The following is a 72,089-nucleotide window of genomic DNA, read 5'->3' as shown; positions in this document are numbered from 1 at the left end:
ATGAAATAGTCCTCTAAAGCAATCCTCTGCTCCCTCCTCAGAAAAGTTACTTTCAACTCTTTTAACTGATTATTTGGGATTTGCGGCTCTCTGTCCCAAATAACATAATTGTATTGTTTTTTTTTCTTGTCTGTTTATTCATTTGGTGCCATTATATTGCCATCACATTATGGAGAGTAAGAGCACGGCTCTCTTTCACCTTCATGCTCCACCACAGTCACCCATCCTTCCCCGTGTTTCATTTTTTAGAAGTTATATTCTAATTTGATTAGATCAGCATTCCGTGCTTAGATGGTTGTTATTAACACCCTGGATTGCTGGGCCACATAGTGTGCTAAGAATAATTTTCCTTTCCTGTAACAGTTTGTTTTCCATGGAATCAATAGTTGTGGGGTTTTGTTTTTTTTTTTTTTTCGGTTGCTTAGTTTTCTATGAACTTATCACTAATTTAATCCCAACCCTCTGACAGTTGTTTAAACCTCCTCTCAGCCTTTCACAGCAGGTATCCCATCATCCTTCCCCTTCCTGGAGGACTTGCCTGGAGCTTCCCAATGTGCCTTAGCTGGGCTCCCCTCCCCCCCTCACACGGGGATGCCTCTGCTCATCTCTGAAGCTGAATCACTCCTTGTCCTTTCTCCTGGTTTAGTCCCTGGTTTAGAAGAAGTGTTTCCTTTAATAGCTTCTTGAGAAAGGGTGCTTGGGAGATACATTTTTGAGACCTTATGTGGTATCATAGAAAGATATTTGGTCTTTGTTCACAGTTTCTGACAGAGCTCCTAAATTCCTTGTAATTTCCTAAGTGATAGGGGTGACAGGAGCATCTTTTGTTCTAATGAGGCACCTTTTGACAGACCCCAAGATAGCTTTAGGATGGGGGCTGATGGCCAGAAAGACCAAGCCTTGATGAGAAGCCTGGAACTTTCAGCTCCACTCCCAACCTCTGGGGCTGCAGATTGAGTTCATAATTAATCATATCTATGAATTGAGATCTCCATAAAAACCCCTAAACAATGGAGTTTGGAAGCTTCCTTGACTGTGGACACATCCATGTGCCAGGAGGATGGATGGTGCATCCTAACTCCACAGGAAAGAAGCTCCTGTGCAGGGACCCTTCTGGACCTTGCCCTATGTACCTCTCCATCAAGCTGCTCACTTATATCCTTTAAAATATTCTTTATAATAAACCAGTAAATGAAAGTAAAGTGTATTGCTGAATTCTGTGAGCCATTCTATTAGATTATTGAACCTAAAGAGGGGATATGGGAACCCCCTATTTATAGCCAGTTGTCTGAGGTATGAGGAGTACAGACTTCTGATGGCATCTAAAAAATCCATATCTTAAAAAAATAAAAAATAAAGATAAAGTGGGGGCAGTCTTTTAGGATTGAGCCTTTTATCTGTGGGGTTCATACTAACTCATATATATATATATATATATATATATATATATCTATATATATAAAAGCCTAATATGCAAAATGTCCCATCGGGAGTTCATCCGACCAGGAGTTCAATCGCTCACTATTATGTGCGCTGACCTCTCATTCTGGTAGCTTAGGCCCTTCGGTTTGGGGAAATAATTTTGCATTATTTCTTCCTCATTCAATTTATCTATTCTCTCCTTTTGGAACCTCTCCCCCTCCCACTCACTCCCACACACACACACACACACACCCATCCTTTTTTCTTTTGCAGATGTAGGATCTCTTGGGCAAGCCCTCTCGATTTCTTATTTTTTTCTTTTTTAGTTTCAAATTCTTTGTCCTCTTGTTCTACTCTTTGGAAATTTTCCTCAAATTTTACCTTCCAGTCTTTCTTCTGAATTTTTCATTCCTGCTACTATGCTTTACATTTTCAAGAGCTCTTCTTTTTGTGTGATCTGAATGTTTCCTTTTTATAGCCTCCTTCAAGCTGGTCAGATCCTTGATTCTCAACCTTGGCTGTATATCAGGGCCACCTAGGGAGCTTTAAAAAATTCTAATGCCTCATTCACAGAGATTAATTGGTTTGGAATTAACCTTGGCATTTTTTAAAGTTTTCCAGATTATTCTAATATGCGGCAATTTTTGAGAACTAGTGATCTAGGTTATGCTGTGGAAATAACCTCCAATAATAGTAATTTTCAACAAAATAAAAGATTATTTCTCATTCATGCTTATTATATTCACCACAAATTGGTTCAGCTTTGTCACACACCTTCTCACTCAAGGATGGAGGCTGACAGAGTGAGCCTCCATCACCTGAAATATCACCAGTTGGTATGTCATGGGTAGGAAATTCTGTCCAATTGTTGAAAAGAGAAGGGTTTGGGCAAGCAACTGCTTAGAGAAATGTCAAGCTTCCACTCACATTTCATTGGTCAAAGAAGTCACATGTTTAACCTCTACCATGTGCCCAGAGGAAGAACTGAAGTATTTGTCAATGACTTGATGACTCCAGTGTTACTCCTCTTTGTACACACTTAACAGTCATTTTGTTTCCTCCTATGAAATGATATACATGACTTTTGCTCCTTTTTATTATGTTGTCTTTTTCTTATTAATTCAGAGAGGTTCTTTATGTATTCAAATGACTAATCCTTTGCTGGTTATGTTTGTTTCAAATACCTTTTTTCTCTCATTTTATATTTTATTTTTCACTCTTTTAATTACATTAGAATAAACAAGTTTTATATATTCATGTATTTAAGTTATTAATACTTCCTTTTATGTTTTTACACATTTCATGATTTATTTATGAAAAGTTTTCTTACTCAATGGTCATAAGAACATTCTATCCTATCTAATAAAAGAGAAACATGCAAATTGATCGTACCTCCACTACACCCACAAGCCACGCCCACCAGCCAATCAGGAGCGAGTATGAAAATTAACACAACAAATATGGCGGCAGCCACAGAGCTGGAGAGAGCAGGAGGCTTGGATTGCCCCTGGCGATGGAGGAAGCCGAGTTTTCCGCCTGCCCTGGCCTGCCCTGGCCTCCGCTCAAGGCTAGAAAGTTTCAATTATAGACGATAAATAAATCCCAGATACCAGGGCCTCTGCTTGGGTCGCCGGTGGGCATGGCCAGCCTGCAAACCACCACAGGCCCCTCACCCAGGCCGCCCCACACCCCAAGGGAACCCTCACCCTGATCTGGGACACCCTTTAGGGAAAACCAGCCGGCCCCCACCCATGCACCAGACCTCTATCCTATCTAATAAAAGAGGAATATGCAAATTGACCATCACTCCAACACACAAGATGGCTGCCCTCATGTGGACACAAGATGGCCACCACAAGATGGCCAGCAGGAGAGGGCAGTTGGGAGGGACCAGGCCTGTAAGGGAGGGCAGTTGTGGGCAATCAGGCCAGCAGGGGAGAGCAGTTGGGGGGACCAGGCCTGCAAGGGAGGGCAGGAGCGAGTATGAAAATTAACCCAACAAATATGGTAGCGGCCACAGAGCTGGAGAGAGCAGGAGGCTTGAGAGTTGGGGGCGATCACGCCTGCAGGAGAGGGCAGTTAGGGGTGACCAGGCTGGCAGAGGAGGGAAGTTGGGGGCGAATGGGCCTGCAGGGAAGGACAGTTGGGGGGACCCAGACCTGCAGGGGAGAGCAGTTGGGGGGGACCAGGCCTGCAGGGGAGAGCAGTTGTGGGGACCAGGCCTGCAGGGGAGGGAAGTTGGGGGCAACCGGGTCTGCAGGGAAGGGCAGTTAGGGGGCACCCAGGCCTGCAGGGGAGAGCAGTTGTGGGAGACCAGGCCTGCAAGGGAGGGCAGTTGGGGGGGGAGGGGCCATGCCTGCAGGGGAGGGCAGTTAGGGGTGACCAGGCCTTCAGGGGAGGGCAGTTAGGGGTGACCAGGTCAGCAGGGGAGGGCAGTTAGGGGCAATCAGGCTGGCAGGGGAGTGGTTAGGAAGTGATCAGGCTGGCAAGCAGAAGCGGTTAGGGGCAATCAGAAAGGCAGGCAGGCAAGCAGTTGGGAGCCAGCAGTCCTGGATTGTGAGAGGAATGTCCGACTGCCCATTTAGGCCCGATTGGGATTGGGCCTAAACGGGCAGTCGGACATCCTTCGAGGAGTCCCAAATTGGAGAAGGTGCAGGCTGGGCTGAGGGACACCTTCTCGCCCCCCCCCCCCCCCCCACCCCCGCCGTGCACTAATTTCGTGCACCAGGCCTCTAGTATTTTTAATAAAATATTTGTTTTACCTTTTGACATTTAAGGAATTGAAAATGTGAGGAAATAACTTGATTTCTCTCTTTCTTTTCTTCTTTTCTTGGTATGGTTAAACAATTGTCCCAGCTTCATTTTTGATTGCTGCCTCACTTTCTTCACTTATCTGTAATGCTTTCTCTGTTATGAATCAAGTTTTTCTCCTATGGTGCATTTATTTCTAAACTCTCTTTCATTCCTTTGGAATGGGCTCTTTGTCTATTCCCTCTCCCATCCCCCCACCTTCCATCAGTTCTTCTCTCCCCCATGTCTTAACTGCTAGGGTTTACAGTAAGTTCTTGATATCTGGAGGGCAAGTCCTCTCCCATCTTCTTCTACTTCTTCGGGACTATCTCCTCTTTCTTGCTCTTTGTCCTTCCATATATGTTTTATAAACCACTGGAATTTTTCTGCAGAATATCCACAAAATGTTTTCTTCGAACTTTTGTTTGAAACTACAGATAAGCTGGGGCAAATTGATCTTCACACTATTGGGTCTTCTTATCCTTGAACATAATTTGTATTTCATTTGGAGTCTTTTTAGCCTATCTTTCGATGAACTCATATTTTTACATCAAGGTCAATATGAGTTTTTAACATTAATATCACAGCTTGGGCTTGCACATTCTATAGATAATGTGAATTTAGATATCACTTCACATACAGTACAACTCCTATTCATCTCTGACTTTGAGCTCTTTTTGCTTCCACAACAATGATTTCCCTTTCTTAACTTCATGCTTAGTTACATATTAAAAACATTTTTATTGTATTTTATCCAGCAGTTCCACTTGTGTGTTTATCATCTTGAGCTGAAGTCCTTCCTAACTCTCTGTAGAATGTCAACCCTGGTTTCAGAAATGAACCAGAGCTTTGGAGGGTGTGATAAAGAAGTGTTGTGTTTTTCTATCATTGGCCATGTCTGTCGGAGCTATTTCAATCCTTCTTCACCTTTTGGGCTTCCTTATTTATTTGGATTGTCAACAGGGATACATGTACTTCTTTAACACTGTGATGATTTTTAATAGTAGCAGAAATAAACCTACTAAAGACTACAAAGTTTGCATATGTTTTAGTAGCCAGTTCCTTCATAGATGGAAAAATTCAGAAACATCTATGGGGATAGCCAATAGCAGAACTTTTCTGGATTGCAACCTCAGGTCTTCATCCCCTACTCTCTTGCCTTCATCAAAATAAACAAAAATGCTCATTAACTCCAGAGGCTATCAGACAAATGTTCATCATGCTGACCTTGCTTGACTCATTTGAGAAAAACTGCATACTGTTAGAAATAATTTGCAGAGTTGTGATCCCAGCCAGCAATACAATGTCAGTTTTCAGCGAGCTCCTGCTGAGTAAGAAAACAAGATTTAACAACATTGGTTAGAAAGTCAGATGTTTTACACAGAGGCCACATGGTTGTGTTGCTGGCTGCCTTCTGCAGAAAAATCCCAGGAAAGCATATTTCCTTTCTTGAGAGGGTAGACTCAAATACAGCCACTCTTTCTCCCCAGTGCACAGTGCAGTCAAGTGAAATAACTTATAGGTGAGTTATGAAAGTTCTCTAACAGGGAAGGGTAAGCAGAGGATATTTCACTGAGAATAGCAGTGAAGTTAAGAACTGTGCTATCTTGAAGGGAGTAGGAAACCATTAAATTAAAACAAAGAGTTAGAAGACAGGAGCTCTGCTTCTCAATAGACCTGAGCTAGTTTCTGCTCTATGGGTTTAGATCTTCCTTTGGTGTCAGATTGAATGGGACTCTGAGGGTGTTCATGACTCTTAAAAAATATATATAGCAAAAGAGTCCTAAATTCCAGTGATAAGATGATATCCTGCTCAAAAATAAAGTTGGTAATAGAATAAGAAGGTGAGTTAAAAAGGAAATGGCCCCCATTGGAGGGAGATTACTTGGTATTTGGAGGAGTAGGGACTGAAGCAGCTCTCTCCAGCTCCCTCATCCCTTCCAGGGAAGGGAGACCATCTCTGAGCTGGAGAACAGAAGGAAGGTTTGGGCTCTGGGAGTCTCAGGGGCTCTCAAGTGGTAGACTCCCTACTTCTTTGCAGTCACCCAGATAGAGGACTCAGTCTCAGAGGAGAGTAGCTAGGTCGTGAGCTGAAGGACTGGGGAGATGGCAGACCTGGGTGCTAGGAACTGTAGCTTCCAGCCACCACAAACACTGTGAACCTCAGTAAGGGATGGAAGCAGGAGAGCAGCCCTTCTGGGTGCTTGGACAATGAGCACATTAGTGAGTGACCAGAGAGCCTAAAAGTTCTGTTCTGTGTAAGCTTCATCAGACCTACTCAGGACTTGAGGGGAATATTCCAGACCCAATAATAAATAAGATGTAGAGAGAAGAAACTCAAGGTAAGATGTAATTTGATTTAGAAAGGAATTGGTCAATCTTTGTACCCAAATGAGGTATTTGCTAACATACCTGTCACAAAGCCACTTCTTTCCTTAGAACTTATATGCCAGGCATGGAGCTAGGTATTTTTATGCTTGATTCTTACAAAACTCATTTCAGTGCATACGTTAGTATCACTTCAGACATAGCTTTGAGGGGGAGCAATGTCTGACATCCCACATCCTAGAGAGCAAAAATATTTTATGCTGTTGAAAACAAGACAGTGTATGGATTTCATTTATGTAAGTAAGGTAACATATGTAATGGAAGTCACATTTCTACTTGTTCTTTGAGTGTGTGGAAATAGAAAATTTTTTATTAAGGTAAAATATAAAGACTAAAGAAAACAACAAATACTCTCCTAGGAGAGGTTGAACAAGAGTCAGCAGGATCCTGGGTTTTAGAATGGCTCCAAAGAAGGGAGTGCTTAGAATTCTGGACAGAGAACTGGTCATGCAGGGGCTGCCCTCCACCAAAGTAAAACTAGCCATAGGATTAGCTCCACTTTATAGATGAGGGAAATGATTGGGCAGCTGCTCAAGGTCACACTGCTCATATGAATTAAACTCAAATTCATCTGATTTCAAAGTCAGATGAAATTTTATAGTAGTTGAAATCAATCCTTTCCCCTCTCTTGCCTCCCCATGATGTTTTGATGACTTTCTTTAAGATTTGACCACTTTCAGCCTGGCCGGCATGACTCAGTGGTTGAGCATTGACCTATGAACAAAGAGGTCACAGTTCAGTTCCTGGATTGTGGGCCTGGTCCCCAGTGTGGGGCATGCAAGAGGCAGCTAATCAATGATTCTCTTTCATCATTGATGTTTCTATCTCTCTCTCCCTCTCCCTTCCTCTCTGAAGTCAATAAAAATATTTTTAAAAAATTTTTTGACCACTTTCCTTAAGATTATTCATTCTTTAGTCATATTCACCATCAGGAAGAAGAACTGTATCTTGGCCCCTGCAATGACATTCCAGATCGGAAGCAAGAGAAACAACCACAGAAGCTGCACTGATAGCCCTAGGGTTTTTGTTCTTCGGTTCCCTTTGAGCCTAGTGCTTTGGAAGAAAGGCGGTGTTGGAGGCACACAGAGGCACAGTGTCTTCAGCTTACTGCTCTCAAAATGAGTTTCAGAGCCCCTTCCATCCTCCTCATTCCCCCCACCCCAATCAGCCAGATGTCCTCCCACCCACCCAACATGTGCTGGCCATGTGCAGTCAAGCTGCCTGTCCCTAGCACCTCTGCGGGGTGGCAACAGCTTGGTCCTATCAGCAATCAGCTGCAGAAGCCCCACTGTTCATCAGCACCCCTGGACCTTGAGCTAGAAATAGCTCTGGAGTTTCCATGCACCATGAAGAGTACCAGTAGAATAGAGGTTTGATGTAGATATTTTTTAAAAAGCTATTTGGTACTAAATTCTTTTTCTATCAGGCTGTGTACACGAGTTCTTTCTGGTGTCAATAGAGCCTATCCACATTCCAGGAAAGAAAGCTTTATATTGCCAGCCAGTATAGAGACCAAGACAGACAGACTACTAGCTCCGTTGCCTGCCACCCCATCCCCCGCATCTTAAGGAAAGCAAGGTATCTCTTTTCCTCTTGCTGACAGTTTTGGTCTTATATATCCTCACATTTCTCCTGCTATTACTGGAAGAAAGCCCTTGTCACTCCTAGAATTGAATGTGCCGGAGAGAAGTATAGGGGTGTGAGTGGGTGATGGGGCAATGGTTCACAGAGTGGGGCCATTACAGTGGGCAGCACTCCACCTCACTGCTTTCTGATTGAATGCTAAGTGCAGGTTCCTTCCACACCTTCCCTCATTACTTTGCCAATCTTCCTAAGAACCTGAGGACTCACTGGGCCACCTCTGATGCTTAGGGCACCTTTGACACAGCCTCTTGCCAGGGTTCATTGCCAGAGAGGAGAGCCTGGCTATATTGCATCCCCTCCATACTCCCTTGACTGGGTGTCCATGTGCAGTACACAACCTGAACAGCTATACCAGGAGTTTCTTGTCCTCTCTGCCCACCTCCGCCTGCCAGAGTAGAGATGATCATTTCTCACATTCAATTCTGTTTTCCATGGTCAATTTCCTCAAGGTCAATGGATCAGCCTCATTTTATGCACTTTTCCTCCAGAGCAATTTTAATCTGAGAGGCACCAGAAAAGGAAGATCCCTAGACATTGAAGATCTACATTACAGGGAGAATTTTTAATTACCAGGTTCTGTTAGCTCAGGCACCTGTCACAGAGCCTACAATTTTCAAACACTGTGGGATATTAGTCACCTAGCGTTCAAAATGTACTATTTCCTGATTCTCCTATAAAGATCTCCTTTTATGGGGCAGGATATGATAAGGGTTAAGCTAATTCTAAGTCTTGAATAGACTGAAAACCCTTTATTCATCATTTGTTCACCAAATATGTATTAAGTGCATTGTGTACCAGGAACCCAGACAGGTGCTAGGATACAAGAGTGAACAAAATACATATTTCCGCCATTATACAATTGACATAGTGTGTGTGTGGCGGGGGGAGATTAAACAAAGAATCTCACAAATGCATATAATTACAAGTTGTCAAATTTCTATGAATGAACAGTACTCACTGCCCTGTCTTATTTGTCTTGGCATCTCCAATGCCTGTTATTTTTTAGGTGCTAAATAAATATTTGCAGGATCAATGAATGGATGGATGACTACATGCATGAAAGAATTATTACATAGCATAAGAATTATCTAAAGGCATATCATCAATAAGAGGCTGTGAGGATTCAGAGCCATTTGTCCCAGGTAATTTTCTTACCTTGGTGACTAAACTTTCACTGAAATCTCAGATTTTATCAAATCTCTGTAGAGGCCAGCTATAAATTGGAGTGGTACATGGAGTTCCAGGCATGCAGCATCTCCTCACCAGACCTTGTTTGCTGCTCTCTGGAATTCGTAGACTCTAGGTTAAATTAAATAGTCCTTCAGTAAGGAGGGGCAAAACCTACTTCTACCACATTTATTCTTCATAGCCCTTTTTAGGTTTTCCATGGGCTTATAGCTTCAGAGATCTTATTTCCTACTTGTCTTGGTTGAGGAGTCTTTGATTACAAGATACTAAAACACACCAAATGGACTAAAAAGGAAATTATAAGGGAAGAGTGGATCTCATGGAGCCACTTTAGAAAGTAAAGGTATGCTCTCCCCCTACCTCCTTAATTTATCCTCTCTGTAGGCTAACTTCTTTCTGATCAAGGCTTTTATTAGGATTACATGACTCTATAGGTCAAGTTGGGAAGAACTGACATATTGACAATATAAATTCTTCCTATCTATGAACATGGAATATCCCTCCATTCATTTAGTTCTTTGATGTCATTCATCAGAATTTTGAATATCTATCTTGTATATATTTAATTTTTAGATTCATACCTAAATATTTCTTTTGGGGATCTGCTAAAATAAATGATATTTTGTTTTTAATTTCAAATTCTACTTGTTCATTGTTGGTATGTAGAAAAACGATTGACTTTTGTATATCAACCTTGTATTGTGCAACCTTGCTATAAATACTTATTAGTTCTAGGAGTTGTTTTGTCTTTTATTGTTGTTGTTGTTTTTGGTTCATTCTTTTAAATTTTCTATAGAAATGGTCATGTCATATATAAACAAAGACAGTTTTGTATCTTCCTGCCTAATCTATATAATTTTCCTTTCTCTTCTTACCTTATTGCATTTCTAAGGACCACCAGTATAATGGTAAAAAGGGGTGGTGAATAGGGACATCCTTGCCTTGTACCTGATCTTATTGAGAAAGCTTTAAGTTTCTCACCATTAAGTATGGTGTTAGCTGAAGTTTTTTGTAGATACCTCAACCTTTTCAAGTTGAGGAAGTTATGGCTTTTTTTTTTTTAACACGTCACTTTTTTCTATTTTTAATTATAGTTATTTCTGTTAGCATCTTTTCTCCCTTGGCTTATGCTGTTCTCATTGGGCTAGGTGCAGAGGTTGGTTCCCATTCATTCTTGGCACTCAAGAATCACCTACGTTCTGAGGGAGCACATCCTTAGGCCTGGAGCTCTGAAGCTCTTTGCTGAATCAGAGTCCTTTGGGACACCACTTCCCTCTTCACTTTGGTCAGTTACCTCCACCCAGATCATTTTATTGGAAGTGAGGGTCCAAAAGGGAAGGTCTGCTATTGTTGTCTAGTGGCTGAAGGAGATAATACTGACCTACCAAAGCTAAGATGGAAGGAGACACTTCAACTGCTGAGGATGTGAAGAACACATGAATGGAAGAGAGGAGTTCCTTCCAGACCTCTAACTCCCGTGGACAGCATATGGATTAGAAGATGCACAAGTTGAATCTAAAATAAAGGATTGTTTTGAACATTCTTCTGGATGCCAAGTCTGTGCCTGGCCAGCTAAAATAAACTACGGTACACATCTCCTCCTCTAATAGTCAGTAGATTTGTTTCCATTTTCCTAGGAAAGGAGGGAGAGACCCCAGGGAAAGGGGTAGGAAGAGGAAAGAGAAAAAGTATATTTCACTACATACATACCCAGGGCATACAGCTTGCTCAGTTATGCGAAGTGTGGCCTACCAGAGCTGGTTACCCTGATTACCACACCAGGATGATGGCTGCTGTGTGCTGAACCTTGGCCAGGGAGTGGGTGCCACACAAGTTATAGAATGTCTAATGCTGTCTCACACCTCCTTCTCCCTCTGCTGTAGCCACCCAGGCCTTTAGTCTCCCAATATGCCATCTTCCTCCTACAGTCTAGCCTTTTTTACATGCCATCCCTTTCTCTCCCATTTTCCTCTCCTCTTCACCAGGTAACTCCTACTGTTCTCTTAGATTTCAGCTTAAATATCACTCCTCGGGCAAGGCTCTCTCTCATAGTCATTCTTGGCACTGTGCCCTCTCCTTCCCAGCACATACGACTGTAGTCATTTTACATTAGTTTGATCACTGTCTCGTACACCAGAATATAAAGTTCCCCACACGCAATGACTGTTTTGGTTCACAGGGCAGCCCCTGCCCAGCACAGTGCCTCACACCTTGGAGGCCAATATTTTCACAAGGTCTACGTAATACATCTGGAGGGTGGGAGGTTAAGCAGGTAGCCAGTATTGGAGGGTGGGGGAGAGGCTGAGATAGGGAGTGTGCACAGAGCCAAAAGTCAAGCCAGGATATGGGAGCATGTGGAGCAAGGCCAGAATATAAAGAAGAGGGTCCAACATTTGGTGAAACTCAGAGGAGCCCCAAGGCAGCTCTGGGTAGACAAAGAATAAATGTAGGGGGTCAAACAATGACAGCAATAAAAGGGGGGAATAGGAGGCTGAGCAGCCAAGTGGGAGCGGTCAGCAACCAGAGGCCACTGCCCAAGGCAGGTTTCTACATGCCTGGGTGGACAGACCACATTTAATGGGTGAAGGTTAAAGAGCAAGTGGAATGTGATTGCGAGACTGGCTAGAGCAGTGGCTGCACACTTGAATCACTGGAGTTATTTCTAAAATACGAAGGCCCCAGGTTCTATTTCTAGAAACTCTGACTTTTTGTTTGTATTCTAAAGGCAAGAAGGAGATATTGAAGACAAAGGATGCATGTGGGCGTGCCTGTGTGTGTGTGATGACAGATTGGGAAGACCAGTTTGGAAATCATTAGGCATGTGACTCAAGAATAGGTATTTTGTAAAAGTATCCCATGAATTTAAAATATGCAGTAGGGTTGGGAACCACTGTTCTAAAACAATAGTCTTCAGTCTTGGCTACATATTGCATTTATTTGGAGTGTTTTAAAAATTACTGATACCTAGACTTTACTCCCGGAAATTCTGATTTAGTTGGTGGTGTGTTGCCTGTGTATGGGGATTTTTCAGAACTCCTATAGATGTTTTCTAATGTGCAACCAGGATTGATAACCACTTCTTTAGAAACTTGCCACTCAAAGTGCAGTCTGAGGACCAGCAGTATCTACATCATCTGGGAACTCGTTAGAAATGCAGAATTTCAGGTTCCACCCCAGACCTATAAATCAGAATCTTCATTTTAATAAGATTCCTTGAGTGATTCATGTATATAATAAAGTTTTGAGAAGTAATCATTGTCAAAGTGTGTTGCCTGGATCAGCCACAGTCAGTATTACTTGAGAACTTTTGAGATGCAAATTAATGGACCGCTGAATCAGTAACTTTGGAGTTTGGGATCAGGATTCTGACTTAACAAGCTGTCCAGGTGATTCTAGTGCAGTGGTTCTCAACCTTTCTAATGCCCCGACCCTTTAATACAGTTCCTCATGTTGTGGTGACCCCCAACCATAAAATTATTTTCGCTGCTACTTCATAACTGTAATTTGGCTACTGTTATGAATCGTAATGTAAATATCTGTGTTTTCCGATGGTCTTAGGCGACCCTGCTAGCGGTCTTAGGCTGCTGTAGAGCCTAAGACCATCGGAAAACACAGATATTTACATTACGATTCATAACAGCAGCAAAATTACAGTTATGAAGTAGCAACAAAAATAATTTTGTGGTTGGGGGTCACCACAACATGAGGAACTGTATTAAAGGATCGCGGCATTAGAAAGGTTGAGAACCACTGTTCTAGTGCATGCTAAAGTCTCAGAGCCATAATTCTAGTGGAATGAAGCAATCATTTCAGAAGGAGGATCCACTAGGAAATCTGGACAGCTGAATATTGTAGAGGTTTGGGATTAACTCCCTTCCCTAACCTCTGTGTGCAACTTTGGCTTCCGATCAAAAGGACTGGGAATGAATAACAGCTTCTCTTCTGTGAGACCCACCTTCCTCCCATCTTGGGACACATCCGGTCGGAACAGTGGCTTGACATTTTTCTCACGGCCTCTCTGATCTCCCACTCAGGATCTCTGCCAGAAGCTATAATGACTCCTGCCCAAAACCTGACTTCCCAACGAGTTTCATATGAAACAAGGAGAAGATGGGGCAGAGGGAGCCGGGATGGGGAGCAGCACAGCTGTGGAACTCAACGACACAGCCCAATAAGAGCTAAAAAGCAAATACTATCTGCTCACAGAAAGGGGGTCTGCTCTTTGCGGCTCAAATGCACAGAGGAAGGCACAGACTTCAGGAAGGAGAATTCTCCCTACAGGCGCATTTCTCTGGCTGCTGCCCTCTGTGTAACAATGTGCAGCCACAGGTGTGACTTGGCCCTGTCTATCCAATTCTTTTCTCTCTATCCTTTGATGTAGCCAGGCTTTGGGCAAGCTGTAGTAAGAGTACAGATTATGATGGTGAATGGAGGGGGTGGGCTTTCCCTCTGTCCTCTGGTTTAGTGGGTTTTCAAGCAGTGTTCACAAGGATCTGTGAAAATTCTTCAGGGACAGGCGCGAGGGCTGAGGCTCTACTTCGTGTTTTATGTGGGACAGGAAGAAGGTTAGTGCCCTCATCACTCCCCTCCCCCTCCTAGGAAAGGGGAGTTTTTGGTGAGGCAGAGTAAAGACATAATACTTTGTTAGCATAATAATGAGGTCATATTAACAGGGGTCATATGTTTCTGGATTGGGATAATTGAGATATTATTTTGAGGTTTGTTCTTGCTATATTTTTCCTTCTCCCATTCCAAGGAGGTAATTTTAAGCAGGTAATTTTTTTTTTCTGCCAGAAAAATTGTCCAAAACTTGGAAATAGGCCCCCCAATGGTTAGTACTAGATGTTATTTTAGTGCACTGTTGGACTTGATTTTCTATTTACTAAGGCTATTTTATAACTCTATAGGGTGAATTTAACATAGACATTTGCTGGGTAGAGATGCAAAGATTTTCTGTCCAACAGAACAGATAACCCCCAGAGTTATGGTTTATGGCCCTATTGGACATTAACCAGTTTTTCATCTAACCCAGCAATCTACTAAGTTGCCTAATATACAAGATTCTCAAATGCCCTTTGGACCAGTTTTAATGTCTTACCAGTTCCCTCATAAATTGAGGTTGAATACAGTCTTTGGCATGTGTTCATTTTATATTTACACGAGAGCCATGCTTTTTAACCTTTTGAAAATTTGACACTTCTTCAAAAATGGTTTATGTTGCAGAAAACCTCTCTTTCTGGCTTTTGAAAGACTGCGCTTCTTGGCAGGTTTACTCAAAGTGAGAAGGGAAAGAAGGCACGGGGGTTCCCCAAGGCTGGGGAGGTGACGGGCTCACAGCTCCTAAAGGGGGTGTTGACCCCTGGCCTGCTCTCACACAGAGTCCTGGGAACGTGGCAGATTTCCAGAGGGAGGTGCTGAACAGGACACCTGGGAGGCTGGATCCTACGCCAGGCATCCCCAGCCTCCACCAAGAGCCAGATACAGCGCAGCAGCTCTGATTAGAGTCACTTGATTCAGGGGGCCTGGACAAGGGACCAATGTGAGCTAAAGATCTAAGGGTCTTCAGAATCTCACACCGTCCTGGAGGAATTAAGATCGCCAATAATAACTGCGCTCAAATTTCCCACCAGCCTTGCGGGCCAGAGACTTAGAGTCAAATGTAAAGAAAGCAAATTCATGTGACATTCCTCAGGCCCCTGGATTGTGGAACAGGATTCCTGCCTGCCTGCTACATTAGCAGGAGAAAGGGTTATTTGTCTTAAGACTTGGAATTGTCTGAAATACCAAAGCACCTGCCCACTAAAGCAAGAACAGAGCAGCTAGTCGGGAGGGGTTCCTAGTACCCAGGATCAGCCTGTTCAAATCCATCACCAATGCTTGAGAAATGGCTCTTACCTCCCCAGGGGGCAGCAGCTGGTCTGCTGAAGGCTAGGGTCCATGGAACGAACATGCAGTCAAAGTAATCACGCTAGAGGATGTTTGGGAGGCACCAACCTCAGCACCTAACCTTCCTCAGCCACAGCTCTGTTGCTTCAAGTCCTCAGATTTTTCAGATTTCAGTGCACAAACAGTGAACCTAGGTGTTTGTATTTGTGTTTCTCAGGTGTGTTCAGTGAAACTACCTGGGTCAGAATCACCTGGGGAGCTTGGAAACGTGTATCCCTGCCCCCTGCCCCAGAACTATTGAATCGGAGCCTCTGGAAATGAGCACAGGGGAAGGATATCAGCATTTTTAACAAGTATCTTAGATGATTCTGATAGCCTTTGAATTCTGAGACCCTCTTGGGTAGGGTTGGGGGATGGGCAACAATTTGACAATAAGCATGAGGGGTAGGTGCCGATATCCTGGGGTGGCAAACCACAAGGGAATGGCCTCCCACCTGGTATGAAGGGTTTGTGTGGACGAGCTTATATGTACTTTTCAGGGAAGAGAGGTCTTAACCCCCATGGAGTCTCTGAAGCCTTGCTCTATAGAGTGTGGTCAGAGGGACGTGGCATTGGCATCGCCCTGGAACTCATCAGAAATGCTGACTCCCAGGCCTCACCCAGATCTATGGACTTAGAATTTGCATCTTGACACAATCCCTCCCACCCACCCCTTGTAATTCTCTTGCAAGTTAAAGTTTGAAAAGCACTGGCCTAAGGCTGGTGGCAACACTGAATGATTGTTTGTGCTGTAGCAGATGTCCCCCTCCAGGGGCTCTGGTAGATCTAGGAGCCCAGGTCTGCTCTTCTATGTGGTCTGTGGCTCAGTCAGCCTGGGCCTCACACGGGGCAACCAGGACCATCCCCTTGTCCCTTTGCTTGGGGCTCTCAACCTCCAAGGGGAGGCCAGCATGGGGGCTGCAGCGGCCCCCTCAGCTGCAGCATCGCCCTGGTTCTTCTTCCTGGGCACCTGGCAGCTGTGCCTATCTGTCCCTGCAGAGGGGACAGGCGGCTGCAGGGGCAGTCACCCTGAAGTGGCAGAACTGAGAGGTAGAATAGGACAGATGAGGTCAATTGCAGCCCTACCCCTTCAGTTGCAAACTATGTAGGTAAGAGAAACAAGGGGGACGCCGGGCTTCATCTCTTAGGTCTCTCCCTGCAGTCTCCCACTGAGTTTGCTCCTTCTGAAGTCAGTCTTGGCTGCCCTCCCGCTGCTCAGCCCTCACCCACACCGTCCTTCCTTTTCAACAGCGCCTGCCAGGAGACTTGTTACTCTGGTCCCAATATGTGGCTGGCCGGAGGCCAGGGTCTGGCTGCCGACAGACTGGCTAACTCCTTAGCCAGAGTGATGGCGTCCCTCTCCATAAGCACAGCTGACATCTCCTCTCTGCCCCACCGGCTGTACGTCTTGATCTGGGCATGGCTGGGGTCTGCTCTGGAAGTGTCTTTCAAAGCCTTCTTGGTTCCATTCTCTGTGTTACCACTTGTCTACCTGCTCTCTCCCTTCCTTTTCTTTATTTGTCTCTAATTCTTCTGGTTTTACTTCTCCCATCCCACCCCTCAAGCCATTGTTCCCATCTATACATAGATATACTAGTACTTCAGTATCACATAGCTCTAAGATATCCTCCTTTAACCTCATCTACCTCTCTAGGTACTGCCCTAGTTTTCTCTCCCCCAACAGCATAACTTCTTGGAACAATTGTCATCACCTATGATTTCCTGTTCCTCCTTTTCATTTGCGCCTTTACTCTCTGCAACTTCCCCTTCTATCCAGACTGCTTCACGCAAATGGCTCTTACAAAGCATCCCATGCACACCATGTTGTAAATTCTAGTCATTTCAGTCTTTTTGTAATCGAGTGCTCAGCGGAATTGACACAATAACACATCATCAGTCCTGAAACACACTCATCTCCTGTCTCCTGAGGCATCGCAGACTCTCTGCTTTCTTCCTAGCTCCTTCTTGGCTGCCTTTGACTCTTCCATAGAACCCATAAATGTGGCAAGTTATTTGCACTCAGCTCTGGGCCCTCTTTTCTTTTTCTGAAATCTGGAGCCCGAATGATTTCATTATAAAGTCTTTTTTTTTTTTCTAGAGCATCTCAATGTGGACTGAGATTCATTTGTGAAGAACAAGCAAACATAAATATTTAACTTCAGACCATGATAAGTGCTTTAAAGGAAAAATGTAAATGGAGAGACAGTCTAGTGGAGAGCCTAATTTATAATGATTTATACTGATGGCAGGGGAAGGGGTCTCTCTGAGGAAGTGACATTTCAGCTGAGACCTAAATGATGAATGGAAGTTGGGCAGGTGCAGAGTCAAGGGAAGCAAAGGCAAACAAAACAAAAGTAGCAAAGGCTATCTGATGACATCTATATTCTTACCTCCAACCCATACCTATTCTCTGTGCTCTAGACTGCCTATACTTTCTGGACATTTCCATTTGGTTGTCTCTAAGGTATCTCAAACAAGTATTATGTCCACAACAGAAGTTTAGATTTCCTCACATGTACATGTTTTCTCCCCAGACTTCCCTGCTTTAGTAAATGGCTTCATTTTCCATTTGCTCAAATAGAAACCTGAGTGTTCTTACTGATCCCTCACTCCCCCTTGCTTCCCAAACCCACTCCTAAGGCAAGACCTGTTAATTCTACCACTAAAATATATCAAGAATCCATGCACTTGCTCCACTGGTTTGAGCCACTGTCCTCTCTCACCTGGAAAAGACTACAATAATCTTTCCACCATTCTCCTAACCTGAAGGCAGGCCACCATCTCATCCATTCTCTATGCAACAACCAATGTGATCTTTAAAACATGGGACCTGCTTAACATCTTTCACTTAAAATAAAAATTATCTGACATGCTCCACACAGTCCTGCATGAGCAGGCTCCTGCTCATCTTCCAAAGCTCACCTCGGGCTACCTTCCCTCACTCACTGCGCTCCACCCTCATGACTATCTTTCAGTTCCCCAAAGCCATCCCACTCTTGTGTTTGCTCATCACAACTCAGGTGACTAAGATACATATTTTTTCTCTCTAAGCCATTCTACAGTGCTTTCGCTCCCTGGTGGTATGGAGTAATGACAAAGCTAGAGGCCCCCTCAGCGTGGTAGCCATTGTAGCTGAGGAATCCCTGGGAGACCAGCCAGTCAGTTGCCATGTCCTAATGATGCTCCTGAAGGCCAGATGCTCTATTGCCCAGGGATACAGTCTACGTCTTCTAGCTGTGTCTTTGGAACTACAGATATATAGGTGTAACTTACAACCTCAGATCCCTTCTACACAGAATGAAGTATTGTTTGTATAGCAGTGAATGTATAGTCAAGAGATTATGGGATCAATCAAGTAGGAGCAGGAGGCCAGTACTTTAACCATCTTTGGAAGCAAAAAATGGGAATTGAAGACATAGTAAGAGAAAAGGCAATAGCTACCAGGATCAATGTACAATCAAACAACTCTCTTCAAGGTACACTCTGCTTTGAGTGTTTTGACTTACATCCTAAGGGGCAACACCACTTCTGTTTCTGTTACACTATATGTAACCAAAAATCAAGAATCAGGCAATTCTGGTTTTAGATTTCACTCAGAATCTCCCATACCTTGCTTACCTGATAGTGAAATTTACAGACAACACTAGCCTAACACCCTGATGTCTAGAACACAAGCATGATAGGAATGAAAAGATTATAAGTTAAGGAAACGGAAGCTCTGATCAGATGATGACTAACTTTATTACTTCTCTTCCAAGGAACTGAATTGAACTATTTTTTTAAGTTGTTTTTTTTTCTCATTGTTATTAATTTTGCACTCCTGAATGTTCCGGGGATTTGAAAGAATTGAATAGACAGATTTTAAATATCCAAAGGTTGATGGATCAATGTGGTTCCACCTTTGACCACCTAGAAGAGCGGGCAACTTTGCGTTCTGTCCCAGTAAAAGCGAAGCAAACCATTCTACCTATTCCACTTTGCCTCTCCTGAATTCTGAAGACTAAATACAAGTTCTTTGAAATAGTGTAGGTCTGATATTGAAATATAATATTTATTTCCTGGGTTTAGGTAGGAAATGAATTTATGAATTGTCTAGTCTTAAAGGTAAATGACTTATACAATTTAAAGAACATTCTAATAATCAGTAATGCATTCCAAATTACAAGAACAGTAATACTAAATAACAAAAGACATAAAATAGCTACAAATCTATTGGCTAAGATAATTATAAAAATAGTCTAGAATATAAAATATTAGTATGACCAAAACTATATAATTTCTATAAATAATAATTTTAATATGTTTAAGTGATGAGGCAAAAAGCTGATCTTTAGTATGGAATAGTAATTCTAATTTGTTTTCCTAAGTTTGTAGCAAATTAAGTCCTCTTGAATGTCTTTATATTCACAAATGAGAAATGTATGATAATGTATCACATCACATATATTCTGGCTCTGCTCATGAGTATGACTAATTCTTTAAAATCATTCTTTTTGGATGGTCTAGTGTTAGGAAGAGTGGTTTCTGTTAATGAGGACAGTAAGAGTGCTCTGGGGTGATATTTGTAATAACATGCACCCGTTTAGTGGTGACACCTACATAATCTGTTGCCAATCAAAGAAACTTAGAACTGAGTAATAGTCCACTATTTAAGCATATTTGAAAATATTTTATTTTGGACATAAATGGCTTCCCCTACCTTCTGGCACCAATATATGAAAATTTGGGCAAAGATTATTTTCATGCCAGCAAGTTGACTTCTCAAGAAAAACAACACACAAAACAGTTAAATTCCGAATTGTTAGAACAGTACTGGCTCCAATTAAAATGTAATACCCATAGTTTTCAGTTTTCATCCACTTAGGGAAACAATAGCTAATGAAAAACAATCTCAAAGGAAAAAAAGAAAAACAATAAGAAAGCCCCATTCAGAATGGAGCCAAGTCATCTGGAATCGGGTTGGGTTCATGCTGGGTGGGTAGCTCTCCCAAATGCTGCCTTTTCATCTCCTTTTGCACTCCATAACTCCACTGGGGGCTGGAAACTGAGGGAAAGTGGGAATTGTGCCCAGGGACTAAGCACTGAAAGAATCTGTAACATCTAGTATAGAGAAAGAAAAACCCTCAGTATTCATGCTGAGAACATTTTGAGATGAGCCACAACTACTGATCTTCTACCAAAACAGCTCAAGTCTTATTTCCCAAGACCTCTTCTTAAAAAAAAAAAAAAAAAAAAATTATAAAATGATGAGGTACAAGGTACACCCACCAGATGCCAAATTCATTTAGCCAGTAAATCTGATATTAGTAAAAAGCCCTGCTGTTCTCTTCTGTGTCTGCCCTGCCTCAAGAGGTGACTCACTCAAATTCACACTGAGCCCAATCACAGAGGAGGCAATCAGTGGCTAAGAGTGACTAAGCACTTTAGGAAATAAGCACTCTGGTTTCTCAAATGATGGGTCTGATGACATTTTCACATCTTGGGACCCACCTCCCTGTTGCATAGCATCACCCAAAATCCCCCTCAGAGCTGGTGTGGGGCTGACACAAGAGGCTCCCCAGCTTGGAAAGGACTTTAAGAGGCTAATTGTCTATGGAGATGAATGGTTACAGTCACTGGGCTCTCGAGATGGAATGCAGCTTATGAAGCAGAGCATTATTATTCCCAAACCCACATTCTGCAGAGGAAGTGGAACTTCTCCAACTGGTTGGTGAGCTTCTCAGTTGTTTACCTCTGGGCTTCATTTCCAAGAGTAGCTTATTTCCTTGGCCTCGCTGGCCAAAGGGAAAAAAATCAAAGGTCCAAGTTACAAAGAGGTACTTGATTTTGGGTACCACCTGGTTCCCAAGATGACAGCACTCACCAGAGCTCAGGGAGGCTGCTTTGGTGATTCCTGCCTGGGGTCTGAACTTTCTGGCCCAGGGTAGAGGCACACCTCCCCACAGGCTTCTGAAAGCAAAGACCTGCTAGTTTCAAGTCTACTGTTCCATTTGGTGGTCACTCAGGGCAGGTTCCCATCACATAAAGGAATTTGAGGGAAGTTTTATCTTTTTTTCTTCTCCTTTACATGAGAGTTCTAACCCCAAGGTCCAGGACTTGGAGAAAGGTCTTCCTTCTTTAGAACCTCTTTGTTTTAGATAGATAGATAGATAGATAGATAGATAGATAGATAGATAGATAGATAAATAGATAGATAGATATAGATCTCAGAGAGGAAGGGAGAAGAGAGAGAGATAGAAACATTAGTGATGAAAGAGATTCATTGATCGGCTGCTTCCTGCAGGCCCCCACTGGGGATCAAGCTGAGACTTGGGGAATGAGCCCCGGCCTGGAATCAAACTGTGACCTCCTGGTTCATAAGTCGATGCTCAACCACAAAGCCATGCCCATCAGGCTTTGAACCCTCTTTAGAGCAAAGCTCTGGTGATCGTTTGGATGTCCCAGGTCCCTGAACTAGGCAGGCAGGTTAGTTCTGGCTGCTATCCTCACTGTACACAGGTATTTAGGTGCCCCTTTCGTGACAATACTTGTAGTTAAATACAAGGCATCTCATTCAAACAGGAAATTCACATTTTTCACATTCTTTAGCCAGAACTAACACGCTATAGAAGCAGCAGTGCAGATTAGGAATTTTTGGAATGTGAACGTTCTTTGTACTTTTCCCTCTGTTGAGAACAATGCTACTTTCTCCATCCTCTTCAGCCCTGGGTATGTCAATGGCCCACCTTCCAGAGCCTGTTACCTGGTAACTCACTGATCACCTGGTAACAGCTCTGAGAGGATGAGAGGACTAGAGCATGGCAAGGTGCTTGGCATTTGAACAGACACACTTTCAAGTCTCCAGGTCAATCCATCATTTAAAAAGTAGGGCTTGAGGAAGACTAATCAAGAGGAAAAGAGAAGAACCAGAAAGACCTGGTATCCATAAAGCCAAGAAAATGATAGGGTCTGCTGCAAAGTGGACAGGTAAGACAGGTAAGTGACAGGGTCATGAAAAAAATGGGCTTTCCAGGAGCTTGGCTGTGAGGGAGAGATTTTTATTTTAAGAAGGGAGAGACTTGGTCATGGTTCTAGGGGAAAGTTCAGAAGTGGGGAGAAGGAAAATCAGAGAGCAAAGGCCTGAGAGTGGTTGGATCCAGAGTCCCAGAGGAAGCTCTGGGAAGGAGAAAATGCAGCTTTTCCTTTGAAAACTGAGGAGAGGGTTGGAAAAATGAGTTCGATTGTAGAACAGTTTGAAGTTCTAAGGGTGGAAGTAGAGAGAGTTCATGAAATAAAAGCTGTTATGGACTAAATGTTTGTGTCCCTCAAAAATTCATATATTGAAGCCCTAACCCCCAATGTGTTTCTATGTGGAGGTGGGGACTTGGGGAGGTAATTAGATTTAGATGAAGTCATGAGGGTGGAGCCCCCATGAAGGGATTAGCATCATTACAGAACAGGAAGAGACCAGAGCCATCTGAAAACCAGGAAAAGGGCTCTCACCAGATATGGAATCCAAGACACCTTGATCTTAGACTTCTCGACCTCCAGAAGTGTGAGAAATAAATGTCTGTTGTTTAAGCCACCCAGTCTATGATATTTTGTTATAGCGGCCCAAACAGAATAAAACAGAAGCCTTGGCCATCTGCAGAGAGAAGTGTGATCATGGTTGGGGAGGGGTCAGGTCAGTATAGTGGTGAAGGTGGCAGCTGGGAGAAACCGGGGAGGAAAGAGCCTGTGAAAGGATGGTTGTGCTGAGAGCCCAGCTGAGGTCAGAAGACACAGGTTGCTGAACCCAAACCACAAGAATGTGAATTCCTCTGGCCACATCCAGGAGCCCTCACATAGGTACAAAGAAGAAAAATACAATTAACCCTTGAACAACATGGAGATTAGGAGTGCTGACTCCCTTTGCAATTGGAAATCTAAATATAACTTTTGAATACCCCAAAACTTAGTTTTCCCTTGGTGTCTACAGGGGGTTGTTTCCAGAACACCTGCAGATAGCAAAATCTGTGGATGCTCAAGTCCTCTACATAAAATGGCATAGATCAATGCATACAGTCAACCCTCTGCATTAAGAGACTCCCAACCACTAATTGAAAACAGTACAGGTATTTATTGAAAAAAAAATCTGCATGTAAGTGGACCCACGCAGTTAAAACCCATGATTGCCAAGGGTCAACTATAATTGGGTTGATCCATAGAAAAGGGTTTGTGGGACTGACAGTGAAAAAAAGGGAATGAGAAGATTGAGGTTGATGGTAAGACAGTGACAGAAGAGTTGTGTCCTGGGATCCAGCCATGATGTCAGTGATGGGCTAAAAGAAGAGTGAAAATGAATGGCAGATGGACTGGGAATAAATGGGTGATGTAGCTGGAAGAATAAGGGATATGTGTGATGATAGATAGATAGATAGATAGATAGATAGATAGATAGATAGATAATGGAGGCAGAACAAGTCTGGGTTGCTAAAGTGGAATAGAGTTGAAGATTTTTGATAAGACATTATCAAATAATGCTTTTAGAAGATTAATTTTCTTTTTTCTGGAGGAAAATAGAGGTCAGCATATCACTTAGAAGGCTAATGTAATGGTTCAGATCAGAATGCATATTGCAGCTTCCCTCCTGTGCCCACAGCAATCACCATTTATGGACAACCATGCTCTCCCCCTAAACTCAAAATTATTTTCAACATAGGACTCCAGGAGCCACTACTAATTATTTGGAGTTGGCCCGTGAGGTGGAATCATCTTCTAGTTCTGGTCCAGATGAAAAGTAACAAGACTTCGTTAGGTTTTCAGCAGCAGAGATCAAGTGACAGAAGGAGAAAGGACATCTCACAACCCAGCCTGAGATCATTGGTTCTCAGAACCCTGAGAGAGCCGAGGGACAACCCCAGAACTCAGAATTGCCCTGAGGATCCCCATAAGCCCAGCTTCTCCTGAAGCCCCCGCGCTCCCCTGGACTGTTCCTCATTGTCCCAGATGGAAATCCCAAGTGGGTTCGCTTTGGTTGGCTTCCAGAGGTGGAGAATGAGGCAAGCCACAGGTCTCATGACTAAATGATCTTCCACATAAGAACAGATGAGTGTTTCTGGCCCCAGCTTGGTAGAAGCTCATGGGAGGATGCAGTTAATTCTTTTTAGTCACTCTGGGTCTAGGTGTCCTAAAAGCTAGACCCAGCCTGAGGCTGCTAGAACCAGAACCAGCTTTGGGCCCACCTCTGAGAAACACCTTTCATGTTAATCCTTTTTCTTTTGAGTTGAGAGCCTTTAGCTAGAAGGAAGCCTTACTTCCTTCCTCTCTGCTGGAACTCCTTGCTTTTAGGCCTTTGTTTTCTTCAGCCATTGCAAAACTCACCTCTGATTACCCAATATGGGCAATGTGCAATGCAGTGACCTGATGACAGCGCCCGAGACTATGGAATCCCATTAAGCCCAGTGGTGGTAATACATCAGATATTCATATAAGTAGTTAGCAATACTAATCCCTGACTTGTCACCACAACTTCCTTTAGACTGTTACTAATATTAAACAGGATCAGTCATCTATATGCCATTCTGGTCGCCACTTGTTAGGACTTTTTGTTGTTGTTACATAAGGAAATGTCTACAGTGTAAAGGCCTTAGGGGCTGTTTTTTTTTCTGTTTGTCTCTTTGTTCATGTTTGTTTGTTTCTCTATAGTCACTTATGAGAGCCAAGGCTGGAGACAGAGGAAAACCTCTGCGTGTTCAGTGATCCAAAAGGGACTGGCATTTAACTAAAATATATAGATGTGTAAAGGCTTATTGAAAAAGTTAACAAAGGAAACAGTGCGATTGTGTGTGTGTGTGTGTGTGTGTGTGTGTGTGTGTGTGTGTGTGACGAGAGAGAGAGAGAGAGAGAGAGAGAGAGAGAGAGAGAGAGAGAGAGAGAAAGAGAGAACAACAGACCTCTCTGCCTCTCTGGGCAGAATGAGAGAGGATGAAGGAGTAAAACAGTCTTGAGTGGGAAGGTGGAGGTGTGACCTGAAATACCTGTGACCAGGCACATATCTGGCAGGTTTGCATCCTGAGAGTAACACATGCCACATGTTACCAGTCGCCCTGGTATTTCCTCCAGGCTGAGCTGTATTAGCATTCAGCCTTCCGCACTTCCAGGTGCAGTCTCTTTTGGCTAGGACTCAAAATATAACAATGTCCCTGTCATTTCAGAGAGCAGCAGAAATCTGGTAATTGATTTTAAAACAAGTCAATATTCAAGATACATACAAAAGTTTCTAAAACTGTAGGTCACATTCTAACAGGGAGTTAATGGCTACCTGAGAGCTTCCTGTCCTACACTTTCTCAGTTTAGCAGAAGGATCCTTCCTTAGCTAATAGGCATCGATTGAGCACCTGTTGATGAATAAGAAGGCTACACAGATTAAGACAAGCTGACCTTAATAAGTTTACAGACTGGTTAGGGAGGCAACATTAACACTTGTTGGGCAGTAGGTGCCTGCTATTTATAGACTTACTATATAGAGACTTAGTATGTTTGTGTCCCCCAAAATTCAAGTGTTGAAACCCAATACCTAATATAATGGCATTCAGAGGCAGGCTTATGGGTGAGGCCCTCATGAATAGGATTAGTGCCCTTATAAAAGAGGCCCCAGAGAGTTCCCTCACCCCTTCTGCATATGAGGACATAGTGAGAGACAGCCAGCTAGGAAGTGGGCTCTCAATTTGACACCAAATTGGCCAGCACCCTGATCTTGGATTTCACAGCCTCTAGAACTAAGAGAATAAATTTCTGTGGTTAATAAGGCAACTAGTCTATGGTATTTTGTTACAGCAGCTGAATGAACTAAGACAGCACCTCTGTAAATCTATCCACAGTTACCAAAGAGCATGCCAGATGTACTACAAGGAAACCTGTGAAGTCTAGAGTAAAATTAAAAATTTTTTTTCTAAGGAGATGAGTTATGAACTGATTCTAAAAGCAAAATAATCCATTGTTTGGGGTTTTAAAGTAAGCTTTGGAATTTTTAATTGCAAAACTTATAACTTTATTTTAGAAAATACAGGTTAGGAAAAAACAAGTTTAAACTCACCAACTTTCCCACTACCAAGACCTAACTGCTGGAGCATCACCCTGGACCCCAGACCCCTTCCATCCTCTTCTCCCTTTCTATCACTCTGGTCTGATTTACTTCATACCTAGAACGCATCCTATTAGATTTCATTTCACAAAAAGTTTCTAACGGTAAAGCAAGTTTAAAAATGAATGCTAACTCCCAGGCCAGGTAAATTTCCCTGAATCACTTACTTCCTGATCAGCCCTCTTATCTTAGCCATTCAGGCCCTTTTGCTTCTGGAAACAAGCTATCCCATCACCCTCCTACAAGACCCTGTTTCTAGAATACAATGTACACATTCCTACTCCCCATCTTTTGTTCACACCTTTCCACCACAGTATGGGCCCATCTCTTCTCTTCCAATATTTGCGTTCAAACTTTATAACTCAAGTTTGTCTGGCTTATTGGCTATGAATCACAGCAGTAGCAGCACCTTACATTGCCCCGTATCAGTGACATAAGACCTCCAGGGTCCTTCAAAGTCACACCCAGAAATTTCACCCCAGTCAGCATTTAACATGTACTCACAACATGCCACAAATATGAGGCCCTTGCCATGTTTTTTCATTTCCTGCTCCAGCCACCCTTATGCCCCACATTTATGCTTCTATCTGAGACTGCCACTTCTACCCATGCCCTCCATGGGTACTGTCAAGTTCTTTCTCCTGACCCCAAGACTCAACCCTCAAGGTGCCAGCACTGAGGCCCCTGGAGTCCTCAAAGCATAGGTGTTAGGCCAGCCTCTATTACCTGAACTCCAAGGGACACTACTCTCAATCTTGTGACTCGGATTCTTCCTAAAATCATCCCTTTGGGCATCTTCCCTCTTTCACAGGCTCAGACCAGAGTCCTTCTCAGTCTCCTAACCTGATCCTCGACAGAGGCACCCTTGACAATTTACTCAGGCGAGGGGACATCTGAGAGCTGTTTACCCAGCTGGCTCATCAGATGTGCTTGGAAATATTCTAATCTTGTTGGTGTAGAGTTTAGGTTCAAACAAGGAATCCCACTTGTTCCCTTTAAGATCCTTCATAAAATCTTCTCTATCTCAGGCTAAATAAACTCAAAGGTTTCTGTAGCAGTCATGGTTGTACAATTAGTTTGGTAATTAACCATGTATTTCCTTAGGACAACTCTTGTGTTCTCTCAACAAATTGGTGTTAAAATTTTCATTGTACTAGAAAAAAATATATTTGAAAGGAATATCTTTCTGATTCTACTGAAAGAATGGAAAATCAAGAAAGATACCTCCCTTCCCTATCAATCCTTAAGAAGTAGCTTGAATAATTAAAAAGAATCATCAGTGCTTCATCATTGCCGTAAAGACCATGGTTTTCACTACTTTGTATTTGTAACTATTCTGTATTTGTGCATGATATTCAGCAGGCACACAAACACCAACTCGTTCTTTCATTTTGGGGAGGTTTAGCTCATTATTTGTACCTGAAGATAGTAATAAGGAGAGGAAGACAAGATAGAGTAAAGCAGGACAGAAGAAATTATACAAAATAAAATTGTCCAGGAAGAATAACCATGGAAAAAAATTTACCATTTTGGTGATAGAATAAAAGATTCCTAAAGTAATCTCCCATTTTATAGGCATTGCTTCAGGTACACATACCTCATTTACCTATTCAACAAATGCATATTAAGCATCTACTGTGTATCTAACAAAACAGACAACATCCCTTCCAGTTTGGTGTAGAGAAACATAGTCTAAAGGATTAGATCATTTTAGACTATGGTAAGTACCATAAAGGAAATAAACAGAATGGGGAGTAAAGATGCAGTTCCTTTGGATTAAATGGCCAAGGAAGCCTTTCTGAGGGGGTGATATCTGAGCTGAAACAGATGGATAACAAGGGCTCATCTACACAGAGTCAGGAAAAGAATGTTTGGGGACCACCACATGCAGTCCTACAGGTTGAACATGGCCAACTATGGCGCTCCCTAGAGTTATGTGGTGTGGTAGTGAAGAATATTCCAGGCATGTGTAAGTCAATTCACTTGTATAATTAATTTATTTTGCTCAAGTAGACTTGCACATCTATTGACATGAACTTAGTCCATCTGAATACAATGGCAATCAAATTAACCATGTGGTGATTCAGACAAGTCAAGAAAATGACCCTCAGCAAATTGTAGGCTGGAGTTGATTGTTCAATTTATGACTACATGTTCTTCACTTCTGGAGACATGGGAAATGAGTCTAGTCTAGAAATTGACATACTTTAAGTGGAAAAAGCTTGAGATTATTTTTGGAACCAATCCATGTCTATTCCTATAGTCATAATGCCAGGAAAAGGAAATATGAGTAATTGCTGTCCAAGCCTATAGTTGGCTTTCATGGTGAGAAATCTTCCCTCTTCAGGAATGATCAAATGTGGAGTTTTGAAAATAGCATTTATAATTACAGACTATACTATTAAAGGTCTGCCACTCAACCATTTGACTCCATGGCCATGGTGATATCCCATAATGACAGGTTAATGGATTTCACGCTTAATAAAAACAAAAGGGATCATTAGACTTCTAGTAAAGTCAACACTGTAATTCTCTGCTAGCTAAAAATCCCCTATTACACTGGCTTCAAAATCAAATGCATAGAGAACCTTTAAGCTTCCAAACTGGTTTAATGGTTTTCACAGTAAGTGACAATTGACAATTGAGGCAAGGGAGACTTAACCAGAGGTCAGATATTGACCTCAAATCACTCTGGAAGTGAGACATCCAGAATTGACCCCCTTTTCCCCAAATCTCTCAGCTGGTTCTACTTCCTCTCTCAACTGTGCTCATTAGTGTTTGAATCTGTAGAAGTCAGTTCTAAGGAGGAAGTTCCAGTCACTCCTTCCCCCATACTCTGGCATGTAAACCCCCAGCAGGAGGGGAGCTGGCAGGAACGCAGGGTAGGATGGAGCAGAAGTAGCGCTCCTGGGGAGGTGCTGAGAACAGAAACTCAGGGGAGTGAAAAATGCAGGCCAGCTTTGGCAGGTGGGATTATTCAAGGGCCTCCAATTGTGGGAAGCAGGATGGAGATGTCCATTCAACCAGTGACAGGTGGAGCAGGGTTATTCTGGGATATCAGATTCAAAATAGGTGGAAAGATGGCTCAGGGCTCAAGACCTGACTTGTGAAGGTAGAAGGACTGTAGGCTCTGGAGCATGCTTTGCAAACTTGACTATACATATGAACCTCTTGGTATCTTGCAAAAAGTGTAGACTCTTATTCAGTAGGTCTGGATTCTGCATCTCTAATGAGCTCTCAGGTAATGCCAGGGCTGCTGGTTCATGCACCACATTTAAATAGCAAGGGTCATGGTCCCTCCCCCCACTTTCTCCTCACCATCAGGGGCCCAAGAGGAATGGAGAAGCCTGCTGCTCTAGAAACTGGGCAATCACACCAAAGTGCTGACAGGACATAGCAGCCCATGGGTTGGGAGCATTCAGAGCCCTCTCATTAATTCCAGGGTCGGGGCTGAGCAACTGGCTGCTAGATGAGGCTCAGAGCAGAGAGCCTGAATTACTGGGCATAAGAAAATTATCTAATTTAGAAACAAAGACGGGTCATATTAGGTGAATCAAAGGGAAAGGCTTAAAAATCTCTGATACTCCATTTTCCTTTTACAGCAAGAAGTAGGCTAGACTATGTAGTAACTGGAATGCATTTCAGCATTTTTAATGCAATTTGGATGATGAGCCCCAAATTACTTTTCCAAAGTAAACCAATCAAGCATATTCCAGTTGGAGTGTCTTTACCAAAAATAAACTTCTTTATGAATGTATAAAAAGATAATTAGACTGTCTCCAAGGCATTGAGCTTATTCCCAAAGGTGGAGCGAATCCAGGATGTCTCAGAGTAAAATGAGGATGCCAATTTAATGACTCCATGCCCCGCCCCTTCCCACTCTACCCGCTGTCCTCTCTCCACCCTCGTGGTCAGCTTTAGTCTTCTCAGAGGCTGTGGTTATGATTCCAGCCTGGTCCACTGCTGCAGGCTCCATTTCTAATTCTAAATTTATCATCTTCCATGTCGCACTGCTTGTCACTGGAGGGACTGGCAAAGAGGAGTAATGTCTTAGGTCAAATTCTGCCCAGCTCCTGGAACACCACCCAAGCTCACACCTTACATGGTGCGGGTAAGCAGTGCCACCGCTGTGAGGATCATGCACTTTCCCCCATGGGCGCACTCGACACCGGAATGAGACTTGACAAGGCTTACAAATAATTCTCTTTTTATTTCAAGAACATGTCACAGCTAAGATTAAGCACCATGTCTCAGCCACCATTGATTCTGAAATAAAATGCTGTCTGGTTGAAAAAAAGGAAAAGCTTCTTTCACGCACAACTTGAAGGAAGTCAGAATAGCATTCACTTCTCAGACCATCCACAGTGCAATTCAAGTGTCCAAAAGTGTTCAACGCAAACAAAGGGAGGGTAGAGCATATTACAGTTTGAAATCCATCTGTACTCAACAGTGTTTCCCTTTTAATGTTTAGTAACTCCATGACATGAGTAGAGTTCTAAGCTATTAAATGGTAGAATGGGAATGGCCTTGTCCCTTGACTATTAAATTGATATACTGAATAACAATGATATACTAAATGACATACAAGTGAGTGAAAAATTGTGTACCCTACTCACCAAATATACTGTAGAAATTTATATCGTAAAGAAACTGATAGAGTAAAATAATTTTAATTCAGAAAAAAAATGTCTAAATGTCTAAACAGGTCTAATTCTTAGGAAGTTTGATTTATGGTGTTCACTGCTCCCTGTGGCTCTTTGACCCACATCTTTTCACCCTACTCGTTACCTCCCCTTCTCCCACACCAGGTGCCAACTAGTTGCTCCCTTTGAAAGTTTCAGTTAAGTCATGAGTGAGAAACTATAGCCCATAAGGGAAATGCAGCCTAACTCTTCTTTTCAGAAATAAAATTTTATAGAAACCTGCCATGATCATTCCTTGTGTACTATCTCTGGCTGACTTCCCCTACAATGATTGAGTTAAGTAGTTGCAACAGGAACCTCACGGCACACAAAGCCTCAAACATCTACTATCTGATTCTTTATAAGGAAAAGTTGGCTAGCCTCTGAATCAACTCATTCACTCTAAGGTATGACCATTTTAATTATGTTAATCTTCCAGGGATCGCTTGAATTTTGATAGGAGGTAACTTCTTCGTCTAAAGGAATTAATGGCTAATTACAGGATTTCAAAAAATTAACAGTGGGATACTCAGAAGATATTTTGGGGTGGGAGAATTTCTTAAGATCATTTATTATGTACTCCATCTACCTGTCAACCCAGGATTTTAATAAAATCCTTTATTAAGGATTTTAATAAAATCCTTAATTAAGGATTTTAATAAAGCTGAGAGGGTCACAATGGCATGGAGAAAGGCTGAAAGAGAGACTGGTCTGAAAGGAGTTGGGGAGTGCGGTAGATGGCATTCTGCGGTGGGAAACACACACATGAGAGATTGTAATTTGTCTCAGTCTGACTCAAATGTTTATTCTCATCATTTATAAATTAACAAAAACATTTTAAGGTCCATTTAAAGAGAGTCAGATTCCTGACTTTGGTTGTCCCCTACTCTTTTGCCTTTTTACTTTTCATGGATCTTCAACTTCACAAAATAAATCTTTTTTATGGCACATCAAAGGTTTTCTCTTTGAAGTTCCCATGAGTAGTGTTATATATTTCTAAAGAAGTCTCCAACACACTGGCTTAGTTGGTTGGAGCATTAGCCCATACACCAAAAGGTCACGGGTTCAATTCTTGGTCAGGATACATACCTAGGTAGTAGGTTCAATCCCTGTTCGGGACGCATACCCAGAGGCAACCAATTGATGTTTCTCCTCTCTCTCTTTCTCTCTCTCTCTCTGTCTCAAAATTGATAAAAATATATCATTGGGTTAGGGTTAGAAAGAAAGAGGAAGGAAGGAAGGAAGGAAGGAAGGAAGGAAGGAAGGAAGGAAGGAAGGAAATAAGGAAGGAAGGAAGGAAATAAGGAAGGAAGGAAGGAAGGAAGGAAGGCAGGCAAGCTCCTACAGAGTTCACGTTGCAGCCTTGCTTTCAGAACTTGGTGACTCTATTTGCATCGGCATTATTAAAGGCTTACCAAGGCTTTGAAGTGGCCACTGTACAAAAGGGGAACAGGAACATCTGGTTTCCCATCCCGAGGTGAATCAGAGGCTGGGATTAATGATATCCTCCTAACATTTGCATATTTTTAGGATACTATATCCCAAAATGTTCTCCAGAACATTCTCTGTTTAATCCTCAAGGCAATCCCTTGATGTGAAAATTGTCATCCCCTTTTTAGAGGTAAGGAAACAAAGGATCTGAAAGGTTAAATGACTCACCCTAGATCAAACAGCTATTGGAGATGGACTCAAGTGGAAATTTTAGGTGTTAGGAGTCCTCTCAGGGTAGAGGGTTTATTCTTTGAATCCATGTTGGAGGGAGGCTGGGACCTCATCAAGAGCAGTGAGAAGCACAATCACTTATGGAACTCTTAGAGGTCAAGGTTTTGTCATTGTTCAAGCACAAGAAAATTAAGTGACAACCTAGAGGCATAGCCTTCATTCAGATGTGCCCATGAGCTACCCATGTTGAATACCAGGATGCACTGCATATGGCTCTTGGACCCTCCTGAGATGGTGGTCATGTACCACTAGCACTTTAAGGGGGCTTTGTGCAAGCTAGAAAAATTCAGACCAATTATACAAAGGTGTTCCTTCCCCAGCTGACCCAACCCTGGGCCAGGACTTAGCTCATCAAGCTGAGCAGTCCAGATCCAGGCCCTGCTCGAGCCCTTCATCCAGACAAGGCATCATTGTCCAGCTACAGCTGGTTCAATCATCTTTTTGCCACCCAGTTCAGAGACCTCCCTTCACCAAGAAGGGACTTTTCTCAAAAGACAGAAAACCTGACTGAGAAAAACTGAATTCATATGGGACAACAAACACTACATAGTTTACCAAGAAGGTAATAGCCACAATCTAAACTCAGTTTGTTAGCAATGACAGTCTGAGCTGGAGAACTGGAGCCGGTCATCCTCCTCTCACCTGATTCTCCCCCTTGGCTAAGCCTCACACAAGCCCATTTTCCCCATTAATTCAGGTGCTGCCATATTTAATGGGAACATCCTTGGATCAGAGGGAACATACAGCTTGCAGAGGGTTGGGGTTATTCTTTGTGAATGGGTGGGCAGCCATCCTCTTCAGCATGTCTCTGTCACTCCATGACAGGCAATCCTGCTGGGATAGGATACCTCCTCCAAACCTACACATTTCCAAGAGTCCAACCACCATGCTGGGTCTCCCCTACTTCTCCTCTAAATGTTCTGGGAGCTAACATCATCTCACAGGCCAATGGGCAAAGCCCCACTGAGCTCATTAATCATATCATAGTCTCCTTTCCTGCTCAGAGATCAAAGGCAGCAAGAGCTCACAATCTTCTTTTGAGTTGTGTTTTTATAGGATTTGAAGGAAGAATGGACCCGAGAGCAAAATAGCTCCAACTAACCCTGAGAGAGACTAGTAAGGTCAACTTACTAGTTTGGAGCTACCAACCCAGGAAAGCAGGAGAGTTAGCAGTGAGCATAGCTAATCCTAGCCATCCTTTTTCATGAGCCACAGCCAAGTAGCACTGAGAACAAGCTATAAGGCAGGCATACAAATGGACTCTCAGACTGAAAGGTTCAATTTACACTAAACACATTCAACTAAAAGATGCATTGTCTTGCATTCATACAGTGTGCCAAAGGAGCACTGAAATCATTTCCAGTCTTATGCTGACAGTTACTACCACCACAGTCCACATAAAAATTGGTTAGCAGGTATGTTTGTTTCAACAACTTCCTGTCACCTTTTGTACACCCTTCCCTTTCAAGCTCTATTTTCTTCCACATTCAGATTTGGGTTTTAATCATTTTGTTATATGGTTTGGGGTTTAGTTACCATTTTCATGACACAATATTATATGGTGCATGTAGCTGCCCTGGGTCCCTCACCATCAACTTCTGACAAATAAGATATCTAGAAAACGTTGACATTCTACCGTGTTTTCAGGAGTATATCCTACTCCAGGTTAGATTGTACCTGTATGGTAGTTACCTGAATCAATTCAGCCATGATTATATAGGTAAAATATAGCAAAGGTATGCTTTCTGATGACATAAGAGTTTGTTAAAACAATTTATAAGAGAGTTATGGTTTTTTTAAATGATTATACAAAAACCAGTCTTTTGATATCCTATCTAATAATAGAGTAACATGTAAATTACCATCACTCCGCTACGCCCACGATTGGGCGGCGGGAGGCTGGGGGGGCGGGACTCAGGGTGGCCTATCCGGCCATTGAGAGGCACGGATCCGCTGCCACTGAGGGGGGCTACCCTGCTGTTGAGAGGCGCAGGGGGCGGGACTCCCGCCCCCTGTGCCTCTCAACGGCCAGATCCGCGGCCGCTGAGGGGGCCTGCCGCGGACACCCAGCTGCGCCTCTCAACGGCAGGGTAGCCAGGTGTCCACGGCAGCCCCCCTCAGCGGCCATTGAGAGGCGCAGGGGGCGGGAGTCCCGCCCCCTGCGCCTCTCAACAGTAGGGTAGCCCCCCTCAGCGGCCGCGGACCATCAAAAGTGGGGGAGCTGAGTGCCTGTCTGCTCTGGCACCAGGCCTTTCAGAAGCCTCCGCCGAGCCAGAGGCTTCTGAAAGGCCTGGTGCACCAGTGGACAGGCACCCAACTCCACCTCGAAAAGAGAAAGCGTGTAGGGGACCCTACACGTGCATGATTCAGTCATGCACTGGGCCTCTAGTTATGTATAAACAGAGTAGAGTCACCAATGGACAAAAAGAAACACACAACATACTCTACTCCCCTTGCTAGTAAATGATACCAGCTGCCGTAATTATTGTGCTGAGACTGTAGGATAGATGAGCCAGTAGTGTTCGCATCGTCTAGCAGCAGACTATGAATTGAAGGCTATATTAGAGAACAATCATCACTGGAAAATTACTGCCTGACAGAGTCTAAATGCAAAACAGAGAATTTTGGCATGGTTGTTGCTTTATAACCAACCAAAAAATAAACTAGAATTTACTGATGTGCTGTTACACATCACAAAATTCTAGGTAGGAAAATAGATAAATATGTAGTTCTGGAAAATATTGCCACTAAGGTAGTATCTTATTCAGTTTCAACTTCTGTAACAAAGTACACAGACTGGGATGCTTATAAATAACTAGAGGCCCAATGCACGAAATTTGTGCAAGGGGCTCGGCCCAAGCAGTGGCTTGCCCCAGCCCTCGCAGCCCCTGCTTCATCTGGAAGGTCATCCGGAAGGACGTCCAGAAGGTGGTTTGGCTGTCCAGTATAATTAGCATATTACGCTTTTATTATTATAGGTAAAAATTTATTTCTCACAGTTCGGAGGCTGGAAGTCTGAGATCAGGGTGCTAGCATGGTCAGGTCTTGGTGAAGGTCCTCTACTGGGTTGCAGACTGTTGACTTTTCCTTATATCCTGATATATCAGTGAGCAGAGAGAGGAAGCAAGCCTCTCATGACTCTTATAAAGGCACTAATCCTGTTCATGAGGGTTTCATCCACATGACCTTATCTAATCCTAATTATCTACCAAAGGCTCCACCTCCTAATACCATCCATCACATGGTGGGGGATAGAGGGTATGGTTTTAACATTTGAAATATGGGGGGTTACAAACATTTAATCCATAAGAGAGGGATATTCAGGAATGTTACAATATGGCAAGGAAGGTTTGATCTCTTCATCCCAGGCACAATGGACAAAGAGCAGGTACTCAGAAAATGGCTAAGGTAAAAAACCAACTTATTATTTTCTGTAAATGGTGTGGTTATACATCTACACATTGGCTAATTTGTGTGATTTAGAGGCAGATCATATTTTGTTGTCAATTGCCTTCAAAATATGTTAATAAATATTTTTAGCCAATAGAATGGGTTTCAGATTAATGGATTTATACCACCAAAAGCCACCAATGGCACAAAGTGACTTAATTTTTACTGTCCCCAAGGAAGAGGCTTTTAATTTTCCACAATGGAAACTAAGAAAAAAAAAACTCTTTCAAGGCGCTTTTTGGTATGAGAAGAAATAGTCAAGCAGGGGAGCCCTGCCCCAACATTGACCCTAATGTTCACTTCCTGTAATGCACACCGTTCACAGACTTTTCTCTCCTGCAGGCCAGTCGCTTGCATGTGAGGCCTGCCGGGTTCTAGGAAAGGCTCACGACTGTGCTCCCGTGGCCGGGTATCCAATGGCGACAGCGCAGTGTACAAAAGCTGTGCCCAAACAGCAGGGACTCTGCTCTTGCTTTCAAGCTATTTAGGGGTTAATGCTGACGTCTCACTACCTCTTTTTCTGTCTTTGTCTTCCTGTTGATCTGCGTGTGCTTTTGTGACCTCCTCACTTATGACTCATTCCATTTCATCCCAAAAGAATAATGAAAATGAATAACAAACTCAAACTATTAGTACCAACTGAGGTGAACTCCTTTTAATGAAGGCAGCCCAGAATAAATAACCCAATAAAAAAAATGATGGGACAAATTACGAGGTGATTATTCATACGGCAAAAGTCTTAGAATCCAGAAGGGTAAAGCTGAAAAGGAGTCTTAGAAATCCTTTGTTGTACTCACCCTCTAATTTTGTAGATGAGAAAACTGAGCCCATAGAGGAAAAAGGACCAAGTCAATGACCATCTCATTCCTAACTTACACTTTTCAGAAAGGAAAGTTTCACCACAGGACTTTTAATTTTTTAGAGCAATCAAAATATGATTTTTATTTTTAAATATTTAATGTATACACATATTCCTGAGAAAATACCTATATATAGTAAAGACAATGGCTCATGAAGTTGAGTATAAATTTATGTGGTAATACATTTATATACTATGTAATTCTAAACTCTTGAATAATGGATTTTATTTCATATCCAAATCAGTTTCAGTAATTCCTATTAACAACTTGTGTTTGGAATAAATACACATTATGAACAGAACCATCCAGATGGATAATTAATAAATGTTCTTGAATTATACAGTGACACAAAATACCTTTTAACCTTGAGAGGAGGCAAATTATTCACAAAGTCAAGCTCACCTCATTTGCTTTTGAAAACCTTTGCAGACATCCTCTCAGCTGCCTCCCTAGCAGTCTCTATCATCATTTCTACAACCTGCCCATGTGATTTTTCATGTAGCAGCTGTGTGAAACTAGTCGTGCACACATGCCCCCCCCCCCCACCCCCCCCACGCACATGAACATGCACACATACAGGACGCTCCTAGGAACAGAAGCTGGCACAGAACATTAACTCAATTCAGTAGATTTTTTTTAATGCTTTTCTTTTTTTCCCTTCTTTTTCTTTTTTTAAACCTTGGTGCAAGCATCCTTCTTAGAGGCATGCTATCAGTCTGGGCTTTTGTCCTGGCTGGCTCCTGATTCTTTAATGCATGCTGAAAGTCACTCCTACAAATGCATTTCATGGAGGCCACTTTGGATTGCTGCCACCTGCCCTCACTTTATTAAGGAGCGTGGATCCATTGCTATTATGGAGTCTGAAGCAGAGCCAAGAAGAAACCTTAAAGGGCCCTCTCCCCAGACATATGTTAGTGGAATAAAAATGAGACACAAATGATACAATGAAGCCTCCAGCACTCTTAGGGCAAAGTGAGAGGCTGTGTTGTAGGCCAGGAGAATGTTCCTGTGAGAGAAATGAAAATAAAACATGTTATCCTTTATATATGAAGTTCCTTCAGACCTATCATCAACAGGGTGCCTTTTCCTGTTTCTCCCCAACACACCCCAAGGCAGACAAGGTTGAGAGGTGTTTCCATGAATTTCTAAGTACCCAGTGTCCCCATCCTGCTGATCACATAACAGAGGAAGCAATCGAGTAGACTCATTTATACTAAAGTGTTAAAGACTTGATGTGTTACTTCTCCCAGAGGTATCTGCACTTTAGAGGCAGTTGCTTTCCAGAGGTCCGTGGAGAGCAAAAAATATTTAACCTAATGAAATATACACAACTAATGGTAGAATTTCAGACTCCAGAGCTTTTAAATTACCCTACCCAGGAAACCATCTATTAATACAAGGGTGGTTCTAAATATATCTGTCTGATGAAGTGACAGGGAAAAATAAAAGGAGTGTCATACATAGGAAACCTAAAAGGCTAAGTCATGACTTCTGATCTTTTTTTCCCTCTTCCCTTACCAATCATTCTATCCCTTATAATGGTTCCTGCAACTTCATGCCTCCAATTTCACTGCCCTGTGGACTAAGCCAGTTCTGATGGGTCAGCAAAGCATGTCATGTTTTATCAGTAAAGATAAATGCTGAATTCAGCGCAAATGACATTAGGGGTCAAAAACAATGCCACAGAATGACAAAGCATTCAGGTGGAAGTGGTAGGCCACATAAGAGCTAGCACAAATAGCATGCAAAGCTGCAGAAATTGCTAATGTTTTTATGAGAAAAGAACACTTAAACTAATGATGCTTGATTGTTTTTTTCTTCTTCTTATGAGAGTAAGAAGGGGAAAAAAATCCATTTAATAGAGTCAGGGTCAGACTCAGAGAATTTACCAGATATTTGATGACCAACCGCATCTTGGTGTCTCTGTCATCCCTTCAGACTCATACATTACCACCTTTTACTACACTCTCCGGCTCCAGCAAGACACAATTAGTGGTCCTGCTTCAGAGTGGTACCAGAGGAAGGGTGGGAGGGGTAGTCCACCCTGGGGACAGGCAGCCCAGGGGTGCATGGCCCGCAGAGGACTCAAAAACAATAATAAATCCAACTAAAAAGCCAGTCTGCTTTCTATTATCACCATGGCAAGCAGTTCTAAACAATGTCAGTAATCAACTACTCTCTTGCAACCAAATATATATATATCTTTTGTTGACCTAGGTTTTAAACAATTTCTACCATTGCTGTTGAGTTTTAATAATAATAATGTGCTTCAATCGAGAAAATTTTTTATTGCTTCTCCTTTAGTAACATATTCTACATGGAAGTTTATTCAGAGAATTAATTCTGTGCATTTATTTTGAGAAGAAGCACATAACAAAGCTTGCTTTGGTTCCCCAATCTCTCTGGTTTTACATACTCTTGTGTTCAAATGACTGATTTGAATTAAACAACGATAGCACAGTCATTGTAAAGACAACGAGAACTTGAGTTGCTTTAATTTTGTTATTCTATGTGACCACTTAAGAGTTTTTAATTGTGTTTACATTTTCTGGGATTTATTGTGAAATTGGATTTTTATGCATCTCTGACAAGCATATCCCCACATTTAAGACTTTTTCCTATCTATTTAATCTGTTGCTTCATGTGAAAGAAGCCTCTCAAAATTAAAATTAATAAAAAGTGTCAAAGAACCCTTTATGCATATGAACAAGTTTGACAAAGTTGCTGAAGTTAATTACAAAAACAAAACTGTAAGATTACTATTTGTTACTGCAAAAGACCCATATGTAGGTCTAAGTTTTCATCTCTTTCTTTAAAAACATATAAATGAAATTAAAAGTATTACTCCATAATTTTTTCTTTTGGAGATCATACTATTTATTTTGTTTTTAATATTTAGTTGATATAATAGAAAGTTTTATAAAAGAACATTTCTTTTCTGCCCATTATTATTATTGTTTTCATTGCATGATTTTTACTAAAAATAATTTTGTCATATAGGAATGTTAGTAATGACCCACTCTGGATGTTAAATATTAGCCTTAGCATCCTAATTTATTACCTATTTTGTTTTGGAGCTCCCTGATTCTCTCCCTTCCCACACCCAGTTTCATCCCACACCCACCACCCCACCACCCATCACTCCAAACAGGACTTACTAATCAAATGTTAAAAGATCTAATGCACTTAAAATAATTCATCCCTCCTCCAAGATTCTTCCAACTTTCTTCCACTTTTTCTTGCAGAAAAGGGAGTTAGGTTACAAAATTAGAAAGGTTTAAACCCATTCTTCCACTGTTTTCCCATTTGTTGAGAGTAGCGATGAGCAGAGGCCTGACTCTCCAGGACCTGCCTACCCACCTGGTGAGACTGGGGATGGGGTGGGAGAGAGGAAGATTCAGCAGCCCTACTTGAACTCTCAGACCCCTGTGTCAGCTCATCTCCAGCCAGCAGCAGTCAGAAGCGTTCCTCTCTGGAGGAGTCTGATGACCGAAGTCTTAGCACCCTCCTGATGCCACAAGAACACCTGAGATGCAGTGTTCATCAGTACAGCCTGGAGCCCACGTCCCTCCTGCCCTCCACACCCAGCCCCCAGCATCACCCTCAATCCCACAGGGAGAAGGAACATTACATTTTAGCCCATGCACACACACCCCCAACTCTGGTCAGCCTGGCACCCTTAACTCTGAATAATCAACTCAAAGCAGGAGGGAAAATATTTCCCACCCAAATTTAGCACAAGATCATTATTACTCTTCAGTTCTCAGAAGGTTCCTAAGTCATCCAGCTGTGATTCATTATGTCATTAAGTGTCACATTTCCTTCATGTTGGTGACTGACCTGAAAAAGGTATGATAAATATCATTTTTCATTTTTACTTACAGAATATAATGAATTCCACTGATGACCTATTTCTGAAATCCACCAATCAAAGGAAATTGTAAAGTTCACCATAGTAACAGCTCTGTGTCAGTCGCTCCAGTGAGAACCACACAGCATAGGAGGCCCCGGCCAATCACAGGGCAGAGTAATGTTACCATCTCATAGCAACCAAGAGATCTGCATGGCAACATCAGTTGCTATATAAAAGAAAAATTAGAAACACTATTCTGCTAGGGAGAAATAAAGGTATTAACTGTTAAGTCATACTTGAGTCATAGCTGTGAGGACCTATTCTAAAATCCACCTAAACATAGTTCAGATAATACCTTTCAGATCCAGGAGTCCCTGTGCTAGAAACCCTTCACCCACCCCTAGAACCACCTGAGTGAAAGAAAGGAGAATATGCATAGAACAGACCAATTCAGAACAAGACCACTTCAGAATAAGAAGGGAAACGAGTCTTCAAATGCTAGGAACAATTAGGCATATTTAGAGGGTAAATTACACATAAATCATCACATTTAATTCCATGAGGGAGGCAAGGCGGATATTATTGTCACTAAATTCTCCATCTCCCCTTCCCCCATCCCAAGTTTATTTCTCCTAGCTTTCCCATCATGGTTAATGGCAACACAATTCTTCCAATTGCTCAGAACACAAACCTCAGAGGCCTCCTTGATTATTTTATTTCTCTCACACTCAATCTAAACCATCAGCAAACCCTGTTATTTCTACTTTCAAGATATGTCCAGAATCCAACCACCTCCCTCCACCTCCACATCTTCTCTTCTTCCGGGTCCAAATCACCATCATCTCCTGCCTGGAGGCAACAGCATCCTGACCTGTGCCTCTGCTTCCTGTCCTTGCCCACCTACAGTCTATCCTCCTGCCTTTGGAAGGCAGCCAGAGCGAGCCTTCCTTCCAAAACACAAGTCCTAGGCTCACAACCCTCCAGTGAACTCTCATCCTCTCTCAGGTTAAAAACCTAAGTCCTGTCCAGCCAGGTGTGGCTCCGTGGTTGAGCATTGACCCAGGAACCAAGAGGTCACTGGTTTGATTCCAGGTCAGGGCATATGCTCGGGTTTCGGGCTTGATCCCCAGCAGGGGACATGCAGGAGGCAACCAATCAATGATTCTCTCTCATCATTGATGTTTCTATCTCTCTCTCCCTCTCCCTTCCTTTCTGAAATCAATAAAAAATATATATTTTTTTAGAAAACACAAACCTAAGTCCTCATCATGGCCTACAAGATTACACACAACTTAGCTCCCTCTAGTTCCCCTCTGACCCCATTTGCCTCTATTGTCTGCTTTGCTCACTTGCTCCAGCCACACTTGTCTCCTCGCTCTTCTTTCAGCTCATCAGGCTCCCTCCTACCTGAGGGCCTTTGCACTAGCTATTGCCTCTGTTTGGAACAATCTCTCCCCAGGTACCCCATGGCTCACTCCCTCACTTCCTCCAACTGTTCGCTCAAAAGTGGCCTTCTCAGCGAATCTTTTTCTGACCTATTTTCAAATGGGACCCTTTGTACCCAACCCTTTATCCACAGCCCCTACTGCCCTTTCCTGGCATAGTGGACACCTAGAACAATGCCTGGAATTAGTAACTGCTCAATAAATATCTGATTATGAGTAAAAGAAGCACTGTTTGACCGATAAAGTAATTGTACTCCAGAAGCTAACTGATTTACTTAGAGGTTCACAGCCAGAACATATAAGAGCCCAGACTTGAACTCGGACTTGCCAGTGACTCCCCAAATTGTGTTCTGCCCACTGTACCATATTTTGGATTCCTTTTCCACATCTATCACCTCTTCTAATAAGTGCCATGAGCCTTGTGATTCCCTGGGAAGTGGAAGAGGGATCGCCGGGCTGATGAGATGTAGTGAAAAGGGCCCTGGTATCAGACAGAGAGGGGCTCAAACTCCAGCTCTGAGATTTGCTAATTGTGAGCTTTTTGGCAAATTACTTACCCTCTCCTCCCTACAGCTCTGTCATCTGTAAAATGAATACATGGATACTTGGCTTATAGAATCTTCTTAGTGAGAAAGGGCCTAGTATCGTGCTTGGAACATAGCAAATGTTCAATTATTATTTTAAAAGTGAAATACATAAACAAATGAACCAAGAGGTGGCCAAAGTTAGAAGACAGCATTCTAACTGGATCACAATCCTTGCAGAATTACCCTAATTAATGACATAGGTATTGATTTATCAGGAGAGAACTGAAGTGCAATTCACCCTACCTCGCAAAGGAGACACCCCCGGTCTCCAAGTTTTGAGACAAGTCAGCTACGTTTCTCTTAAACTGGAACTTCAGTTTTCTTCTCAGTGAAGAAGTTCACTATAGAAGTTCGCAATTTAGGGACCAAGCTTTTCAATCTAATGATATTAAATAGTACATTTAGGCCCAAGGTTTCTCTTCTGATTGTTGCAACACTTTGCTTCGTCCCACCCAAATCATGATAAGGGCCAGCATCACCTTTGTCTCCGTGTCCACACATCTTTTGTTAACCACGAAGTCCATAAAACTACTTGTATAACCCTGGTGTGAATTTCAGGCTATAAATCCTGTTTAAATGCACATGCTTAACCTAGAGTCGGTTGGAAGAGTCTTTTGAAAGATGAAATCCTAATTTTAAATGACAAATACAGCCCCCCTCCCCTTCTTCAGAAAGTCTGTGTAAATTATTTGGCACAGCTCTCAGGTGAATTAGCCGGATGCCCTCTAGCCATGGGAACAGAAAGACAAGTGTCTTTCCTGGTGCTTATGTGCATTTATCATTAGGAACTTAGGATGGCTTTAAGAAGTAGTTGGACCTGTTGTCTGACTATTGTTGGAAAGTACAGCTGAGCATAACTGTGGAGATGGGGGTTGGGGACAGGCAATGCTAACCAGCTGGCCCAGCTCAGGTGGTTGACTACTAAGGTGGGTAGCAGGAGCCCTATTTATTTGCTGGAGGACTCAGTGAGCCTTGAGGGAAAAGAATAAAAAAGAGGACTTTGGAACTGAAAGGGGTTAGGAGATGAGGTCAAAGATCCAGATGCCTGCATTTTGCCCAGAGGCTCTGGCTGACTGTTGGTGTGGAAGGATGCTTTCAGATAATACACAGGCTAATGCTACCCAAATACCCTCTGAGCCAACTCTAGGGCTCCTTTCATGTTCCCCAGAAAGAAGTCTATTAGGGAATAGAAAAGATAAGTCTGTCCATTCAGGACACTAATGAAAGAATCGTTAGAAAGAAAGCTCACCCTCAGTCAGAGCAGATTAAGTCTGCGGTCAGCAGAGCAGGAGTGGCTCCAGTGACAATTACAGGAAAACCTTAATGGCTCCCAGGGAGAACCTGCAAGACATACTGTCCTTAGATGCAGGCAAGAGGGGACCATGCTTTGGAGGGCCCCATATGTCACAACCACAAAGAAGAAAAGATTGTAAGGAACACATGGACAGCTTTGCCGTGCAGGCTCTGGGTCTCAGCTGTAGCACAATGAGACCCTAACCCTAAACATCTGCTCTCCTGACTTACTCTGTTCAGGCCCCAGAGAAACAATTCCCTGCATCTCTTGCCTTGCATCCAGATGCCATCACAGATTGTGGGTTTTGCTGCTACGGACCTCTTGGAGATGAACACTCTTTGAGGGGGGAAGGGCGGATTTGAGCAGCTGAAGCACTTAGGTAAGAGAAGAGGACAGTTAACGGGCCCAGTCTTTCCTCTCATCGTGAATGGTTTAGATCTTAGATCGGGCGTCCTCAAACTACGGCCCGGGGGCCACATGCGGGTGTTTTTGCCGTTTTGTTTTTTTTACTTCAAAATAAGATATGTGCAGTGTGCAAGGAATTTGTTCATAGTTTTTTTTTAAACTATAGTCCAGCCCTCCAACGGTCTGAGGGACAGTGAACTGGCCCCCTGTTTAAAAAGTTTGAGGACCCCTGGTTTAGATCACTGCGTAACAAAATACTGTTTTTGCAATAATGCTGAAAGACAATTTTTTGTGTGTGTTCCACTTTTGGGTTCAAAGAACAGCATATCCTATATAATAAAAGCCTAATATGCAAATTGTCCGACCAAGAGTTCAACCGGGAGTTCAACCGCTCACTATGACATGCGCTGACCACCAGGGGTTGGCGCGGAACTTGGCAGGTATTGGTGATGCAGCACTGGCAGTGGGTTGCAGTGGAGGTGCTGCAGGCCCCATGGGCCCCAACAAGAGCGGGATCACGGCGGGATGGTGGAGCAAGTAAGCAGGTGGTACCAGGCCAAGGTGGGTGCGAGCAGGGGCTCAATCACCCCGCAGATGGCAACCAGCAGCAGCGGTGGGGCTGGAGGGTGGGGGGCCTGGCCCCGATTGATCGCCCCGCAGGTGGGATGGTGGAGCAGGTGAGGGGGTGGCACCAGGCCAAGGCAGGGTGCCAGGTGGAACTGTGGGGCTGCAAGGCTAGGGGCATGAGCTGGAGCCCAATTCCCACAGGACACCCCGAGGGACCCCACCCATGCACGAATTCATGCACCAGGCCTCTAGTATTTTATAATTGATTATCTTGATTTTAAACATTTAAGTAACTTTATTGATACTTTTGTCTCAGCCTCCACAAATGTTAAGGGCCTGTGTGTGAGATATCTGGATTCTGTCACAAGAAGGAACAGGACCAGATCACTGATGGCAGTGATTCAGCTGCATGGGGATTTATTACCAGCCCATCTATCACCCAGTGCTCATGTGTTCTCTCTCAGAGGGCGTGGCCTGAAAAGGCCAGGATTATCAAACACTGAAACCAAAATCATCATATTTGGCAAACGTTCTCTAATACTGATGTGGATGCTACTTTTTGACTCATCCAACAGATCAACTGAGGGAACACATTTATGGAGCACCTACTCTGAGCCAGGCACTGTTCTAGGCACTTGTGGTAAAAGAGCAAAAGAAAGACAAATCTGACTTCATAAAACGTCCCTGCCAGCGTGGGGGAAAATACATTGTGTACCTTCTAAATCCTAATTAGGAGTAGAGAGAATTATCAATATTTTAATTGTTAAAACTATGATTTAACTTAAATATGGTTTTGGTCCTTAAACATTAGGAGGGTTTAGTCAATGTAGTTTATCAGGAAGATTTGGGGAGCACAACTCCATCCTAAAATAACTCTCTGAAAAGAGAAAGGGCCTTCTTAAGATTTTGGATCTTCTGTACACCAACCCCAGTGGCAACCATTGAGATTTCCTCTTGGTTTATGGCCAAAATCTAAATACTGTCTTGGCTATTCACATCTGAAAAAAAAAAAACACAAGCCAACAAAATAATAAAGTCCTTAGAAACAGACAGTCTTTAGATATTTCTTTTGAAAAAAAGCACTAGAATAGAGTGTCTTAATCTTCTAATTGCCATTTCTGACGTAGTCTGTTGTAAAAATACAATAGTGAATAGGCAAGGACCGGAAGATTCCAAATTGTCAAACATCAGAGAGATACTACAAATCATTCCTGTGGGGAAAAAAAATATGGCTGTCAGAGCCTGTGATCCTGAATTGTGAAGACATCTGTGACTAAATAATGCTGGTTATGGAAATTTCTGAGAAGTTATAAATAAAACATTAAATAATACAGTGCACGTAATTCTATTGTTTCTATTCTCAAGTAAAGATCTGCATGAACCAAGTGACAGTACAGCTTTCCTGTGGGTGTAAATCTCTAGAGATATTGTTCACTCACATTAGCTTATGTCCTTTTACTCTATCAGTCTCAGAAACATTATTATTTCTTGCTTTGTTATTTCTTCTCGCCAATACACATCACTAGCCCGTGCTTATAAATAATTCAGCATGTGTCTGGGCATTTGTTTGCGGTATTATCTTACACGATGTTATGTAGGAAGAGGGAGGGTAGTATTGCTTAAATATGGGAAAATAATGTTTGCAAAGTGGTTCTGTCACATGCCTTTGAACTTATACTGAACTTTCTCTTCTAGAAAGTCTGGTTTTTATGGACTCAAGCCTGTTAAGCAATTTGGTATAACTGAAACTTGATAAGAGGGTCTACTCCAATAAAGTGCACCTACAAAATGATCTATCATACCTGTAATTCCTGATGAACTTGCATCTATTTTTATATTCAAATGGGCTTCAAAGGAAGCAAGTCAGATCATCTGTACACACTATGGGCAAGCAAAACCTTTACCTCCCCAGAAAACTAATGGCGTTCGAATGCTGTCCCATGTTCAATTAATCCCACTTAATACCAAAATTATAGGTGTAGCATGAAAGATTAAGAATATTGAGGATTTTATGAACTCAGAACTCTGAATTCAATTTGATTTTATGAGGACAGAATTTGAAGTAACACTATTGAAATTTCAAGGACAACTAAGTCAGTTTAGAACTGAGAGCCAGGTGTTCAAATTTGAGATTTGTAGTTGAAACCTTACTGGCTTACTTCCCACACAATGCATTCTACACATCCTGGGAGGTACTGGGAAGTTCACTATAATTGCAGCAGACATCCCATCTTCTGTTTCTAAATAGAGTTAAGAAAGATAAACTTTGAAAACAGAATGAAGTCCATTTTGGAGGAGTTATACTTACACCTCTCTTGACTGCCCATGACTAAGAATATACCTTTCCTCAATGACAGAAACCTACAGGAATCCGGGTCAAGTGTCCACTCAGGGCCCTTTGCACATGCTATTCCCTCTAGTTGGAATGCTGTTTACTTTCCATCCACTCCACCGTCCAATCTAATCTCAATTCACCTTTAGGGCCCTAGTATTCATGACACCTCAGAAAAGGCTGAGTGGCCCCAATATATGCTTGCATGGTGCTATCTCCACTTAGTAGCACCATCCCCCTTTTTTTCTTTAGTGGCTGACTGATGTCTGATTTCCCCCACTAAGCATAAAGAAGCTGAAGGACAGCAGACCCATATCTGTCTTATTCACCACTGACTAACCATGTTCAAGGTAGTTGTTCAATAGGATCTGAGTGGATAAATCGTGCATGTGAACAAAAATAACAGTTCTCACTTACACATTTGTTTATTACATCTCAGGCTCTGCACTGAGTGTTTTACTTGTGAAAATGAATGAATGAATGGCCATCAAGATGAGCACTAAGAACATTAAAATCATCTGCAACGAACAGTAGATTTAATCTTCAGCAAGTTATGCATGAAACCTTTTTGTTTACATAAAATGTAAGGGAAAGTTTCGAAGTCCAGTATTACATGATTTACCTAACTTGCAAACCATGGAGAAACTCAAGTTTTATGGGTAAACTAACAGGAGCAAAGCTCAGAAAAGATCTTCCAAGATGAAACAGTAAGGTGCTGACAGTAGCTGGGGAAAAGGAGATAGGAGATAGGAAACCCAAGGTAAACGTTTTACTCAAATTCTCAAAGAGTCATGTGACCCAAAAGGGATTAAAAACTAATGCTTTATGTACTATTTTGTGAACTGCATTTTCCACTCAGTATATTTTGATCATCTTATTATGTCATTAAATGCTCCTTTGCAACTTCTTTTCAAGTGGCTACAAGAATTCTATTTTATGCATGTGCCATTATTTCTTTAACTATTCCTGTAAGGCTGGGAAACCTAAATGTTAGGTTACTTCCAATTTTTTGTTATTATCAACTTGTAGCTAAATGTTTGCACATGCCTTTAATTATTTGCTTGGAATAAATGTAATATATTGAAGGGAACAAGCTATATGGATCAATCTTTCTATTTGAGAAAAACATAGATTCACACATATTTTACCCAGGCCTGAGATCATATATTTCCTTAAATTCACAGAGCACAAAGTTAACAACTTTTTAAAAATTAGCAACATTCAATAGCATTTGTATTTACTTGCACTGAGTTGCTTTGCCGATTCTTCATCTTGCCTCAGTCAAAGCAGTAAAATGTTAGCAATGTTAAATGGAAGGAAATTCTAAAGGTGCCACCTGGGAATGGCAGGACCTTGGTCCCAGAGTGCATTCCTGCCAGTGAAAATTTAAAATACTTGTCACAGTATTTCTTCTAATTCTGGCGGGGGGGGGGGGGGTTAAAATGTATGAAATTGAATGATGATTTTATTAAGCAATCATGGGCCTCTCTGCTATATTTCTAAGAAAATTCTCTAGTTCTCTAGATTAGTTAGAATTTTAAAAGGTCAAACTAAATGTTTTTTTATTTCTTTTTTAAATTTGTACATTTGTTTTTTTTAATACTTTTGATTTATTACCTCCCCAAAGGCAAACCAGGCCATTTGATGACTTGTCTGGTCCAAAGAGAAAAGAGCTTCTAAAATTAGCATGAAGCCAGTCCTACAGTGACATAATAATGAATAAAATCGCTGATTCCATAAATAATAGGACGCAGGATCTGTGGGAAAGTCAGCTTGGCTGACATTCCTAGAGCAGTAGAAGCTCCTCCAAAGCAAATGCTAGAAATAAAAGATGAGTAACCACGATGTTTCATCTAAAGGAAATCTTATTGTTCAGGATGCATTTCAGCCAGTAGTGGCCATTCTTACAGTGCAACTGCATCTCAGATAATGAAATGCTACGGTAAGAAAAAAAAAAGTGCAGCTAATGAACCTTATTGAACTGCTTTGTCTAGGATTGCTATTTGTGATGTCAGGCCTTCTATCACACCAGTCATTACTTTGAAAAGCTTTTTTAAAAAAGTGATCCCAACCAGATCAACCAAAGGACTTGTATGCATGCATATGAGCATAACCAATGGACACAGACAGGGGTGGAGGGGGGAGGGCATGTGGGGAAGTGGGTTTATGATATCTAAATCCAGCCTACCACCAGGAATGCTCAGGACCTACTCAAGAAGGCAAACAATCCTTTCCACTAATATTTACAGGGTAAAATAAGATTGTTGTTAGAGTAATAAATTTGACAGTAAAATAGTAGTCAAGTTTTCAGGCAAATTTAAATTGGCTAGTTGAAACAAGCGAATATGCTAGAAAAATTAATTGTACTGGACAAAAAGGTGTTCCTAAAGAGTTAACTAAAATTTTTATTGGTAGTTCATCTCATGATAAAATTGCGCACCATGTAATGAACCTAAAACAGTAATATTATAGTGCAAAAAATTAAAATTTAAAAGCCATCGAGACTACATTATAACATTTTCAAAAGCCTCCTAATATTTAAGTCAAAAAAGGGGGGGATAGTAGAAGAATATCATGTAAGGAAAAATAACCTGTAAGTAAATTACATCTAGAAAATTAATACTTTAGAAAATTAATTGTAAGGCTAAAAGCAAGACACCCATGAAAAACACACAAGGTGTCAAAACAAGCCAGAGGAAAATCATTTGGGCAAAAAATGAAATAGGATCCCAAGACAAATTTATAGAAAATATTCCTTTATTAACTTTTGGTCGAGAATATGATTGCATATTTTCAGAAAACAACTGAGACCTTATGGATTCCAGCAACAGAGAGGAATTGACAGGACTACTCCAGCCATGAAGACAGAAGAGAAGCAGTCCAGAGATGGAAGACGCCGACGTCGCCTTGCCATACTAGCAGTTAGCAGCTGTGCGTCACTGCAGGTTGCCCAGGACCAAACCAGAGAGAGTCGGACCTGCATTACCACCATTTGTCCACCATCCAGAACTGAAATGTCATTGCTGACATGTACACATAAGGAACTGTTTGACATTGAAATTGGGTCTCAAAAGAACTGTTGGCCCAGAAAGAAACTCACTACAGACTGATTCATTTGCCTGTCAGCATAACCATTATTGCTTTTTTCATTTTCGGTTCTTATAAGTGTATTTCTAATAGCACATGATCTCACTCATCTAGGGGAAATAATGAACAACATAGACTGATGAACAAGAACAGACCCAGAAACAAGGAGGCATGGATCAGACTGTCAGGCCTCAGAGGGAGGGTAAGAGAGGGTGGGGGTAAAGGGGAGAGATCAACCAAAGGACTTGTGTGCATGCATATGAGCCTAACCAGTGGTTAAGGACAACAGGGGGGTGGGGGCATGCGTGGGGAGGGGTGTGGGATGGGAATGGGGGGATGAGGACAAATATGTGATATCTTAATCAATAAAGAAATTAAAAAAAAAAAAGTGATCCCAACCAGATCAACCAAAGGACTTGTATGCATGCATATTAGCGTAACCAATGGACACAGACAGGGGTGGAGCGGGGAGGGCATGTGCTGAGGGTTGGGGGTGGCCAGGGAGAGGTCAATGGGGGAAAAAGGAGACTTATGTAATACATTAAACAATAAATAATTTAAATTTTAAAAATAAATAACTTTTTTTTAAAAAAAAAGTGATCTCAATCTCAGAAAACACTAATACATTACAAATCTTTCAAACCCCATCCCCACCCCCCCCACCCCCCCCACCCCCGCCGCTGGCTTTAATCTTTCAAACCTACTTGCGTTGGACAAATACATTTTGTAGAGAAGACAAAGCCCTTGAGATGTATTTGGATCTGATAATTAAGGGATCTTGGATGAAAAAGTCCAACAGAGAAGAGCTTATCTCAAAAGTTTTATCCCATTTTCATATTTCTAGTGAAATTTGGTTTCCAAAGATGATACCAGAAGAGGAGAAGTGGCTTTGACAGTATTGTCCCAACTTTTTTTTTTTTTTTCAAGTTCAGTTGTTTGCTATCTTTCTTCCAAAATGGTAAATTTTTCTCCCTTTAGTTCACTGCTTCAAGTCACTGGGTATTACCTAGCACAGGCCAAACCTTCATGAAATGGATACTGCTTAAACTTGATGAGATGATGTATTAAGACTCACACTGCCCTTTCCTTAGACGGTCAGTGAATCCTCCATCAATTCTCTCCGGCAGTTTTGCTCCTGGCACCCAGGGTTGCTCATTTCTAGCACACGCTACCTATCCATCTTTGACTATGGTGCAGATTCTTTGAAGACCTTCCCCTGGTATCCCTAAGGTAACTAAGAATCTGAAACATTCACTACGTTAATTAATGTCTCCCAAATAGTAGAAAGTAAATTATCCCAGGCTTCCAGCCAAATGTGCTCTTCCCTCTGATAGGTCTCTCTCTCTCTCTCTCTCTCTCTCTCTCTCTCTCTCTCTCTCTCTCTCTCACACACACACACACACACACACACACGGAATAGAAGCAAATGTACACACATGTAAAAATATCCATCAACTCCATAACTGCTCATAGCAGAGTCCCAGAAACCTGCCTTGTAACTAAAAGATCCCCAATGAAAATATAAGGAAACAAGTTCAATAGACTAGGGTAAACTTTCAACCTTTGGAGAGCTGGCTCCAGACAGGATAAACCCAATCCTGGATTTGTTCACAGCATGCTGCTATCTCAAGAGCTGGCACAGAGACCAAGGAAGATCTGACCTGGGAATCTCAGGAATGCTGCCTCTCAGGCTTATGGATATCGGAAGTACTTGTCAGAGAGCTCCAAACACATGCCAGTTCTATTGTCACTATCATGATCTCACTGTGGGAAGACTCAATGTTATGTCAGATGCATCTTTAAAAATAAAAAATAAAAAGTGTGCTCCTCTGGGCTAATAGTGTAGATCTGTATGGACCATGGCCTGCTCCAACCCAGAGAAACAGAACCAGTTTAGTAGAGTACGAAGAGGTCATTTTCCAAACTGGTTGAATTCTAACAAAATTTCCTATAGGACAAGAAGGAACTATGCTATAGTTCCCTGCAAACAAAGTAGAGTGGGCACTCAGGAGTAAGTCTTGGCACAGAGAGGAATTAAATAAACATGTAGGTGGAGATAAAGGCATTCTTAGAGGTGGGTTGGAGTCTCACAGAGAGGCAAAATGAAGGGAATATTTAGAATAGTGCCGCAGCAGGTCAGGAGCACCATGCCTCCACCTGGTCTGCACACTGCAAGCACTCAATAAGGTTTATTGACTTGAATTAATATGCTTCATGGTTCTAAAATGTAGCCCCAGGCCTAATTAGCTAGTCAGTGGAAGCCCTCAGGAAAGAAGGTGATTCTTAATATGCCTCCATTTTATATTTGGAGAACCAGTGACATGAAATGGTTAAGTGACATCTCAGATCACCCTATGAGTTAGAGGCAGAGCCAAGAAGAGGGCCCAGCCACCACTAAACTGGTCAGCCACTGACAAGGCTAGTTGCTAAGGAGGCAGAAACTCCAAGATAAGTGGAATTGGAAGTCTAGGGTCAGAGAATTTTCAAGTCCCTCAAAATGAACTCACCAAATTCTCCCAAGGGCTGGCTCATGAACTTGGAGCTTCCAAGCGCATGTGAGAAGCTATGAGGAAGAACTCTAAGGTGGCAGAAGGAAGACTAAGTGAGACGTATCAAGGTCTCACAGAAAGGGCATGAGCTCTGGAGGCAGACGGTCTTGGCTTTGACTCCAACTCTATCACTCACCAGCTGTGACCTGAATCAATGTACTAACCTCTCCAAGATTCAGCTTCCTCACCTATAAAACAAAAACTATAATGACTATATTGTAGAGTTGATATGGAAATTGAAGATGTTATGTAAGCCCTGATAAGACTAGTCCGTAATAGGCATTCAGAGACACACTGACAAACAAAATGTTAGTTACAGCAATGATTCAACTATGAATAGCAGAGCATTATACGTTTAGAGGACATGTGAAGGTTTCCACCACTTGATGAAATGAAATGTAAAGTAATTAATAAACACATGGACAGGACATTCAATCTGCAGATCACAAGGATAATTTTTTCAGTATGAGAAAAATGCTCTCCAGCAGCTCATGAGCAGATGTCACCCTGGAGTGGTGCCCTTGACACAAGGCAGGCTGCCTTTCATTGTCTGTTCTTCTCATTTTTGCCCTCAGTTAGGGCTTTTAATATATAATGTTCAGCAAATACACTACATACTGCATGGTGGTATATTTATATACCATATAAACTGTGATTTTTACAACAGACTCCCAAGATTGAGGACAGATGTCATACATACTTAAATTTGCCCAAAGACTTAAGAAAGAGTTAAATTAAGTGCAACACAGTTTAATGCACTTGGAATTTAGTTGACAATGTAATTGTTGATATAATCTCTATCTTCGTACCAAAGGGAAACTGTCCTTTTTTTTGGCAAGGAACTGATTTCAAAGGGAGTTACACTTCCGAGAGAGAGCTACCCCAGAGACCTGGACCTGGGAGCCGCCAAGGCTATAGATGTTAAATAGAATCAGCGTTGAAAGAACCTCAGTGGTTTGCCTTGAAATACATTCCAATTATACCTCTCTTGACCCATGACGGCAGTCCAAATGCCATTTAAATACCTGTGGTATTATAGTGACTATTTAGAACAATTTAATAATTACCTCCAAAGAGCAATCACATGATGAAAAACACACAAAACAAAATAGAGCATAGGGACGACAAGTGAAAAACCCTTGAAACTTTCTCAGTCCTTTAAGTTGATATAAGTCAGAAGACTAGGTTGAGGAAAGCCAGGAATAAAAAAAGCCAGGGTAGGCTTCTAAATTAAATTTACTAATCTATGCTTTCTTTTAACATGATCAAAGCTAAACTTTTACAGGGAAGTTTTCTTAATATAAAAGCAAGCAATTCCACCTTCAAAGACATTTTCATGTCTTCTCAACAGCTGTGATTGCACAGTACCCTGTGTTTTCTTCAAAATTAAATGTAACATTTGTAAATTTGGATCAACAATATAGTCCTAGTTTTCCAGAGTTCGTGCTTAAACCTAAATAGCCTTTGGGGGACACTGTGAAGTTAGGAAGTTTGTAAGGGCTCTGCTTTCTCTGCTTTTCCCTAAATGTTGGGGTTTCCCTAAGTTCCATCTTTTCATCTTCCATCCTCTTCTTATCTTATTTTACAGAGTTTCCCTGGGTAAACGTGTCCACTTCTCCCTTGATGCTGATGACTCCCAACTCTCTACCAGCCTTTAGCTCGGGCCTCTATCCTGAGCTGCAGACTTCTGGACATCTAAATGCCTTCTGGACATCGCTGCCTAAATATCCCATTCTCAGATTCATTATGCAAATTATGAAGCTCTTCCTTTCTATCAAACATACCCCTCTTTCTTCTTTCTCATATTCAAGATCCATCCAACCACTCAGGCCAAAAATCTGAGCACAGTGCAATAAGAGCACAGGGGAGATTTTTTTTAAAGGATAGTAGCAATTTACTGCAGCGTGGGAAAGCAGGGAGGCATTCCAAGTGGCATAATGTAAATATAGAGACACCAAAATGAGAAAGAGCCTGGCATGTGTATTATTAGTCAGGAGAGGATATGTTCTGCTGAGACAATAAAGAAACCCATAATTTCAGTAGCTTTTTTTGAAAAATAAAATAAGCCCACACCTTTATGGTCAATTAATATTTGGCAAACAAGGCAAGAACATACAATAGGGTAAAGACAGTTTATTCAATAAATTGTGTTGGAAAAAATTGGACAGATACATACAAAAAATGAAACTAGACCACCTTCTTACACCATACACAAGAATAAACTCAAAATAGATTAAGAATTTAAATGTAAGACTTGAAACCATAAAACTCCTAGAAGAAAACAGGTAGTAAAATCTTGGACATTTCTCATAACAATATTTTTTCTGATATAGATCTTCAGGCAAGAGAAACAAAAGAAAAAAATAAGTAAACGGAACTATATCCAACTAAAAAGTTTTTGCACAGTGAAGGAAGCCATCAACAAAATGAAAAGACAACCCACTGAATGGGAGAGCATATTCACCAATGATACATCTAATAAGGGATTAATATACAAAACTTATCTTTTTTAAAAGTATACAACTAAACACCAAAAATGACAAACAATCTAATTTAAAAATGAGCAAAATAGGATATACAGATGGCCAGTCTTCCCCAATGGCACTCCCTTCTTAGCTGCATCCCAGCTCCCACTGCAGGCTCATCTTCCTGTTCTCTCTGGGTTCAGCCTGACTTTCACCTTGACTTTGGTGAATGAAATTTCTTTCACACTTTGCTTTTGATGGGGCTCCACCTCCTTCAGTACCTGTCCCAGCTAATTTCCTCTCTGTTTTACACTCAGCTGTCTTCAGCCAGTCTTATTCAGTCAAAAGATAAAATAATAACAAGCCCGGCTGGTATGGCTCAGTGGTTGAACGTCGACCCATGACCCAGGAGGTCACGGCTCAGTTGGATTCCTGGTCAGGGCACATGCCCCAGTTACAAGTTCGATCCCCAATGGGCAAGTGCAGGAGGCAGCTGATCAATACTCTCATCATTGATGTTTCTATTTCTCTTCCTCTTCCTTCCTCTCTGAAATCAATAAAAACATATTTAAAAAATAATAATAATAACATTTATTAACTGTTTAAAACATGCCTGGCACTGTTCAAACATATATATATATATATATAATGTATGTATATATATTCATATATATTTGTAAAACACATGTGACCACCATACATTAATACATTATATGATTAGTATTATATTATATAATAATTTACTATCATATAACAGATATAGATGTAGGTCATTTCATTCTTAGACCAACATTACGTGATAATAGTATTATTACCACCAATATGCACATGAAGAAACTAAGGCAAAAGAGGTTGATGTGCCACATTCATACAGATTCTAAGTGGCCAAATTGGAATTTTAATTCAGGGTGTTTGGCTTTTAACCACTATGCTATACTGCTAAATGAAGAACGATGGAGAGGAGGGGAGATAGAAATAAGATGGCTTGAAGATCTTCAAAATAAAGAATAAAAAAAGTGAGGAGCCATTGTGATTAACCCTGAGAAGGCAGAAGAAAGAGTCTCCATTGGCTAGAATTGCAAAAGAAGAGGTGCCACCAGAGGATAAAAAGCCTGCGATTACTCACACAAGGGGTATTTGTATTCTTTAAAAGGGACAAACTCCTGGAGAGGATAATGCCTGAATTTTTATCAATGGAATTTCACATGCCCTGGCAGGTGGGAGGCAGGGAGATTTACACCCCTCGGATTCAGCCCCTGCGCCCTGCCTCAGAAAAGTCCATTCGTCTTGGCAGAGCCCCTTCCACACATGCACAATGTGCGGTCTCGAGTAGGCTCGAGGCTGGACAGCTTGTCAGCCCAGCACACAAAATGAGAACTGTTTTCTCAGCCTGCAGCTGGCTGGCCCTTTCAGCGGGTCTCAGCTGTCAGGAGCCGGGTGTGCAGCGGAGCCACGCCCCTCGATGAATATTCAGGATACCTTGTGGTTGGAGACAGTATTTCAAAGGGATTAGAGGACCGTAGGGTTTTCTGGAAACTGAGTTAGAAGGAAGGAGGGAGCCTGGTTTTTCGAGGGCTTGCTTTTGAGGACTACAATGAGGAGGGAGCACATGGAAACTGAAATCCGAAATTGCTAATCTAGGCAAGGTCAGATTAATAAAGGGACATCGCTGCTCCTTGCAATTTATCAAGTTTTTAAATGTCCCTCTACAGTACACCAACAACGTGCAATTACTGGTGCCTCATTGACAAGCTCTCTTTCTAACATTGGGAAACATGAAAACAACCCAGCGAAAGCTAATAGCTGGGTATTAAGTGCTTACTTTATAACTTTTATCCAGGTAAACCTCTATGTTAACTGTGAGCCAGAAGAAGAAATTATCTGCCAAGAGGGACTCCTTGTAGTTAATTGGGCTTAAATTCATAACCAGAGTCTAGCAGGCATTGCTCACAGAGGCCTCCCACGAGACACGCTGGATTTCAGGAAAAAGCCATGGGCAGAACTGTAGCCCTGCACTGTGCTCCTGCAGTCCCAACCCACCCTTTTAGAGGAATTCCTGGAATCCGACTTCACGATGAAACCTGACCTACCCAATGGGAGCTGGGCAGCTATATTCTCATTTGCATCTTTACCAATCAATCAGAACATTTCTATAATGACCAATCAGACCAATTAAGACAGTGCTATTTGGACCAATCAAACCAGCAAATTTGGATTCCTCATTTGCATAAAATTTGACCAATCAAGGACCAGGGCAGGCATTTCCTCTCTATAAGCAGGCTTCCCCTTTGTCTCAGTGGAGTACACTTGCCATTAAACCAGAGGCTGTGTTTCCCCAGTTTGCAAATTGTTCATTTACATAAAGTTTCTTCTCTTCCCGTACCCCAAATTGGGGAATCCTATTTACATTAGATTGGTGATAGCAAACATTTGTTAATACAAAAGTTTTGTTGAACTTTTGTTGGCACCCCTCACACACTAGTCTATGCAGGTATGTCAATTTGTGTGATCTCATGGTCTAATTCAAGCCTGTCAAACTCACGGCCCACAAGCTGCATGCCCCATGAGTTTGACATGCTTGATCTAATCTATGATTTTTGTACGGGTGTCAATGTGTCATAGACTAGAAACTTTAAAATACATTTTTAATATGCATATACCCTTAGATCTCAGTGGGACATAATCAGGGAATTAATTGCACCTATAAATACTCACATGTGGCTCTATTATTTTTATTAATAGAGAAATTTCCCAGCACAGATCATCCAAAAGAGGAAATAGTACCCAAATGCATTTCATTGACTAATAATACAAGGCAGGCTTTGGGGTAAGTGCATTCACTGTCTTTTGTTGTTGGGGCCATAGAGGTCACTTTAGAAGTCACTCAACAGAAATTACTAGAAACTTGGTTGAGGACATCTATTCCATTAATCCCTCCATTAAAAGGAATTCTTACTTACAACTTGAAAATAAAAGAAATAACATTAGTGGGAGGAAATCGAAGAATAAAACGAGGGACTGCAGTGTGAAAGCAGTTACTAGTAGCTACTTTAAATGAGAGCAGACTCTTCCCCACTTCCATCCAAGGACCTGAAAAGTGAAGCTCTCAGTGCCTGCAGCTAAGTGACCTGAGTAAGGAAGAAGGAAGGTGTGTATTGCTCATCTCATGAGTTAAATTCTTGGACATTAAATGATGACACCACTTACAACATCCTACTTCGTCAGGATCAAACTAATATGTCAAGAATTTTCAGACAGGTGTATAACAAATATTGTAACGAACCCCCCCCCACACACACACACACACACAGATTTTCAAAGAAAGTAACAAATAATATATTCCTTTCTTCTTTACTCATAAAATTCTTATAAAGACAATGCATTGTAAAGCTTGAAAGCATTAGCTATGCTGTTAAGTTGCCTGGGTTCGAATCCCAGCTCTGCCTCCTATTAGCTATGTAAACTTGGCCTGGTTTCATTTCTCAAGCTCTCCGAACCTTAGTTTCTTTTTTGTAAAATGGGGATGGGAAAAAAAAAATCTACCAGAGATTAGATGACAATGCATGTGAAGGTGTATGTTGCATGGTGCATTCAGTACATAATAAGCACTCAAAAGTTACAGACCTGGGAAGGAACTTAAAGATCATCTAACTCCTCTTAGCTGTACTAGTTGAGCAAGGCCCAAGTAGTTGACCTACCCAACATCCCACAGCTAAATGAGGGGCAGACCTACTTTTCAAACATTAAAGTGCTGTTATTTATTGCTACAGTTTCCTTTTCTCTCTTGGTGGTTAGGATCATTTTCCTGGTACCTCTTCTTCCTGTGCCAGGCTTAGAACAACTTGCAGCCTATTTCACTCTGATTTCCATGGCTTCACCGTGACCCGACATTCTTCCAGCACTCCTACATTGTGAAAGCTGAACACCATCTGTCATCTGATCAGTGCACAGCAGTCCCTCCAGAGCTTAGTAAATGCCTTGTCTATGAAGCATCCTTCCCTTTTAAGCGTAATGCGATGTTATAATTTAACTTTCAAGATCCACTCAGGAGGGAAGGGATGATAAAACAGGTCCATACATAAACAGTCTCCCCCCTGGGCGGCATCACTATAAATATACCAGGATGTGTCCTTCTTGAGCTAACACCAGATTATCTAATGATCTGCCACTTTCAGGCTTTTATGATCTCTTCTCTCAGAAAGGAAAGATGGCACGTTGGTTTCTATACCATCTCTTCATTTCATGGGCACACGCTATTATTCCAAAAAGATGATCTAGTCGCACAAACTCATTCAGGTGGGAATCTCCTTTGCCCTTCTATTTTCTCCAAGTCTACAGGGTAGAGTCATAAACTACAGCAGGTTTTACTAATAACAGCTCGCCAGAAGGACAAGCTATTTGGAAATTAGGTCACATCTTAGGGCTTTCTGCCAGACTCACACAGGAATAGTAACATCATTGCCAGAAGAATCTTTGAACATGAAGAACAATGGCAGATAATGTTGTTCTGCAGGGAGATGCTGGTTCCTCACAGGGACGCTTGGAATAGAAGTTACCTGCCCAAAATAAAAGTGTTGAGGGGAATGCTTTCAATGTCTGCCTTTCCAGAATAGGCTACTTCTCCATCCGTTTTATTATTCTAGTTTATAGTTCCTGTGCTTAAAAAGTCTGGCACAGAGCAGGAGGATTAAAACGTGTGGGACAGAGAGATGAACCATCTCTTCTTCTTTCCCTTCCTCTATTATCCCCATTTTGCCTCAGAGAAACACGTAAATAAGGACCAGTGAAGAGCTCACATTCTCCCTTCGGGTTCTGTTCCTGATGCTTGTGGAACACTTGGTTGGGGCTTCATTTTCTGAGTGCTCAGCACACTGCCCGTCACCCCACCTGTCCTTCCTACCTTGGAGAGGGATGCGAGCATGTCAGAACTGTAGAGTCTCAGGTCTCACCCCAGAGTCAGAATCTGCACTTTAATGGTGACCCCACCCCCCTCCTGGCCCCAGGAGACTCGTGTACACATTCAAGTTTGAAAATCACTGGTACAAAGCCTGCTTGATGGGTCTTCCAAATACCAACTGCTTGCTTGACTCGAGCTGGAGAGCCTCAGACTGCATTTTGAGTATACAACTGTCTCCAGAAAGGAAAAAAAAAAAAGATGAGGCGCCCACCAGACTTCTGGCACTTGGGAATTGACAGCAGCCCTTGGATACATGGCCAGGGACGGAATATCTGCTTCAGGGGCCTGAGGCTCGTAGTCGGCACAGGCAGGCGAGGAGCAATCACCTCTGTGCAACTCAGCAGGAGTTTGAAACTAGCCAGGGCCTCTTGTTTATTTTTCCTCTGTGTGTTCCATAAAAAAAATGTTGCCAAAGCATCTCAAAACTTAAAATTACAACTGGTTGCCTAGTTGTCTATTAAGAGAATAAAGCTCCTTGGGTGGCACAAATCCCCATTCCAGGAGAAATCAATAGAAAATTTTAATCTGTCAGTGATAAATTATTGTATGTATTGATTTCCATGGCTTTCAGGGCTCTTAAGAGCAACAGGGGAAAGGCTAATCTTTCTGGAATGTGTGTGCACTTGGAGCATAGCCCCAGGGAGCAAGGGAGCTTGCCCATTAGTCAATAGTGTGTTATAAACAAATTATAGGCAAAAATTCCTTTAACGTGATAGAATTCCCCATTTCGGCTACTCTTTAGCACTTATAAGGCAGACAATACCAGGGATGGAACAAATATTTAACAGCCATCTGCTTTGCAAGCAAAATTGGACAGACTAATTTACATGTAGCATGGTACTTTAATCTTCCTTTTAAAATACTGCCAACAGCATTGCTCACTGAAACCCCCTTCTTCAGTGCAAACTCGAAAAACATGCCATGCCACTATCGTACTGCTTATGGTTTAAGAGACTGACACATGATTGATAAAGGATGAGAGGAAATAACTGGAAACAACTATATGGGTTCCTTTGTGGATTGAATTTCACCTCTCTATATTTGTTCATGGAGTTCCTACTATCTACATGGTTCCTCTGCCCATCTACACTGGTTAAAGTCATGCTCATTCTTCATAGAGCTCTTCTGTGTTGCCTTCTCAGAGCTCATAAACTTGAGTTCTCTTTTCTCCCTGTGTTCTTTCTCATAGCAAGTTATGTGACCTCCTAGTACATCATGGAACTCTTTCTGCTTTACATTATAGTTATTTGACATTCTTTATCTCTACTGCTACACTGCATGCTTCTTTAGAACTATGCCTTATTAATATTTGTGGCTTTCCATCTAGCACAATGGTTGGCATGTTGTGTATAGTCCATAAGTCGTGATTGATTTGAGCAAATGAGGGTCTATTGAGTTCTCATTATCCAGTATCTCATAGCCCAGTGTAACCACAGAGCAATCAATACAGAAAAGCAAACAATGGCTGGGGCGGAGGCGGGGAGGTCCAAAGTAGTGGCATTCCACTAATGTCTTAATTCTCTTTGTCAACAAATATTTAACTAGCACCTATAGCGTACTTGGAAAGAGGAAATTATAAAACAAGAAGGAGGAGGTAACAATTAGGTTACAAAGACAAAATTTTCAGGGCTGATAAAAAGCAAAAATATGAAGCAGGCAACATTTTATTCATCATCTTTTCTGTACCATCTGTCTCCCTCCCTCTGATTTCCTGCTATTTTCAGTTTTTTGTGTCTCCTTTGCTATGTCCCTCTGTGTATATAGTGTAGCTCTTATCACTTTATATTATAATTAAGTCAGGAAATTAAGTTTGGGTCTAGGCTATAGTTGGGGTTCAAGTATGTCTATTTCCCAGCAATGACCCAGGGACCAGGCCTAAGTTCTTAGAGACTGGAAGAGAATTTGAAAAAGGCTGTATTATCAAGGACTTGGGAAGAAAAAGCGTCCAGGTAGAGGCATTCTCCCCATGGAAGACAGCTGGGTTGCAGTGAAGTATAGATTGAAGGACCAACCCTATTTTGGCATTCATTCATTCAATGTTAACATATGTGTTGAGTTGCTAGTAAGTGTCTGGCACTGTTCTAGGCCCAAAGACTATGACACTGAGGAAAACGGACAAAGCTGTGTGATGACCATCTGCAGAAATGTATGTTCTTTTCAAATCTACCCCAGAAAAGGGGTGGGGAGGAGTGGCTGAGCTTGTGAAGAAAGTGTGGTCTCAGTTACTCCCCTGGCCCATTTTCCCCTGTCTTGTTACTCTACACTGCTTACTGGGTTAAACTAGCCCTTTCTTTTTTGGATTAGGCCAGTCTGGAAAACAATAGAAATGCTTTACTCTAAACTGTTCTAGAGACATTGGCTGCCAGTCAGGCTGCCTACTACAGAGATTTTCCCCCTGTTAAATTGTTTTCTAGGATTATTTGAAAACAACATGAAAAGCTTTAAACTCATATCACAAACAGCATTGCCTTCCTCTGCCATTCTATGAAAGTTTTGAAAGTAAAAGCAACAACAAAAACAAAACTACACCACCAAAAACCAGACACGTGGCGTCCTTGAGCCTGAAAGCAGCAGATTTCAACAGGGTAGACCTGAAATGGAAAAGCATGTGGTCGGTCTGAGAGCCCATGTGAAAAGCCTCGCAAGGAGGCTGGGTTCCTGCACATGTAACTGGAACAAAGCCTGCAAAATCCGGGCTGTTTCTCTCAGGGCAGTGGTCGGCAAACTCATTAGTCAACAGAGCCATATATCAACAGTACAACGATTGAAATTTCTTTTGAGAGCCAAATTTTTTAAACTTAAACTTCTTCTAACGCCACTTCTTCAAAATAGGCTCGCCCAGGCCGTGGTATTTTGTGGAAGAGTCACACTCAAGGGGCCAAAGAGCCGCATGTGGCTCGCGAGCTGCAGTTTGCCGACCACGGTCTTAGGAGGACCATGCTTGTACTCATGGACTGGTGAAACCTGAACAAATTTGGGTTCTGTTATAATTTATTTTCTTGTTTTTCTCCCCTTTTAATCTATGAACACATTGATAATAGAGACTCATCTCACACGCACCTAGAAGAGTGATAGGTGCATATTAGGCTTAGCGTGGTGCCCAACAATTATGTGAGAAAGGAAGGAGAAAAGGAAAATACTCAATGATTACAAATACTAAGATGTGTCTATATTTTTCACAAATGGAAGGAATCCATTTGCAGCCGAGCCTGGTGTACACAAGGGGCAAGGGCAGAAGCAGGGAGACTTGTTAGGAAGTGACTGCAATGATCCCTTGTCTTCATAATCCAAGATGTCCGCTAGAGCTCCTGCTAGCGTGTCCACAATTGTAGCAATAGGATGGAGGAAGGGACAAAGACAGGGTGAGAGGTACATACCAACCGTCACTGAAGAAAGTTTCAGAAGCTGCTGTATAATACTTACACCTAGTCCTTTGCAAGGAAAACTGGGAAATAGCCCCCTTTTTCCTGGACCTCTATATTCCCAGCTTAAAAGTCAGAGGTTCTGTTACTATGGAGGAGAAGAGAATGCATAATAAGGGACAAAGAGTATAGTGATCACAGTCTCTGTATAGTGTTCATTCATTTTTAGAATACACAGGCTTTTAAGCTAAAAAGGTTTCTTTTTAACTCAGAAAGAAAAAAAATAGTCATTATGAAGGAACATAAAGGAGAGTTTAATAATATAACTCGTGTCTTATACTCCCATAATTGAAATTTAAATGCTTTAAAGAAACAGAAAAATACACAAACACAGCCATTATTTGTTGTGTGTGTATGGCCTTCGAATAAAGGCTGTGCTGTGTCCTGATGAAGAACTATCTCCCAGGCTATGACAACTAGTTCATGTCATTTCAGACAAAATTCTGTGGAATTCTGTAGTTGTTGTGGTATAAAAGGAGACAGATTACCATTCCTTAAATTCAGACTCAGACTTAGAATCATGAAATGCTGGAAAGCTATTATTTAAGCCCAGGAGCCTTGTCCCAATAGCTAAACTATCAAAATAGAAATGTCCAAAATGACCAGGTGTATTTGTTCAACAACAAAAAACTGTTCCCAGTTCTACTTGCTGCAATGATAGCTTGTAAAGTCTCTGTCAAAGGATTTGTAATTTGCAAAAGTTATGATTGATGGGCCTACCCTTTTCATAGCAGCTTCCTGGCTATGAAAAGAAGACTCAAATAATATTCACCATGCTACCCTGGTCTGTCCTCAATGGTGACTACACAAGCCTGACTCAATCCATTCAGATTTAGAAAAAAATAACAAAGCTCAGGTCTCTTGCAAGTGAATGAATAGGTGCAGGGGGGGGGGGGGGGCAGGAAAAGGGATTTTTTAGTACCCAAAAAGTTCCTGCAAAACCAAGCCTCGCTTGCAGACAGTGTGCCAGCTGTCAGGGCAACACCCTTCCTACAATTCAGGAGTACAAGAGCATGTACTCAAGTATTATTTGGAGACAAGAATAGAACATTATTCTGAGCAATAAAGTGTTGTTCAAATTCTATCAAAGTACACAGATGATGTAACATGGCAATTATTCTAAGACAGGGTGTTTAATTTAGAAATGGCCCAACCTTTTGGGTTTCATTTTTTATGACATTTGTAGTCTAAATTAGCAACAAACCTGTGTCTTTCATCAAACTCCAAACCCAACTTGCAATTTTATTTTAGGATCAGCAACCTGTTTATTAGCATTCAGTCTGTCTCAGAGATTTAAGGCCATTCTAGTCCCAGGTAATCTGCAGATAAAGAGTGAAGAAGTGAAAGGAATTAGTGCTGCTGTTTTCAAACAAGGCAGAAGCGTAACCGTGTCACCATTGGACTGTCCCAACCCCCCCCCCCCCCCAAACCCTCCCTGCTGCTCCTAGAGGTCTGAAGAGAAGAGGAAGTCATTCAACAGCTAATGTTTGTCAAGTGTTGGAACTTTGGCCTCTCCCTGTGAACCAACAAAATAATTAACCCAATGTTTTAGATCCTCTGCAAATTCACTTATTAATTTACTCTTTTGGCAATGGTTTTTCAAGCATCTGTCTGTACTAGGCTCTATGCTAAATAATGAATATACACAGAATGATCAGAAAGGGTCCCCATCGCAAAGGGTTCTCATTAACCATCAGTGACAGTGATATTCCTTCAGGTACAGGAATAGTTGCATGTACATAGGAAATGATTAGCAGCAAATATGTAGAGATGAGCATAACAGTTAGATGGAAGTACAAGTAATTTTTAAAAATTGTCCAAACTTCTTATATATGTTATCATACTCCTATAATTATATTATATTCCTCTAATGCTTTTAATCAGAAAATACAAAAGTAATTTCAAGCCCTAGTGTTAAAAGTAGAGTGATAAATTTTGATCCATTCAAACAGTTACTTTAAGTAATAGAATTGCCATTACAAATAATAGTTGCTTTTTTAAAAATGTAAAGCAATTAATCATAATAACAAATTCTATCTAGCATAGGCATAAACACAGTTATTTCAGCAAATCCACTTAAGGTTTCCCTGCCGTAGGGAAAGAGGCATGGGTGAAAACTAGAGGATAAAATAACTTAAACTATTTTAGACCTTCCAACGAGAAAGACAGTGACATGAAGGACCCTTCTTTAACCTCTATACCAACCATGTTGTCATTTATTAAGCACTCATGATGTGATCAAGAAAACTACGGAAAAGGAGTGAGCGTGTGAACACTGAGAGTGTTGGGAAGAAGGGGGAAGAGAGAGAAGTGTCTTAGAAGTCAGATCTAACTACAGTCACTAATTTTGACTCAGATGTTGGTATTTTGTTTTAACAACTAAGGCTAATGTCAAACCCAAACGTGTGTGGAAAGAAAGGCTCATCTTCTCAAAGTCCTAGTCTCCACTATCCTTCTCCCAGCTCCACAATTTAATCAATTTCAGGCCCCTTTATCTCTTTTGAGCACCTCACCTACACACTTGCCCCCTGCATCCATCTGACCCTTGGCTTTGTTGTTGCAATGCAGGTGCACCAGGCTGGCTGGTCCTGAAGCTTCTCCTAATGGACGGGTCACCAGAGCCTGAGCACCGCAGCTCTCCAGGCACTGGTGCTTCTGGTGCATGGAGGCCTGGCTGCCCCGCAGCAGCTGGTGCTGCATGGGAGCACTTGAGGCTTTTGCACATCACATCTTTCAGCCTGGACCCCACGTGACACCTAAGAGGCACACGCCACACTGCATTTGGGAAGCAGAGCTTCCCTCTCACTGGCTTCCTGCCGTGATGGCCCCTCAGGCTGTCTTCCTCTGCTCTTCTACAGGAAACTGGTGGGAAGAGCAGTGACATTCCGTCCTTGAAAGGAAAGGGGATTTTGGTTACAACGTGTACCACTGTCTGGGAATGAACACTGAAAGATAGATTCTTGGGATAGAAGAGTTATAAAGTACTGGATTTAGAAAGACCTGTTGTTGTTGGGGGTGACCAGGCCAGCAGGGCGGGGGGGAGGGGGCAGTTAGGAGAGACCAGGTCGGCAGGGAGGGGGCATTTGCTCAAGCAAATGGCATGAAAGCCTAAACCTAGCATTGCTTACTTAGCCCCTGACATTTCAGAGCCCCTGAGAAAATGCCCTGGCAGCAGTAAAGATAAGGAAGCCACCTTCCTTCCTCGGCAATGGCATCATGCTGATTAGAATCTTGTTCTCTTTGTACTACCTTGTTACTTGAAAGGATAACATAGCCTGTGTGTTTGTTGCTTTAAGGCTATATTTTCCTGGTGATTCAAAAATAAACAAAATGAGGCTTGCTTTCCCCTCCCCCAAAGCCACAGGGAGGAATCAGGCAGAGCAGTATTTGAATCTCAGCCCTCAGCTTACTAGCTAGGTGGTTTTGAGCTCATTAGTAACACTCCAGAGCCTTGGTTTCCTCACTGGTAAAATAAATAGGAATCGTTTTGCCTACCTTCATGGGTGAGGATCAAGTGAGTTCATGTAGGTAAATCATTTGGCGGCTAGTAAATTCTCAACCGTTTGTAGCTGTCAGAGTTCACTATTTGGATGAAGGAGATTGGGTGAGGATCCCTCCTAGCCAGATCCTGGAGAGGAGGAGCTGAAGCAAAGAGCAAGGGACATCACTGCAGCAGGCACATCTCCCATTCCTTGGGAACTCCCGAGAACAGCCACATCAATCCTGGTACACCCTCACCTGTACTAATAACTTCTCTGGTGGAGCCAAAAATATTGGGAGAACCCTGAATAGGTCAGCTGTGGTAATAATCTATGCCCCTGAGAACCTCATACCATAAGAACACACACAGAGACACACACAGACACTGACCTGGCTTAAGAGCAATCAAGAATCAAAGAGGTAGGTCAATTCTAGAACATTATTTTCCCTGGGCCAGAACAGGGTCAGAGATATTCTGGGACCTGTCCTTGTGAGGGAATTATTCCTAAGAACCTTGATAAAATGAATAAAACTAGGGTAGGAAGCAGCAAGTTGAAAGCAGTGGTTAGATAGAAGGGTTCTTTAAGAAAAAGGGCTAATTATTTGTTTGATTGGAGTTTCTTTTATATATTGACTAGAGGCTTGGTGCATTAAATTCATGCATGGGGTGGGGGTGGGGTGATCCCCTCAGCCCAGCCTGCACCCTCTCCCATCTGGGACCCCTTGGGGGATGTCTGATTGCCTGCTTAACTGGCAGTCGGACATCCCTCTCACAATCCTGGACCGCTGCCTCCTAATTGCTCACCTGCCTGCCTGCCTGGTTGCCAATAACTGCCCCCCGCTGCCAGCCAGGTTGCCCCCAACTGCCCCCTTCCTGCCGAACTGGTTGCTCCTAACTGCTGGCCCCACCCCACCCCCGCTGGCCTGGTCACCCCCAACTGCCCCCCTCTGCCAGCCTGGTTGCCCCAACTGCCCCCTCCTGCTGGCCTGGTCACCCCATGCAGCCTGTTGTTCAGTCGTTTGGTCATCCCTCATTAATCCCCATGTCAACCTGGTCATATGTAGCCATCTTGTGAGGTCGTGAGGGTTAATTTGCATATTACCTCTTTATTATATAGCATTCCTACTACCTCCCAGGTCTGCAGTTCTTTCCAGGTCATACTAAAATGGTAAGCATTTTCACCCCTCATTTGGGGTTGGGGGAGGCTGCTTGTTCTCAGGGTCATCCTCACTACTTTGCTGGTTATAGTAACTAAAAGATCTATGAAACAAATGCCAAATTTGGTATAAACTTATAGTTGAATGAATATAGACTGGGCTTGGAGATCCCAGAGCCTTGAAGGCCTACCTAACACCAGCCAAGAAAATTTGGCTAAGTTATCAAACCTCTCAGACCCTCAGTTTGCATATCCGTCACATGGTCTTAATAAGGCCTACTTCTCTGGGTTGTGGCCAGGATCAAATGAGAAATGCATGCAAAGCCATTAGCACCATGCATGGCACACAGAAAGCACTCAAGAAGTGGTGGAGCATTGTCATTAAGTAAAAGAAGTAATGATTCTTTAATGGCTTCTTTTAACAAAAGAGTTTCTATCCATTTCAAATACAGGAGAGGCATTCTAATACACCAATCACTTTGAATATTTGTGATTATGCTGTCCAACCCAAGTTCCTATGGAACGTGTAGTGTAGTCAATCTGAACCCGTCAGTAAGTTCCCTGGGCCTGATCTTCAATCCGATGTCACTATAGCAATGAACTGGAGGAGGGGAGAAAGCACCCCTTCTTCCTTTTTTCCTAAATCCTATTTGTCCCCTTGATAACTCTTCAGTTTCCAGAGAGCAGAGGCTCTTGGGAAACAGGAAGTAGCAAAATGCCTGTGAGAAAATCCCCAGATGAAGATCAATAATAAAGTCTTGCCAAGCAACAGTTTGGTCAGAAGAGGGAAATTCCCCAACAGCCCTCAAAAACAGTCTCTTAAGAAAGCTTAGAGAAGGTTAATTTGGGAAATCCCCTCAGAGGCAACAGAACAGAAACGGAAATCTGCTTCTTAAGAGAAATCTGAACTGGAGTAAGCCAATTAGTGGCTGCCTGGGGGGCGCTCTGCGTAAAGCCATACTGCTGCTCCTGCCCAGCTTCCCCTTTTCATCCTGATCCTCAGGGTAACCCCCAAAGAATCCCAGTTGCCAGAGCCACTTGACACCCAATCTCCCAATCTTCCCAGGTTCTCAAGGGAACTTAATGCCACAACTCCTAGCCTCTTGACATAAGCTGCTGCTAAGCCAGATTCACTTCCAGTCTGGACTTCCTGTAAACCCCCCCTTTCCCTACCCCCGCCGCCGCCCCCCCCCCCCCCCCCTCATGGTAGAATACCAAGCCACCAGGTTTTACTGAGTTCTAATCTGAATGTGACCTTGGGGTCACATTTCTTAGCTGCTGCTAAGCTCCAGTAGGCAGGGGAAAATTCTTCCCACAGGGAAGAAAGAAGTCACATTAACCTTGTCCTATGAAGGGCTTAGAATGGAATATCCGCTGACGAGGGGTAGCAGAGAAAGTACATAAATGCTGTTGCAAAGAGGCCTGGTGGGAACTATTGGCTCTGTGGCTCCCTAATCTCTACATGTAATTAAGGCCCAGGTCAACCAGCTCTCCACCAATCATTCCCAGCCTTCAAAAGTCTTTCATCTATTTCATAGTGTGTTTTTTTAACATGGACTTAAAATGACCATTTCGGGAAGATGACAAAAATGAGATTGTAGTGGGAGAGAGAGGAAAGTAGACTCCTCCAAGACAGTTAAATTTCTCTTACTGTATACTTACCCAGAATAAGTATCAAGTTTTGGCAAAAGAGGAGCTTCTAAAGGAGAAAGTACTCTGGGTTTAAAACCTTATAAAATATTATGCTTTACTAGAGTGTGTGCCCTTTTACGTAGCCAGGACTCATCAGTGTATGATTCACAATTGCAGATTCCACTTTCAAATACTTTTGACTCCTAGAAAATAACTCTGCCAAAAATCACTTTCCTGGTATCTTCAAACAAACATGGTTCTTATTGACTTCAATTCATGTGGCTTTTTGTTAAGATTCTTTTTTCCAAAAACTGCCAAGATTCTCAGCCACCTACTTTTTCCCATGCTTGGAATAAGTCAGAAAACTCCTGGCTTTGGGTTTGTATGTTTCCAAGCAATTAGAATAGTCTTTAAAATTATTCTGTATACACAAAAAATGATTATAATATTGATTATATTTAAATGATTATCAAAGTCTCCAACACTTACAAATTCTAGATAGATTGCCCACATACCCTCAAGAGGTTTTATTCCAATTTGGGGGTGAGGGGAGGAAGCCTAGGAAATATTCAATTCTCGATCCCTACCAAGACCAAATAGTATTTCTGATTTCAAGGGGAAATTTTCATTTGCTCTCAGCTCTATTGTAATTATAAATATGAAATCAATTAAATAATAATGCACATCAGAAAAGAAAAACACCAAGCTCTTTAATGCAGGCACAAATTAACCAGATTCCAGCATGGAACTGAGAGTAATAAATAAACTCATAAAAAAGGAGAGCATAGAGCAACTTTGATGGAAGTAAGCTGTTTGCCTTTGCCCTGGAAAGTTTATAGTGTTTTAAACAATTGTAAACATGTCAGTATACGTGGATACTGTTTCCATAGCAGCATAGCAACAGTTAAGAGTTTCTCCAAACATACCCAAAAGGACACTAAAAATAGCTTGTCTTCAATATCAAAATACATACATATACATATTCAGACAACAGTACACAAAATGATGTGTAATTACAAGTCCTACAGGTACTAACCTTTCACAAAAGCACATCACAGGTAGCATTAAAGACCCATGAATGAGTCCAGTACTTTTTAGAAATGGGGTAGAGAACAAAGAGTCCAAGAGAAGGAAAGACAGATGCCACCTTGAATTCTAAGATGAGAGGCTTGTGACCTCAGATGCTTCCAACCATCGCTTTGACGCTTCCACCTGACAGTCCCTTGCAGGAAAGACCCCTGCATCCTGTTCACCTTTGGCTCTTACCAAAATTGGAGTTGAGGGTATGATGCATACTATTATTTCCACCTATCACAGTATTTGCTCATCTTCTTAAATTTTCTAGCCAACTTATCCCATTCTCCCTATAAAGATTGAACAGTAATTGCATTTTTAAAAATAATGTGAAAAACAAACGTTACACTTTCCCAATGAACTTACTTCAACTGTGACAGAAATGGTGATTCCAAAATGAAGACAGAGTGTCGGTACATTTTTTTGGACCTTCATGGTTTGTACTGTTTATTTATATCCAAGAATTACAAGTATTTCAAACACATCATCTAGTGGGATATATTGTTTTTGAGGGTTTATATCATTTTATTTTCCAAACTGGGACACTTTTGAGTATGAAAGGGGGTGCTATTTATAATTACATTGGGAAACAGGTGTAAACAAAGACT

At 42.0% G+C, this 72,089-nt stretch overlaps 1 long non-coding RNA gene across 1 annotated transcript; it reads right to left on the bottom strand.

Annotated features, from left to right (window-relative positions):
- Positions 1-55,721: 55,721 nt before the first annotated feature.
- Positions 55,722-67,018, bottom strand: LOC129151840 (uncharacterized). Its single transcript, XR_008558517.1, has 3 exons — positions 66,652-67,018; positions 65,343-65,457; positions 55,722-56,306 (listed from the first exon to the last, which is right to left on the bottom strand). It is a non-coding gene; the product is annotated as an uncharacterized LOC129151840 (long non-coding RNA).
- Positions 67,019-72,089: the final 5,071 nt, after the last annotated feature.

Source organism: Eptesicus fuscus, chromosome 16 (assembly GCF_027574615.1).
Source record: "Eptesicus fuscus isolate TK198812 chromosome 16, DD_ASM_mEF_20220401, whole genome shotgun sequence".
NCBI classification, from domain to species: Eukaryota; Metazoa; Chordata; class Mammalia; order Chiroptera; family Vespertilionidae; genus Eptesicus; species Eptesicus fuscus.
This window is presented reverse-complemented; position numbering and strand designations above follow the sequence as displayed.